The following is a 72,089-nucleotide window of genomic DNA, read 5'->3' as shown; positions in this document are numbered from 1 at the left end:
GGTAGCAGAGTAGGTAGAGAAGAAACCCTGGACAAAGCTGCCAGTGTTCTGAATCTCCGCTCTGCTACTTGCTAGCTGTGTGATTTTGAAGAAGTTCTATAACCCCTCTGTGCCCTGATTTCCTTATTTGCCAAATAGAATATCTCCTGCCATACAGAGTGGTTATAAGAACTAGAGTTGTTAGTATTTCTAAAATACTTAGAATATCCCCTGCCTCATTGAAAGGGCTGAGTGTTTACTAACTAAACAAAACCTAAACTCCCATAATGCATCAGCTTTGACTTCTAGCTTAGTTTCTTTAGATGATTAAGAATTATTAAAGTATTTTTCCTCAAGTGTTTTGTTCACTTAATTTGATAGTAAGAGTTTTGCTTTTACCTTTTTTTAAAATCAACTTTATTAAGTTTCCCCTCAGCATTAAATTTCTTTCTAGAGCAATAGAATATTCTTTGCTCAACATTCATATTTGGCCACTATGTGTAATATTTATTAAATACAATAATAACAATAAGAAGTAAAACTTGATAAATGTAGGCATCACTTCCACAGGTGGGGGAACACACAGATTCAGCCTAGGAACAGCCCACTTGCAGGCACCTGCAGAGAATGCACAGCATTGCTACTGTGCTTTGCACACAAAACAAGAACCTTGATTCATCCAAAGAGGCTATGACTATGCTATGACACTGCTATCTCAAAGACGCTGGGAGCCATGTGCCATGTCACACTTCAACTTGCAGGGTCTATATTTGATGGTTAATAACTAAATACTTACTCTCTGAATGCTTATTTTTCAGGAAATATCATAAGTTATAGTTTAGGGGGGAAAATTAAAGAACAATTTTCAATAAGTCTTTAATACACAGAGGTTACATCTGATAGCATCTGAAGAATCCAAGGGTTACATAAGTCAAACCTCAGACTTCAAGTTCAGAAGCAGGACTGTTTTGCTGATGTGCTGTATTACATCGTATTGCTTGCCAATTCAAAAGCAAATGTGTTCACAGGAAAGCCAATCTGCAGGATAGAAATCAGAAAAGTGGTTCAGCTAGTGTAGGAAGATTAACTGGAAAAGGGCACAAGGAACTTTTTCAGGTGATAGAAATGTCCTGTCCAGTGATTGACATGTGGATTACTCTCTAGTATGACCAACATAACCGCATTCCTTTTCCAGTGCCGTGGATGCCCACTGTTCATTGGTTCATTCCATTCTCACTACCTCTGCCCCCAGAATGATTCTGTAGTAACTTATGAGCAGAAGTGGTCTAGCTTCCCTTCATGCATGTCTGGCCAGTACAGGGCAGGAACGAAATCCCTGATAAAAACATGTTTTCCAAATTGACATGGACAGGAGCTGGGATGCTGTGTCTTAAAAGCATCTGTTGGACTACTTCCTGCCGACTAAGGTTTGACAGGTCACATTTTATTCCTTCCACTTTACCACAGAAAATAGTGGGCCACATAAGGACATGGTAATAACACCTCACATGACTGCATGGGCTAAGCTTGCATTCCAAAGATAAATACGAAATCTCCAACCAGTGCTGAAAAGCATGTATTTTCATCCTAGACAGGCTGATTACAGCCTCACCAGCAGGATGAATGTTGATCCCCATTCAGTAACACTTTGGTTGTCTTTGTTCCAGCATTTCCCAGCAGTGAAAACATAATGGAAAAGAAACTGCCAAATGACAGGTCTGCTGCTTCTTTCTCTCTCTCTCTCTCTCTCTCTCTCTCTCTCTCTCTCTCTCTCTAAGAAAAATAACTGTGGAGGAAGAAAAGAAAGTGAATTGGCATTTAGGGGGCAACAGAGATAAATGTCCAATACAAATTTAGATAATCTGACATAGAGAAAGCTTTCACAAATATTTTATTATGATTCTCTTTCCTTTAAAGGAAACAAATAATAAAACAAAAATAAACCAATTTTTAAAAAAAGATAATGGGTGCAACTGCTGCTAAGTCGGAAAGGAATTTTTCAACCTCAAGTCTGCCTGCCAGTGGTATATGAACAATTAATTCTTAAAGAATATCAGTGAGAGGTGTGACCGAGAGGAACAAGTCCCAAGTATCCTCAAAACTGCCTGATAATAAAGCTGCACTTTTAGGATAATAAAGATATGTTCTATTATCGTTCTATTATCTCATTTCAGATCAATACTCCTACAGGGAGAAAAGCATATATGAGTCCTTATAAATTAACAGGCAAAAAAAAAATTAAACAATAAAGTAGGCGCAAATTCAGTCAATGTGCTGTCTGCCACTTTTAATTTGGGGCTTTGCAGGCCCTTCTGCTTGCTCCTTCTATATAGTAGCACTTGTTATTATGGTTGTGAAAGTCACATGAACTTTGAGTGGATTCATTACAGCCTCCACCGAATTTCAAATAAGAATGGTTTAAAAATATATATTACTGCTCAAGACAAATCAACACATTCCAAACAACAGGGCCCTGTTTGAATTTAAAAAGTAGACTAAAACCCACAGCAGAGAGGAGCTCTGAATCCCCAGGGCTCTGTGCTGTGAGGATTGGGGGTGGAACTGTCACAAGGAGGCTCTTAGAGAAAAGAGGTGGAATTCAAAGCCAGCACCAGTCCCCCTGGGGTCTGTTGTAATCAGGAGACAAATGGTCTGTACTCAGTAGCATGCATTCATTCTGTCACAAGAGGCTGCCAACTCAAGCCTTCCTATGCTTTTGTGGAAATACAGTATGAGTCTTTTTCCCTTTCAGTTGCTTTAGAACAAGAAGAATAAAAAGTCCACTGCTGACAAACACTGCTTTGGGCATTTGACATTGTTCTTTGATCTAGTTACTCAGACAGTTCAAAATGAACAAATTAGGTGTTTACAACAAAAGACATTCCGTGTCAGCCTGTTCAAGTGCCAAGCGGGGTGGACAGCCTTCCCAAACAGAGCTGGGAAATTTCTCTCTGCCAGGCCACAGGACAGGCATTGGGAGTTCATTTCCCCACATCAATTAATAAATTATGATCCTGCTTTTTTGAATTACGAGAAGGAAAGACAGACAGAAAACATGGGGTTTGGGTCAACAATGTGAAATCCAAACCATCTGGAGTTTGAATCTACACCCTGGAGATCACTCAAGCTGGAGACCCGCGGGGGGAAATCTTAGTTCCTTGCGGAACAGAGACAGAAAAAGCTAGCATTTTTTATTGCTGCCGGAGGACCATGGCACCCATCCAGTCTACACACCACATAGAAAAGGGCAAAATCTTTATTCTATTATGTAAATTCAGCTTTTAAAAGTATTCTAACATTGTTCTCAAAAGAGAAGGAAAATTGGGTATCTCAGTGTGATCTCTATTCACAAAAGAGACTGGTTTTGTTCTCTTGACTTTTGTGTCTGTTTTATTCCTCCTGAAAACAGTGCCCTTTAGAAAAGGGCTCTCTGCCTCCATTTCCCTTTGTGGAACGAGGTGTTTGTAGTATGGAATGAGTTATGAACAGCTTTAGCTGTCTGTGACCAGTGAAGGACAGTAAATGGAATATGCAATTCAAACCATGTTTTTCTACTAGGGATTTAAATCTTTTTAGTAATATTTACAGTCTTTAGAAAAGCAGACACCACTTCAGCCATTGTGTCCACCAGGTTTTGAAGTCTGCTTTGTGACATGCAGGGGTCGTATGGAACATGCTGAGAAGAGGCACCTGAAAAGTCACATTTTATTTTCAGCGAGCATGTGGAGCAGAAAAGGAAAAGCAAATTTAGAAAAAAAGAAAGAATTCTGTTAGCATAGATCCAAATATCCCCTAGAATCGAAATGTCAGCCTTGGAAATACAGAATGAACCAGCTTGTCTAATCTGTTACCATCCTGCCTTATAATTACCGGAAAGTAGTTATTTATCTGTTGTGCTCAGCTACCCTGTCAGTACTCCTGAGTTTAATTATCAGACTTCACTGGATGTTCAATTTCCTCTGTTCCCTCTTCTTTTTGCAACAACATAAATCAAATTTCTTCATAATTTCTGTTAACGGTGTTGGCACACCTTCCGTGCATCCTCAGTTCTTCACCACCAGTACCTCCTCTCAAAGCCTCTCCCTGCAGTAAAAGAGGCAGCAGATTGGCACAGCTTCAACCCTCACAAGCAGGATTCTCTGGTATATCAAAGTTTACTGCCTTTCCTCCATCAATTCAGTGAAAAAGAGACCTAAGAGGAGGTTGTTTGCCACCTTTGACTAGACAGAGCACAGAGCTTCAAACATCTTCCACACTGCAACCAAGCCAATATTCAGAACGGCTCCAAATGTGGGAGCTGGAGGAAGGAAAATCAATCATTCTTATTGTGCCTTTCCCCGTGTTTCCCTGGTAAAGATGCTTCAAGGAAAAGGGATCTGGTTCTGGGTGTGAATCTTTCATGCAAGCCATCCATAGATGCAGAGACTCCATTGTCAGAACCGAGAGCTGCGAAAGGCAGAGAATACTGGCCGCTGGCATGCCTGAATGCAAGGAAAGAAGAAATGGAACCTGGGTGCAGCATTCCCACGTCCCCATTGGCTCCCACTAATGACTCTCGCTCTGGGGAGAAAAACAGATATTGAGGACAAGCTTTTATTATTAGAAGGTTCTAGAAGAATTGGAATGACACCCACTCCCCCCAAAAAACTGTCCTTAGATAGTAGTAAATTATCACATGGCAGTAATTTTCATTGATGTTTATTTGTGGCAAGGTTTGACAGCAATTGAAATTGTCTCTAGCTGGTGACTTATCCTCAGAGATATGGCTGTGTCCATGACACACAGTCAGAGGCAGTCAAATAAGTAGACTTTGAATCCCAGGTCTGCAACTTATCACCTGCAGCAACTCTGGCAGGTAATCTAACATCTTCTGCCTCAGTATTCTCAGAACACTGGGATAATAAAAGTTCAACCTCATGGGAGGTTGTGAAGATTTTGCATTTTATATGCAAAGCACTTAGAATGTACCCGACATGATAGTAAGTGCTCTGTGCTAGCTATTATCCCTATTTCATTTACTTTACTCTTTTCCTCTCCCATTGTTTCCCATTGTTTTTAGAATGTTGATTTGATTCACTCAGAGTAAGCTTTTGATAATACAAATAGAACAATAACATTGCACAGTACAATATTACAACCTTTTAAAGCATTTACTTTGACCAAATATTCTAAGCTCAACATCTGATAGTGTTAGTGCTAATTCACATGCAGCAGAGTACCTCTCTTTATGAGCAAATATCCATGTTGGGCAGAGTTTTGTATATTTTACACTATTTTAAAATCTAAGAATATGTTGTTTGTATTAGTTTCCTGCAGTTACCATAATAAATTGCCATAATCTTGCCCTAAAACAACAGAAATTAATTTTCTCATAGTTCTGGGATCTGGAAGTCTGAAATCAAGGTCACAGTTGCACTGCACCTCCACCCCCCAGAGGTGTTTGGGGAGGATGCATTCTTTGCCTCTTCCAGCTTTTCCTGGCTCCAGGCAGTCCTTGTCTTTTGGGACCATCACTCAATCTCTGTCTCCAAAGTCACACTGCTTCCTCTTCAATTTGTCTTCTCCTCTTTGAGTCTGTCAATTTTCTCCATCTGCCTCATTCTTATAAGGACATTTGTCATTGAATTTAAGGCCCCCTTGGATAAAAGATAAGCTCTTCCTTCCCAAATACTTAATAACATCTTTTGCCATGAAAAGTAATATTCACAGGTTCTGGTGATTAGTAGATGGACAAATCTTTTTGAGAGATACTATTCAGCCTATCACATTGCCTATCACTAAAATAAGATGGGCAAAAATTTAAGTTTTTCAATTTTATCAAATGCAGACTGCATATATACGTAAATTTATTTGGAATGTTTATGCTGGTCACAACATATGCATGAACCTACTTGCCAGCTTTTCATTAGAGTAGGTGAGAGTTTTTGTTTTATAACTAGGAGAAAAGATGTTCTACTGGGTGAGGAGCCAAGATATGAAGGAGGGAAGAGATCAGGAGGCAAGACAGTGGCATTGAAGCACCTGCACATGCCAGCTACTTCTCTGTTTGAAATCTAAGTAGCTAGTGAACAGCTACTCAGTGAGGTGGGTCACTGAGAGAATGCACTGAGGTTCAATATTGGACACTCAGAGACTTGGAGAGGCTCAGAGAGCCTAGTTTCCAGAACAGAGTGAGAAAGTTACTTAGCTCCAAACCTACACTAGCAGCATGGGAGCAGGTCACAGGGGAAGGGCCATCAAAAGGAGTGAAAGAGAGGCATATCTGAGAAAATCGTTACAGAAAACTGACAGAAGAGAAAGTTAGTCTGGATTTAGCTGAACCAGGGACTACATAGCAAGCTGCTATGTAAGAAGTACTCTGCTTTTCTCAATTTATAAGTGGAAAGGTCTGGGATGGAGTCACCTCACTGAGGGTCACACCTAAGCTTACACCTTAGGGAAACACAATTGCCTGCTTCTTCCTCTCACCTAGGGAATGAAGCATATATTACCATAGAGGAATGACCTGGTAGTAAGTCATCTGAATAATGCCTACAGTGAAATTGCTACAAATCCAAAATCAGCAAAACCCACCAGCAAGCAGAGGGAACAAAGCTGGACCCACTCTACCACCTGTATACATGGTGCTTCTCCTGTGTATCAAAGGCTCATAGGTCTCAATGAATACATGAAGATACAGGTAAATCACATTCAAAAGTTATTCAGTAAAATAATAATAGAAAATTTCCTGAATCTTGGAAATGAAATAGACATGCAAGCATTGGAGAAATTTAAAACTTCAATAACCAGAAAAGAACCTCACCACAACATATTACCCTAAAATGCCAAAAATGTAGAATAAAGAAAGGATTTTAAAAACTGCAATAGAAAGCACCAAATCATTTATAAAGTCAAGCTTGTCAGAATAACATAAGATTTCTCAGCAGAAACTTTAAAGGCCAGGAGGGCATGGGATGATGTATTTCAAGCTCTGACAGAAAATAACTGCCAAAGGATAGCAAAGCAATACTTCAGAATCAATGGAGAAATAAGAACCTTCCAAGATAAGCATAAACTAAAAGAATTCGTGACCACTAAGCCAACATTGCAGAAGACAATTAAAGGAATTTTACACACAGAAGAAGATAAAAATAACCAAGAGAGACAAAAACTAAGAACAGTAGACAAGCAAATGAAAAATTTTTAAAAATCCAACACTGGAATAAAATGAGAAACACAACACATCAGAATCTGTGGAACAAGTTGAAGGCAGTTTTAAGAGGAAAATTTATAGCTATAAATGTCTACATTTTTAAAAAATCAAAAAATATCTCAAACAACCCAATTATTCATTTCAATATCTTAGGAAAACAAAAACAAACCAATGCAAAAACTGGAAGAAAGAAAGAAATAACAAATATCAGAGCTAAATTTAGTGAAATAGACAACAAAAGAACAAAGGATCAATGCAGCAAAAAGTTGATTCTTTGACAAGATAAGCAACAATGATAAACCCTTAGCCAAACTAACTAAAAGGAAGGCAGACAAGACCAAAATTAATAAAATTAAAGAAGAAAAATGAGAAATTACAACAGACACCCCTGAAATACAGAGGATCACTAGGGACTAATTTGAAAACATATTTAAATAAATTAACTCTAGAAGAAATGGATAAATTTATAGGCACATACAACCTGTGAAATTTAAATCAAGAATTTCTAGAAAACCTATTAAACCAATAACAAGCAATGAGGTTGAAATAGTAATAAAAAGCCAGGATCAGATGGATTCACAGCTGAATTTTATCAAATTTTTAAAGAGGAATTATTACTGGTGTTTCTCAAATTATTCCATGAGATAGAAAGGGAGGGAATGCTTCCAAACTCATTCTATGACGCCAATATCACCCTAATACCAAAACCAAATAAGGACACATCAAGAAAAGAAAATCATAGATCAATATCCCATATGAACATAGATGCAGAAAATTCTTCTCCTTCTCCTCCTCCTCTTCCTCTTCCTCCTCCTCCTCTTCCTCCTCCTCCTCCTCCTCCTCCTCCTCCTTCTTCTTCTTCTTTTTTGTACCAGGGATTGAACCCAGGGGCACATAAACACTGAGCCACATCTCCAGCCCTTTTTTTAAAATATTTTATTTAGAGACAGGGTCTCACTAAGTTGCTGAGGCTGGCTTTGAACTCACAATCCACCTGCCTCTGCCTCCTGAGCCATTAAAATTAGGCGTGCACCACTGCACCAAACCTTAAATACTTCTAAAGTGTATTCAGCAGCATATTAAAAAGTTCATACATCATGATCAAGTTGATTTCATTCCAGGAATGCAAGTATGCATCAATGTATGCAAATCGATAAACAAAATACAATGCATAAATAGAATCAAGGACAAAAATCACACAATCACTTCAATAGATGCAGAAAAAAATTTTCCACTTTTAACACCACTTCATGATAAATACCCTGAACAAAATGGGAATGGAAAGGACTTACAAATCTGACCAAGGAGACAAAGTTCTCGACAAAGAAAACTACAGAACACTGAAAAAAGAAATTGAAGAAGATGCTAGAAAGTGGGAAGACTTCCCATGTTCATGGAGTAACAGAATTAATATGGTTAAGAAATTAATATGGCTAAAATGGCCTTATTATGAAAAATGTTCTTCAGAGTCAATGCAATGCCCACTGATGTAACAAAGGTATTTTACAGAACTGGAAAAAAGACCATAGAATTCATAGAGAAAAAAAAAAAACAAAAAACTCAGAATAGCTAAAGCAATCCTGGGGAAAAAAGAGCAATGCTAGAGGTATCACAATGTCTGATTTCAAATCATAACATGGAGTCATAGAAACAATAGCATCATGGTACTGGGAAAAAAAAGCAGACATGTAGACCAGTGGAATAAAATAAGAGACACAGAAGACACAGAGAAAAACCCACAGCTGTAGTCATCTGATTTTTGACAAGGGTGCCATAAAAAAAGAAAAGTACACTGGAGAAAAGAGACCCTCTAATAAATGGTGCTGGGAAAACTGGATGACCATATGCAGTATAAGGAAATCAGATCCCTTTCTCTTACCCTATATAAAAGTCAACTTAAAATAGATCAAAGACTTATATATATAAGACCACAAACTTTGCAACTGCTAGAAGAAAACATAGTGGAAATGCTTCAATATATCAACGCAGGCAATGATTTCCTGAATGGAACCCCTAGAGCTCAGGAAATAAAAGCCACAATCAATAATTGGGATGGAATCAAATTTAAAAGCTTCTACACAGCAGAAGAAACCATTAACAGAGTGAAAAGACAACCTAAAGAATGGGAGAAAATCTAAGGAACTCTTATACACTGTTGGTAGGAATGTAAATTAGTCTGACCACTATGGAAATCAGTATGGAGGCTCCTTGAAAAGCAAAATAGAACTACCATATAACTCAGCTATACCCCTTCTTGCAATTTATTCAAAGAAAAGGAAGTAAGCATACAAAAGAGATACCTGCGTACCCAAGTTTATTTGGTACTATTCACAAATAAGCTATGGAATCAGAGTAGGTGTCTGTCAGCAGATGAATGGATAAAGATAATAGGGCCTGAATACACAGTGGAGGTTTATTTGGCCATAAAGAAGAACAAAACCATGTCATTTGCTGGAAAATAGATGGATCTAGAGATTATCCTGTTAAATGAAATAAGCTGGACTCAGAAAGACAGGTATAAAAGTTTTATCTTACATATAGAAGCTAGAGGGAAAAGGCAGTAGGGGGGTTGTTATGAGAGCCAAAGGTAAGGGACTTTGGAGGTAGGGGACTGTGGGGAGGAAGGAGAAGAGAGTAAAGGGAAGGATTGAGGAATAAAATTAATCACAGTATTTTATACACATATCCACAATGAAACCTGCTATTCTATACAATTATAATTAAACAGTAAAGAAAAAGGAGGGACAGAGGAAGGAAGATAGGAGCATTCCTACTTCATGCCCCACAAATGGCTTTTCATTGTCCTAGGAAGAGACAGAGAGTACAAAAATTGTTTTCTTGAGATTTCACAAAGAACATAGAAAGGACCTCGAGAGAGCTTCTGAGGAATGGAGAGTTGTTTTGGAGTACAGCACTCAGCTGTCAGATAGAGACAAAGGAGGATGTTCTCTGTGCTGAACTAGCCCAGCTTCTGCTCCCTGAGATTCAGTGATTTGGGAGTTTCCTGTGGCACTTCCCTTATCTTGGATGTGAGTCATCTCATGATGTGCTAAGGCATCAGAAGGCAGTAGAAATGCACAACAGAGGCCCAAGAAAAAGAGTCAGAAGTATGAGGGTGTAAGAGATCCTTCCTACTGGAGACTTGAAAGATCTGAAGAACACCTATCTCAGGAGGGGGATGCCCTATTAGTGTGTGGGTGGAGGTTACTATACAAGTTGACACTTGCACAAACATTTTCCTGTTTAATGAGGTAAATGTTATATAAGCACACTTGTCAAAAGATTCAGAAAGGATGGGAGAAGTATTTTGACAAACGAGATTATTGGTTTTCAAAAAAATATCAAAAGTAGGCATTTAAACAACACCTATTCAATTTCAGTTTCCATGACACAGCTGGACTCTGAAATCAAAGGACTTGTCAAGACTGCATTCCTTTCTGGGGAAAATCAACTTCCAGGCTTATCCAAGTTTTGGCAGAATTTAGTTCCATGTGGCTATTGAACGGAGGTCCCCATTTCCTTGCTGACTATTGACTGAAGTTTCTTGTGGCCACCCACATTCTCTGGCTCATTACATCTCCATCTCAGGCCATTGTTGGCATGGATGATTCTTTTTGTGTTTCTCTTTTCTCTAATTTCTCTTCTCCTTATAAAGCTTATGTGATTACACTACACATAACTAGATAATCTAGGACAATTTTCCTATGATAATGCAAGCTGATTAGTACCATTAATTACATGTGGAAAAATCCCTTTGACATATTAAAAATATATATATTACAGATATAACACCAGGACCTGAGGTAAGAAAGACCAATTTTTTTCCCTCCTACACTGATGAATTTTGCAATAAAACAGCTCCCTCGATTTCCCACTCAAAACAAACAAAAATATCTGCACTAGTGCTCAGAAGACCACATTCCAGTTTCATTTGTTGAAGCACTTTGCATATCAAGAGCAATGGGAAGGCTGAGATTGTGGCTCAGAAGTAGAGCACTCCCCTAGCATGGGCAGGCGAGACCTGGGTTCGATCCTCAGCACCACATAAAAATAGGCATTGTGTTGTGTCCATCTACAAAAAAGATTCTCACTCTCTCTCTCTCTCTCTTTAAAAAAAAAATCCATGGGAGTGGCTCATTTGTTGATGAACATAGTTGGCCATTACCCTGCTTGGGAACTAATTTCTCACAACTATAAAATGAGAGTCTCGAGTAGATGTCATGTACAATCTCTCATTGCTCCAAAATTTTGTAACTCTATTCCTCCAAGAGTAAAAGACTACAACCCATTATCAAATCCACAGTGCAAAATGTATCTAGTGGTTTTTCATTGAATTGCCCAGCTATTTTCAGCAACATCACTGGGGTCAGAGCAGTGGGATATTTCAACTTCTATTTCAGCTGTGCTTTGGAAATAGATGACATTGTGAGTATATGATATGATAAGCATACCAAATAGTTTCCTTTAGGAAATCACAAGCAAGCTCACAGTGGAATCATTCAAAATAAACATTTGAGCTATGTGAGTCTAGGCTTTATCAACTGACACTGCTTTTATACAAATCACTACATGTGGAGTTTAAATGCAGCCAAGTAGCCAAAGTGAAAGATACTGAGGTCTTTCGGTTCCAGCAACTTCAAGTGCAATGCACAAAAAAGGCAATGAATTCCTTCCTGCACCATCCAACTCCTTCTGTACATCTCGCCCAGATGCCCAAGCTCAGAGAACATTTTCCAAAAGAATTGCAAATCTGGCAAACGTGTCAGAACCCAAAGTCTAAAACATTTCCTCAAATCTATAGACTTCCAAATGAGGTATAAAAATATCTAAATATCTAATCATATCATTTATGTGGGTCATATTAACAAGACTCCCATGGCTCTTGATATGCAAAGTGCTTCAGTCCAGTATTCAGATTTGTAATTATTGAAAACAATAAAGACCCTATCTATAAAAGTCTTTCTCTTTCTCAATGACTTTCTCACCATTGCTGTGTCCCTATAGATATAGCCAAGCCACCTTTGCTTCTAATTCTATATCAGTAACATTCTTCAAACACTAAAGAAATGAGGATTTTCATTACTTTTCCTAAAAAGTGACTAATGGGTTCTTGAAAGTAGCCATTCACAGCACAAAGCAGAAATGCTACCTCGAACTTGAATTTTAAATATAGAAGTAAATTGGATTTTATTTTCATTCAACAGATACTTATTGATTGCCTGCTATATGCCTTATCTATCTGCTAGGGATTAAATGATGAACAAGACAGTCCTTGATCTTAGTTTATATTCTAGGAGAAGACAGACAACAAACACTTAAATAGAAGAGTACTGTAAAGAACCATTAGCCAGGTAAGGGAATAGAGTATGACTAGAAGGAGTATTTTTAGACAAGGTGGCATCTGAAATAGGTGACAAATTATACAGGAATGAACATCAAGAAGATGTGGGGGGGGGAAGCATTTCAGGCAGAACCTGAGGGCAAGCTCTAAAGCCCTGGAATATGAAAGTGTTTGTCAAGTTCAAGCAACAACAAAGAAGTCAGTGTGAACTAGCCATGGTGGTGTGTGCCCATAACCCCAGCTACCCAGGAGGCTACAGCAGGAGGATCATGAGTTTGAGACCAACCTGCGTAACACAGTGAGACCCCTGTCTCAAAACAAAAAAGACCATGCACTCCCTAAAGAAACCAGTGTATCTCCCGTGGAGTGGGTGAGTGATAGAGCTGTAGGAAGGGAGTTTGAAGGGATAGTCAGGGTCCACTCATGCATGGCTATTTTAATGATTTGGGTTTATTCTAAATGTAATGGAAGCCAGTGGAGGGTTGGAAACAGCAGTGACATGATTTGATTTACAATTTCAAGTAATTACTCTGTCTGCAGTTGAAGAACAGAGATCAAGAATGAAAACCAGAAGGCAAGTTAGAAAAGTTGTTTTATAACAAATATAAGCTCAGGTAAGAAATGGACTAGATAGTATTTAAAAATAATCAGATTTAGGATATATATTGAAGGTTTAGCTGACATATATTTTTAATTTTTTTTTTTAGTTGTCAATGGACCTTTATTTTATTTATTTACATGTGGTGCTGAGAATCAAACCCAGTGTCTCACACATGCTAGGCAAGCGCTCTACCACTGAGCCACAATTCCATATTCACAATTCTGTAATTCCACAAAGCTATATCCCTGGCTAATATAGCTTTCTAATGGAATGGAGGTAAAAATTAGAAAAAGAGAGAAAATTAAATGCCCACCATTGACCAACATAGGGTAACTGTAAATTACATCCTCAAACATAAAGTCAATCTCTTCTGTGAGGAGAAGGAACTGCTAGATTTCTTCATGGTATATCTCCTTGGGAGGACTTCCTCACATTTAGATGTGAGGGGATAAAGATGCATAGCTAGAGAGACAGTACTTCTCCTAATGTTATCTGTGCCCATAGTATGCCAGCAATGTACAGAAGAAAAACCCTATGTGTAGGAGGTATGCACCAAGGGAACCAGTCGAAAACATACAATCTGCTTTTTCTACAGCTATATAGTATGGTAGCCACATCAGAAAAGACAGATGATTTGTCTGCTTTTAACTTTTGATAATATGGCATAATTGTGTCATCTTATAACTAGACTGCATTTGGAAAACTAGAATAGAATAGATTTAATAAAATTTTCAAGTATATTACAAATACACCTTTCCTAGAATGTAAAAGTTATTTTCCCCAAACACCTTTTAAATAATTAAATCTTTTGTACCCTCTGCCTTAATTTCCACACCAGCTCGATACTAAATAAGCCCAATGAATATTTTATATACTATAATCCAGAATTACTAAGCATTTAATTACTTAAGTGCTTTCATGTTCATATTCAAACTAAAGTCCAGTATCAACTATTTTCTTGAGGTCCAACTTCAAAAATCAGATAGATATTACTATTACATGGCCCCAGCCTATCAGTAAAGAGACATTAGTACATACCTGTATTAGTATATGTTGTCAAAATAAAAGAACATGTACAGTAACATGGTAATACTGACACATAAGCAGTAGTGACCCATTGTGGGAGGGATCACAAACAAAGTGATTGACAGAGCTAACATTTGAGTTGGACCATGAAAACTTAGAACTGTGACAAGACCAAGAAAAAGAGAGAGCAAGTATTGATTTGGTTGCTTATTGTTGCCCATGATGGCAGCTCAAGGTCAACAGAGAGGAACATAGGGATCAAAAACATAGTTTTTGCAGTTGCAACCTAATCTTAAATACTTGTTCTAAAATTTACTGTGTGTCACTAGCAATCTTCTAAAAAAGAATAAAAAATATGTGTTCCTCAGGTTACCCACTTATAATATTAGAATAATCACTATTTCATAGAACTTGGTAAGTACTAACTAGTTAACACTTAATGCCTTTCAGTGAAACTTTTATACCTATCAACAGCTACCCAATGTTTGCTATAATTATAGCACTAAAAAGCATGCTAATATTTTCTTATTTGAAGTATATTAATGAAAATGGCAGGGCAACTTTTATGGAGTGATTTCAGCTTTTAAATTAGAACTATTTTTCATCCCCCTTGATCTGAAAACTTTAGACTAATTTTACCAGGATGGAAGCTTCCCTACCTAGCGACTGTGTTTGTGGTTAGTTATTTCTAATGAGGTCAAAGTGATAGGATTAATGCCTAAGTGGGTCATGTGGCTTCACCCTGCTTTTGGCCACAGATTAAACCCTCAACCCTGGCGAACCATGAGGCAAATGGATCATGAAGACAGACTGCACAGTAGAAATGCATCTGATTATTCCTCTGTTAGTCACTGAAAAAAAAAATATTTCAAAATTATGCCCTAATGGCATTAAGGTAGTGATGTCATTTTAATAAGTTAATTTAATGCTTTACAAATTATAAATTGAGCCGGGCACTGGGGTGCACGCTGGAAATCCCAGCAGCAACATAGCGAGGCCCTAAGCAACTTAGTTAGACCCCATCTCAGAATAAAAAAATAAAAAGGTTAGGGGTGTGTGGCACAGTGGTAGAATACCCCTGGGTAGTTCAATCTCCAGTATCAAAAAAAAAAATCTATCTAATCTCTCTCTCCCTCTCTCTTCTCTCTCTCTATTACTCTTGCTCTATTACTGGCTCTATGAGAGAGAGAGAGAGAGAGAGAGAGAGAGAGAGAGAGAGAGAGAGAGAGAGAGCGCTACATTGTTCTTATGTCTGCAGAAGAGGCTATATTTGAATTGTAAGAGTTCATTTCTGGGCAAGATTCTGTTATGCTTACTACATGATAACACCTCGTATTTGTATGGTATTTAATATTTCACAAAAAAACACTGTTTACTAACCTATTCATATTGTCATTTCCATAATGATTAAATGCCAAACTTGAAAATCTTCAGCAAAACTTACTGTGGCCAAGACGCAAGGATGAAGTGGAGAGAAATGGAGATGGTATTGTGGGCAGACAAGAGGCAAATTACTGGCTTTTTGCCATGGTAAAGCACAGCTTGACAATTGGGACAGTGAGAATGAAGAACAAAGGAAAGGCAATTTACAGACACCCATCATTCCACACCTTCTTCATCTCATCACTTTCCCTCTTTGCCTGGCAACCACTACACACGCTCTTGCCACAGCAGAGATTCAGCCAGTGTCTCCTGTGCCAGGAACGCATTTAAATGACAATGCAACACTTGTTGTGAAGGAAGAACAGCCCTGTGGACTGGAGATGCCTTGCCTCCAGCTGCTTTGCCTGTGTTTGAAATGTCCTTTGTGCATCATTTATTCTGAACACATTCGGGGGCAGCTAGAAACAAACTGGCGAGTGAGTGAGTCTGAATGTTGAGCGAGGTGAAGGAATGACATCTGAAAGGCAAACACTGAGACTTTTCAGCCAGAGGAAGCCACAGCTGCTACAGCTGCTACAGATGCTGATATAATGATGACACCCAGCCAGGAGCAGGTTAGAATGTCAGTTCGAGAGGAGAGCTTGCCGGCAGAGAAACAAACCCACTGTCCAGGAAAGCTGCAGTGCCCAGGCAGGGTAGAGAGGCTAAGTTCTCCCTGCAAGTTGGCTGGCTGAAAGATAGTCGGAGCACCAAGTGGAAATTATTACAGGAGAGAACGAGAGGGATTGAGGATGCATCTGCGTCTGTGGCAGAGCAACATTTTAAGCCATAGTGGAAGCCTGAGGAGTGTATCCCTGCGCGCTTCTTTCTTCAGTGCAAGCTGTGCCCACCTCCTTTGGAAGCTAAAGGATTTTGCTTTATGTTCTGTGACCTTAAAGAAACTCTACTTGGGTACCTTTGATTCAAGAATTCTTTGCCAACACTGCTGGTTTTTAATCACTAGGAGGGAGCAGTACCAAAACATTTTTACTAGGTGTCCAAAGTATTTGAGAATCTAAAAATGTGGTCGAAATGCCATTTAGGTGTCAGTTAACCTTGAGGTCTTTGACTCATGTCTTCCAGAAGAGTTCATGGAAATAGAAACACAGAGAATCAAATGCACCTAACTCAGTATCTGCAAACCCCATGAAATAGCAAATCAAAGGATTGGCTCCAAGTCAGTCTGACATTTGAAGAACAGCAGGACTTACACCAGGTGAGATATCAAAGGAAACAAAAAGGAAGTCAGGCAATCACAGCTTTACCTGTCCTTTGCTGAGAAAGAAAGGGTAGAAAATTGAAGGCCTTCATTTCCCCCTATGTTCACAGCAAGTTAAATGTTTCCTATTACACAGAGAAGTTACAGAAGCCCAATTTCCATCTGGTTGGTCAGAACCATTTATTGAGACACTACTATGTACCAGGCACCATGCTGGGGACCAGGAAGCAGTTGCAAAAGATGTGGTGCCTGAAAATATACATCTGACTATCCATGATTTCAAAGGAGTGCAATAAGTATTGTAAAAAGGAATATAGTGCTTTTAGAATGATATAGTGTAGTTTGTTTTTTAAATCACTCAAAGAGAATTCTAGTAAATAGTAATAGAAATATGATAGTATAGAAAGATGCCCAGGTTTTGGGTGAAGATGAAAAGAAGATTGTGCCATTACTTCAGAGAGCATATATGAGGAATACATTTAAAAGGGAATATAGTGAGCTCTGATATGAATATTCCTCTCAGCTCTGCAGAGCAGTCTGCATAATAATAAAATAACCTGAATTGAGTTTATGTCATTTTTCTTAATGCCACAGCTATCACCATTGACATTATAACACACAAATAGCAAAATGAACAGAAAGGAAACAGAAAGGGAAAAAAAGATGATATGACTATATTAAGAAAAAGCATTTAGGACACATGAGAGTTTGGTTGTACTGGGCCAGCACCCAGGTTTCTTGTCTGTGTTTTTGATTCTTCCTATCTCACTCCACCATCTCCATAATTTAAACCTTAAGAATTTGAGCCATAGACTGTAAATTCGTTCAAACCCTGAGCCTGCCATTTGCTGCCTGGGTGATCTTGATAACTAAGTCTAAGATGACTGCTCTGTAAAGCAGGGATAGCAGTGCCTAATTCACCCAGCTGATGAGAGGATTGATGGGATCCTGCCCATAAAAACCTTCAGTCAGTGTCAGAGACCAACTCAATTCATGGAAATTCCCACTTCCCCCATTCTTGTTTCTCTCCTCTTCTACATGCATTTAATTTCTAACCACCCCATCCCCAAAGCTTTCTCACTTTCCTATGCCAACATCACAGGTTTATGAAACAAAAGCAAAAAAGCTCTGGTGCTGCTGCCTTTTTCCTGTGTGTTCTTGTAAATGTTCCTTGACCTTCTGAACTTGAGTTTTGCTAACCACAAATTGCAGATGTTAATAATGCCTCTCTCATTAGGATGTGGTAAGGAGTGAGTGACATGTGGTTATATGCAGTTGGATGTTCTCCATCCGTATTGCCAACTCCACTCTCCAATCTTCCACACCCTCTGTGCTCTAGGTAGCTGGACATTTACCAACTAAATCAATGGGCAGCCTTGTACTCTGATGTCTAGTGTGGCTCAACAGAATCAAGACAACAAAAAGGATTTTGAGAGGATGGTCAGGGTATTTCTTTCCCCAGTTCTCTCCCTGTTGAGTCTCATGTGGATGAACTGCGTCCGTCTACCGAAAGCCACAGTTCCTGTTAAGAAACCCTTTGTTTTCTGGGTTTTTCTAGGGCTCCCTCCACTGATGCTATATGCTTAGGGATGATCAAGACCATTGCAGTTATTAGTCCTGTACTGCAACACCCCTTGCTAGTTTCTCTAAAACAACTGTGTACACACCTTTGTAAATAGTCTCTTTATTGAATTCTCTTCAATTACCCCCATTTGAGTGTGCCATCTGTTTCTTTCTAGGAGCCTGATATTACAATGTGTAGAGGCCCTGGCATGTCAGGATCCTAATAAATAAGAATTTCTCCCTAAAAAACAGTGCCTGCTAATGAGTTCCTTAAGCTTCGTCTGTCATGGTGTTCACAAGAGTCCCAAACTCAGTAACTTGAATCTGAACAATCCTGTAGAATCTCTGAAAAGATGGAAAACTAATAATCACAAAAGTAAGAGAATCCGGGACTGGGGTTGTGGCTCAGTGGTAGAACGTTTGCCTCACACATATGAGGCACTGGGTTCCATCCTTAGCACCACCTAAAAATGAATAAACAAGGTATTACGTCCATCTACAACTAAATATATATATATATATATATATATATATATATATATATATATATTTTTTTTTTTTTTTAAGTAGGAGAATCTATATGCGGATCATTCTTGGAAATCTAAAACCAAATCTTCAGTAAGTACAATGTACATTTACCAGTTCTACTTGCTGCTGTCTCTGCCTGCTGCCCACTGCAACACTGTCATCTTCACTGTTTTGTCTTTTGGATGACTGCAGACTTCTCTAAGATGTGAAAAAGAAGAGCAGGTCAGGAGAATAAAGGACGAAGTCTGTTCTCTTCCCAGATCTGTAGAATCTGCCTCTCTAATGAAGTTTCTCTCAAAGCCTCTGGTGAGATGAGTAGATAAAATCAGCAAAAGAACATTTAGAAATTGATTAAAACCTTCAAAACTAAAACTAAAGAGTTTTTTTTTTCTCAGCAAGAGAAACAATAAGAGAGGTAAATAGGGAGCCTACATCCTGGGAACAAATTTTTACTCCTCACACTTCAGATGGCCCTAATATCCAGAGTATACAAAGAACTCAAAAAATTAAACAATAAGAAAACAAATAACCCTATCAATAAATGGGCGAAGGACCTGAACAGACACTTCTCAGAGGAGGACATACAATCAACAAGTACATGAAAAAATGCTCACCATCTCTATCAGTCAGAGAAATGCAAATCAAAACCACCCTAAGATACCATCTCACTCCAGTAAGATTGGCAGCCATTATGAAGTCAAACAACAAGTGCTGGCGAGGATGTGGGGAAAAGGGTACACTTGTACATTGCTGGTGGGACTGCAAATTGGTGCGGCCAATTTGGAAAGCAGTATGGAAATTCCTTGGAAAGCTGGGAATGGAACCACCATTTGACCCAGCTATTCCCCTTCTCAGACTATTCCCTAAAGACCTTAAAAGAGTATACTATAGGGATACTGCTACATCCATGTTCATAGCAGCAGAATGAACAATAGCAAGACTGTGGAACCAACCTAGATGCCCTTCAATGGATGAATGGATAAAAAAAAATGTGGCATTTATACACAATGGAGTATTACTCTGCATTAAAAAATGACAAAATCATAGAATTTACAGGGAAATGGATGGCATTAGAGCAGATTATGCTAAGTGAAGCTAGCCAATCCCTAAAAAACAAATGCCAAATGTCTTCTTTGATATAAGGAGAGCAACTAAGAACAGAGTAGGGAGGAAGAGCATGAGAAGAGATTAACATCAAACAGGGATGAGAGGTGGGAGGGAAAGGGAGAGAGAAGGGAAATTGCATGGAAATGGAAGGAGACCCTCATTGTTATACAAAATTACATATAAGAGGATGTGAGGAGAAAGGGAAAAAAACAAGGGAGAGAAATGAATTACAGTAGATGGGGTAGAGAGAGAAGATGGGAGGGGAGGGGAGGGGAGGGAAGGGGGGATAGTAGAGGATAGGAAAGGTAGCAGAATACAACAGACACTAGTATGGCAGTATGTAAAAACGTGGATGTGTAACCGATGTGATTCTGCAATCTGTATAAGGGGTAAAAATGGGAGTTCATAACTCACTTGAATCAAATGTATGAAATATGATATGTCAAGAGCTATGTAATGTTTTGAACAACTAATAAAAAATGGCATTTAAAAGTTCTGTAAGATTTTACATAGTATATGAAGTTATCTAAATTTATATCCTTGCCAATGAGCACTCTATGAGCATTGCCTTTAAAACCAGTCCTATTTTGGCCTACAAAGACATATATTGGAATTATGTAGCTGCCCAAGCAAAACAGGGGTATTAATATTTTATGTGACAAACTTATCCTATTTTGTTTTGTTTTCCTTTTCCTTTGCGATGGATTTTTTCCACCTCAATTGCCTTCATGTGTGTGTTCCTTCTTTGTATTCAAACATGCTTTTTTCTAAGCTTCATGTTATGCTAGCATCATGCCAAATGCCAAGTCTTTTTAATTTGGATCATTAAATATATGCAGAATATTAACATCATGGCACTGCTTCTATAACCCTTAACTCTGTGTATTTTAAAAGAGCTTTAAAAACTCGTATAATTGTTCTTGCTTTTAAGAAAATACGTACTCATAGAACACCACTAACATTCTAAGTAGTATTTTAAATCATTAGCACTAACATGCTTCAGTGTGATATTTCTTTTATATGTTAATATCAGCCATCTCTCTGGATATTTTACAGCCTTCTTATGTGCTTCAGAATGTTTTTGCTTGCATATTTTAAGGACTGTAAATCTCACTGATGCACAGATAATAAACACTGATGTCTCTATTTGGTTTAAAGTTGGTAAACTCTGAGTCTCCCTTCCCTTCTACCCAAATTCCTTTTGACTGGGGGCCTTAATCTGCAAGTGCCACATGAGAAGCACTAGAGTGCACATTCCTTCATAACAAAACTGACTCACAATAATTGCAGGGCAGAATTCTTTCTCCTTAAAGAGTTAAAGGCATACAACGAGCCCCTAGGAGCCCTCTACATTCTGATGTCTTGGTTCTGATATGTTGGCTGATGCTGACAGATCAGGTGGAGCTATAAGGAAAGGCATAGTATCTTTTCAGTTTGAGGCTCAGTGTTTTCTTTTCTTTTTTTAAAGTCCTTTAATGCTTATAGAGCTGCATCAAAGTGAAAGAACAGCTGGCAGTATGAAGACCCCTCAGCCTCCTCCTGAAGCTCTCCCTCTTACATTTCCAGCATTGATCGGTGCCTCAAATGTTTGGCTGAGGAACAGCCATAATAGGTTTTCAACTATGTGCAGTCAGGAAATTTCTCTAGGGGCAGGGCCAGTTCTTTGCAGACAACTCTGACCCAAAAAGCTTTGCAACTTGAAAGAATCATTAAATGGACATTGTATAAAACAGTGTCCTATAACCAAAAGGAAAAGATATTTTGTATTTATTACACCTTTCTGCAAAACTATAAAAAAGGCTATTAATCCAGCAAGCTACTTATTTGGGTAAGATTTCTTACGTATAGTTTTAAAATACGCATTCCATCGTTGGCAAGGAAAATATTACTATTTATGGCTCTGGCTAGCGGCCAGTACTTAAAGGAGGCAGAATCTGAGTGCCATGGTGTTTAGTGAACTGTTTAGTTGCCAGTTGCCCTTCTCTGCAGAGAGAAAGAAGGAAGTTGCCATTTTAAGGTAATCTTGTTTAATGTACTATCATTTTCCACTACAAAAACTGTTTTGCAGCCTGTTAAATAGAAAATTTTATGTTCTTGTGAAGCCTGATAATTGTGTGTCTTATATTCTGTCAAAACAAACAAACAAATATGTTTTTTACCATATTAGAGAACCATCCTCATCACTTAGAAAGTTTAGGGTTATAACACAAATGCATGGATTCAGTAATTACAGGCATTCGTGGGGTAGGACTAGAGAATTGCTTTTGATCACATCATGTGCCCAATACATGTATGTAAGTAAAGGTTGAGAAAATCATATTCATTCAGTGGAAAGAGTACAAATGTTGCAACAAGAAGGCTTGCAAATTCTGACCCAAGCCCCTACTAGCTGTATGATGTTCAGCATGTGTCCTTTAAGCTGGGTCTCACCTTCCCCACATAACATGGACACCAATTGTGTGTCAGGATGAGCCATATGCCTGCAAAGCCAGTGCAGAGACTGGCAAATGGAGTTGCTCAATAAATAGTTATCCTAATAAACTTTATTGGGTTTATTGCTCTGAAAAAAAAAGGTATTTGAAAGAGGAAAATATTCAACCCAACCCTTATGAAATCTGCTTAACTAAAATTGACTTTCTCTCTCTCTCTATCCCAAGCTTATCCTCAACCCCAGTCTACTTACTAGCTGATTCTTCTTTGTTTGTAAGAGGGAAGAGCTTAATTTTCTCTGCCAATTTCACACTTCTACAGTGACCAAGTTTCCCTGAGCTATTCCCTCCACGCAGGAAAGACTGAATTATTTCCCACAGCAGGAATGCTTCTTGTCCTCGCTCTCCGCTGCTGCAGGGTACCTCTGCCTCCTGGCTGAAAAGAATCTGAACCCAAGGGAGAGAGGGAACTTATTTTTCCTCTGACCAAACAACCTCAGTTTTTATTCTTTCCCCTTGATTAGCAATTCATTTTATTTTATAACTTAAACAAAGCTACAGTGAAAAAGAGATGTACTTTGACAGACATATCATCTAGCTAAGATCTGGGACTTTGGAGCCAGCATGCCTAGGTCCTATGAATTTCTATTCATTGGCTGAGAATGGGCAAGTGATTACTTTCTCTCCTCATTGGTTTTCTCAGCTGAAGAAGAATATAAGAAAATACTACCTACCTTTAGGGTTAGGGTGAAATTTAAATGAGTTAACAAATGCAAAAGAGCTTAGAACATATACTAAATGCCACATTGGCTCCAATTTCCCAAGTTTCTCCCTTAACTTATTTCATAGTTAACTTTAGTGCAAAGAAAAAAAATAGAGAGCTAGATATAGATGTTTGTAGAAATGGATATAGATATAGATAGGTCTAGACATATCTCCAACTAAGAATGCATAGTGAAGATGACTGATGAAGTCCAGGCAATGTAACCTTATCCTTCCCCTCCTCTCCATGGTCCCACTGAGTGAAGATAGAGTAGGGTGAATCTTTACTGTTTCTCTCCTCATTAAGTTGGTTGGTTTGGAGGATCTTCATCCAAAAACCCCAAATGACATCTTTGTAACTAGATTAATTCCAAACTCTAACACTGCATCTGAAGTCACAGGAACAGTTCTTTGCTGTTCCAGAAAGGGTTCAAATCCCAGGACTTCCACTACTTCATGTCTAGGAGGAAACAAAAAGTTACCATATGAGGGCCATAGTGCTAGGGATCAGAAGTTTGGAAAGAGAAGTACTTGATTTCCAACACCTTTGGGCTCTCTCTCTCTCTCGATATAATTTTGCTTTTTTTTTTCCTTTCCTAAAATTTTGGTAAAGTTTTCTTCATTCTTAGAAGACTTAGATTCCATTGGCTTGACAACCTACATATTTCTCCAGGTCTTGCATAAATTTCCACAGGATTTTTAGCATTTTAATTTGTCACCAACATGTAAAATTAGTGACACTTTATCTGATGATTTTATTTTGAACAAAACATAGATTATGTGGCAAAATTGAGCCCAGTTTCATCCAAGGTAATTATGTCTGAATGTGGCTACGTCATTCAACCGTTATAAGCCAGAATTTATAAGCCAGAAACATCATTCCATGTTGTCTGACAGCCTACTTCTTGCCTCATTTGTGTAGCCTACAGAGGCCTTTGCTTTTCTTTTGCTTCTTCCTTCTCCTCCTCCTCCTCTTTTTCTTCATCTTCTTTATCTCTTCTGAAGGTTGGAGAGCTCCAAGAAGTATGATCAAGAATTGGGCCAGAGGAAAAGATGTGAATGAAACTGATTTTAATTTAAAGATTTTAGGGCCATAGGATTCAAGGTAAAAGAATCCTCAGCCATAACATCTGTCCAAGATGAGGTAGGCCGTGTAGGCTTCAACCTATGGCAGGCCAGAGAATTCTATTTTGTGGCCTTTATTTCAAATGTATCATCCCTGCCTAATGCTATATCTCCAACCAGAAGAAGAGAAGCCACAGCACTGTTACCATCCACAATGCTATATCCTTCAGAGCCTTTTTCCTACTGAACTACAGAGACCTCTGAGTCTGTAATCACCTAATTCTCTTTATGACTGCTAACCCATCATGCCATGGCACTGCACACCCCTCCTGCTGCCTGTGATTGCTGGCCTCCCATAACATTTTCAAAGGTTGTCACTGAACTTTGTTGACAATGACCACAATGTTAGCATATCTAGAATAGGCAGGAAGATGGGAACAACATTTCCTTTTTGTTTTCTGATTACGCTAAACTTTCCATATAACATTGACGGTGTGCAAACATAAATAGCACATCTCCCAAAAACATCTCTGGAGACTACAATCACGGCTCTCCTCTAATGTCCTCCCCTTCTGTGTTGACTGCTCCCTGACTTGCTTACACTAGAAGCAGCAAGAAAAGTAGGCCAAAGGCCTGCAAGTAGGCAGAAAAGGTCAGTCTTATTCTGACATTTCTTGTGAAACAAATGTCTGTCCCTTGTGTGATCTTTCAAGCTAGACCAGGGTAAATAAAACATCACTTATCAATCAGATACAAAAAAGAATATGGAAGGAAGGGCTCATTGATTTCCCATAGCATAGCACCTGTCTGCCCTCCACAGAGATATGCATGTTTCTCCCCACCCTCGGGTGAGGATTGAATTGACCAATGTGGGTGCCCCTACTAAGGGTACATGTAGGGAAAATACCACTCATGTCACCCCCATTACCCTTGTGTCCTGTGGACTTGAGGTGGACAGTTGGGAACTCAGCCAACACGTGGGTCCTCACATGTAGTTCAAACCCAGAAATCAGTGGTAACTGGTCAGCAGGCCAGAATCCTGAAATTATCTTCTGTCTCATGTGAATGAAGACACATCAGCACTGTTCTCTAGGCCTAAACAGGCATGAACTGAGAAATTCCCCCCCAAATCCAGAAAAATCCAAAGAAATTCCAGGCTGGCCAGTGGGAGCAATTTGCTTTTCTCCGCTGTCCCAAAACTGGTACTTGCAGAGGGTTCTGGAATGTCCCACATGTGGGGGTCCTGAAATTCCTGAGGACTGTCCTTTCAACTTTTGTTAATGGAAGGGTGGGTGCAGATGTTGGGAGAACACCCTGAAGGATAAAAACATGGATGAAGGAGCATGCTTCTTTGGTCCAGGTGCAGGGCACCACACCCTCAAGCACTGTTGGCGTCCAGACCCAGGCACCATCAAGGACCCCTTGCCTGGATTTAAGGGCAGTCCTGGCCATGAGGTGCCCCTGGGGAAGCATTTCTGAGACTTTTCTTGGGAAAGGCTAACATGCACCACAACCTTGCCCTGTGGTTGTTCATCACCTAACAAACCTGCCTTGCCCCATTCTTCTGGGACATCTTACAATGGCATAAAATGATTCTCTCTTAGTTCTTCATATGGATAATTGTATATGGTCAAATCACTTCATTTTTAAGCTGGAATACATCTCTTCCTTAAAACGCTAACCATCATCTAAGATGGGACTGTGGGGTTTAATAAAATTTTAATAACAGATTGTGAATAGAAAAGAAACTTACAGCATGGACAGAAGAGACAGAGAGGAGACAAGGGAGGAGGGATAAAGGAAGGAAGGAAAGAGGGAGGGAAAGAAGGAAGGAAGGGAGGGAGGGAGGGAGGGAGGGAGGGAGGAAGGAAGGAAGGAAAGAATGAAAGAAGATTAAGAATTCCTGGTCTCCTATTCACTGGGATTAATATATCTAATATATCTAATCATGGGGATTATTTATGACCAGCTACCCTGTCAGCATGGGTTAGTCAGCCCAATGAATGAGTATACTTAAGAGATTGAATAGGAAGTTAAAGAATCCAAGCCACCTCCCTTATAGTGGTTAATTCTTTGTCTCTGTTCATCTTACCCTGGATTTAATGCCCATTAAAGTCTGTTTTGTACTTGGACCTACCACACAAGGCATGTAACTAATTATTCTCACTGGCTCAATTTTGCCACAGTGGAGATAACTTCTTTTAATACTATTCACAAATACTTAGACTCAGTTTCCATTCCAGAATTTTATCCTAGCTCTGCCCAAACAAAATCCAATTGGAGTTGGTTTTTTGATTCCTAAATAAGAACCTTCTTGAGCAAAATTCAAGTGTTTAACTCTAGCAACACAAATTTTTAAATAGTGTTCTCTTTTCTGTTCTTCCCTTCCCAGTCCTCTGATGTTTGCATCACCAGGCAACACTGAAGATTTAAGTTTCTGAACTTCTCTAACCTCTTTGGTAGCCTCTTTAAATTATTATACTCCCTAAGCAAGGCCAATCTGACCTTCTGCCATTTTATTCATCCTTGATTAACAGAAGAGACTTTGCCTGGTTTTGCCCACTGCATAACAATCTTGCTTGTTATTCTAACAATGGTGGCTTGTGATGGGCTCTGGTTAATTGTACACATTTTGGCACCTTGACAAGACTAACACGCACATGTGTGGTAAATTAACTACTAAAAGCTTTTTATTGTTTTTATCTCTAGTAGAAAAAGACTTTTCATTTTCTAAAATACATAATTGTTTAGAATTCAGGGCCCTATATTCATGCTTTGGTAATACCTTGTGTGATAAATGCTTAGTAAGCAAGATTTTTAATTTACTATCAGTTTACATATAGTCTTATTTACAAAACTTACTTAAAATTTTAAGACTTTACTAAAATTGAATGTTGGAGTCCATACTGATTATGCTTCATTCTAAAAAAAATCTTTAATGTTTTTCCTTAATGATCTTTACATGTTGACTGTTGTTGAAATAATTAATAAAATAGCCATCTAAACTAATATTCCTTAAAAGAAATTCAATTGTAAATGAATGAATTATTTTATCTAAATCAATAGCTAATACCAGAAGTTTTTAAATAGAGGATAAGCCCCTCAAGATTACCTTTGGTTAATATTAAGGAAGATCAAAAAGCCTAAAAATGTAATAGTTCAAGTTAGTGTGGCATCCTTTGTCATTAAAGAAATCTTGCAACTTGCTTTGTATTTATTTTAAGAAAAATAAAATGTCGACCTTCCTATCTATCTGTAGACCACTGTTAACCTTGCCTGGAAGAGGGTGATGATCTTAGAGTTATGATTGTTAATGGCCTTTGAATGCTGCCTGCACAGGCCTTCAGCTCCCTGGTGTACAGTAAGGGTCAGCCCTTTCCAGATGGGAAAATGATAAGGACACTAGGAAGATAGCAGGTCATTGCTGGGCAGCTGCCAGAAACTTAGAGCAAAATGAATCGCATAGGGCTGTGGTGCTTTAGCCAGCATTTTTCTGTTTTAATTTATCAAACCAAAGCTTGTTGACATGAAAGTGAATGAAATTGTTATACAGTGAGCTTTAAAAAGCCAGCTCAAGGGTTTAGTGTAGAAGAGCTCTGACTATAAATAACAAAGAAAATACAGGGAATGTTCTTTCTCCTAGCACCTGCTCTGTTGTTTGAGATGCATCGGCAATTAACTCAAATCCCAGTATCAGCATCAACTGGAACAAGGCCAATTCTTTGAAATATTACAGAGGCTCCATAATCTGCTGTAGATGATTATCAAAGGGCTAATCCTCAAACTAGTCATTTCAGTGTTTTGATATGTGGAGCTGTATTTATTTGTTTATCAAATGTAATAAAGTAACTGACAGAAAAGACTATGCATTATTGATACCGCTAGAAGAGTTACTTTGCAGTCAGAAAAGGTTAATGTCATCTTGCTTGGGGGAAAAAAAAATTGCAGTGACTTGTCCAATAAGGAAAACAATGAAATAAATCACTGACTAGCATTCAAAATGAAATCTCTGCATTTAACTGAATCATATAAATCCTGTTTTACAGTAAAAATATGATATCTACGATTTCCCCTAAGAGTAAAAGAGAAAACTAGCTAATAGAATAAGATTTAATACAGGTGCATTAAGAGGAATAAAGTCTTCCTTGATAACAGAGCATCTGATAGTTCAAACCTCTACTCAGGGTTTGGCACATAGCGGCTCCTGATGAAATACCTATCTCTTAGTAAAGAATGTTACATGCATTAGAAAGAGATGAAGTTTAGCACTGTCTCCTATCTTCTGAGAATGAAATAATATGTTTCCGTTGCATATGCTTGAAGTATATGGAACCCGAAAAAAATATATACTCTCTGAATTCATTCATTTCTTGACAGTTTTTTTTTGCACCTTCATTCAAATGATGTTTACTGAATGTCTACTTTGCACATTGTAATGCAGCAGGTTCTGTCAATTTTACATATAAATGGTACAAATTGATCTATTAATTATGGTGCCTACCTTTTTTATCAGAAAGAAAGAACATGCAAGTAAATATATATGATATAAATAAAAGATGAAAAGTATTTCCATCAAAGTTAAGAAACATAAAACAAGACTTCCATGGTATCACTTTTTCAAACTCATGGATTCACTTACATCTCACAAAAACATAAACTTAAGTGCCATTTAACTTCCCAATAATTTATTGCCTTTATTTAAAATAATAAAATTGCACGATCTGGTAGTCCTGTAAAATCTATGCTATATGTTTACTATACTATAATCTGTACCCTGCACACATTAGGCCATCCCATGCATCAATGCTGAAAATCATTTAAAGTTGCTATTAATATTATTTAGTGGTGGTAACAAAAGACTGTGCAATTAACTTTGAGGAAAACCAAAATAATGATTAACAGTTTTGAATGCTTATTATGTTCTAGGCCTTTTGCTAATTGCTTTTCCCACTTTATTAACTAGATCTTTACATTATCTTTATGGGTAAGTACTACCACTCTTAGCATTTTATAAATGAGGAAACAAAGGATCACAACATTTCATTAACTTATTGATGCTTGATGAGCACCACTGACAATTACAGTAATCTGAAAAACACAAAATAAATATTTAAAAAGAAAAGATAAAAATTCATTTGTAGATAATATGACCACATATGTGAAAAAGAGAATGAACTGGACATGTGTTAGAAATAAAGATATTACAATATTCACTTAGTTAATAAATATACATTCTCATCCATAAATAATAACTACTTAAAAGTATAATGGTAGCAAGGTGTCAATTATAGTTTGAAACAAGAAGATTATAGAAACAAACTTTATAAGGAATATGTGGGACATTATAAGATGAAAATTTTTCAGAATCATTGGAAAGACATTAAAAAAGCCTTCAACAAATTGTAATTCTAATCAAAGAAATATGGACTTAGTATCATCATAAATTCTTGTATAAAAATAAAGAATCTTTTAAAACCAACAAAATGAAACAATGTTATTATATTAACCTGGACAAAAAGGCATAAACCTAGCCAGAAATATTCTTGGAAGAAGAGTTTGTATTATACCCCATGATAAAACATATGCTAATTCATACCACTTTGATGATGACCCAGGAATACACAGAAAATATCAGTGGAAGAGAAAGTTCAAAAATAAGCCCAAATACATATGGGCATTGCCATAAAGAGAGCATTTCAAAGCAGTGGGGATAAAGACAAAATTTTCAATAAATCTGTGATAACTACATAGTCATTTGAAAAAAGTATGACCACATCTCCTCCAAACCACTTCTTACATAAAAATAAACTCCAGATGGATCAAAGATTTAAAGTAAACAATGAAGCCATAAAAGTACTGGATGAAAACGTGACTGAATTTATTTATAACCTGGAGATGGGGATGGTTTTCCTAAGCATACACAAATTTTAGAAACCATAAATTTAATGATTTAGACAAAGCTTACAAAAACCCTTTTAGCAAAGCCTAAAACATTATGAATAGGAGAGACATTTAACAAATCAGAGACCCACAATTTTAAAAAAGAAGAAAATATCTGTATATAAGTACAAATAATATATAGTGAAATACCATTATGTAAAAATATGATAATTTAAAAACTGAGAACAATTTAAATACCATTTTGGTAAGAAATTATTGAAATGAATTGTGGTATATCTAAGTAGTGTAATAATATGTAGCCAACTAATTTAAAAATTGGGGGATCTGAAAAATATGAATATTTTATCGGTTAATCAAATACATAATCATACCATTTTAGAGAATAAGAGCCATAAGTAAAGTTTAGAGGTGTATATTATAGGACAGAATACTTTTTCCTAAAAGCATTCAAAAAAGGTCAGCCTTGTGGAATAAAGAGATGTTAAGAGAGAAATCAAGGGGAATACATTTTAAACTAAGAAATAAGAAACCCAAAGGAGAGTCGGAAGAGACTGAAAATTTCAATAGTTTTGGTTGGAGTTTTAGGACAACAAAGAGGAATTTTTGAATAAAGATAGATGAAGGGAAAAAGCAGAATGTAGTTTCTTTTCCAAAGGCTTTAATTGTCTTATTGAGGAGGATGCAAGCAGCAGGATTTGCTGTGAACCAGCCAGCCAGGCAGGAGTAGATTCTTCCCCAAAATGTTTAATTTTAAACTTCTCAACATGTCAAGAATTAGGAATCATTATTCCCATTTTAAAAGTAAAGAACTGAGGTTGGAAAAATTAAATAATTCACCCAAGTTCTCACAGTAAGTAACAGAGTTGACATTTAAATTGGATAACCACGTAATTTATGATATAAATTGGGTCACTTTGAGAGAGAATGGGACAACAAGCTTAAATCAATTCTGTCATGGCAAACAAGGAAGAAAGGTCACCCTACATTTAAACCCAAGGCTGTCTCCAAAACCTACATTCTGACATCAATTACCTTTCATAGATTGACACACACCAAGATTTTCTTTAAGAACTGTGTTGTGACCCAACAAAAACGTTAATACGGCTCTCAAACATTATTTCAACATCAAAATTAGGTGAGCAAGCTCTGTTAGCTCACCTGGCTGACATCTCTATCCACAGAATTGATCTGTACAGCTTATTTTATAGTCTTTACCCGGGTACACTTAAAATGACCCAAATCTCAAATGCTTTCAGTGTTCTCATGGAATATTGTTCTATAAAACAAAAGTTATTGTTCTATAACTTCAGAATTTGAATTCCACAGCATTTATCCTCCAGAAACTATATTTTACCACTGTTAAGCCTAAAGCAGTGCACCTGATCTTTTCTAGGTAAAGATTATAGGTTGATTTATAATTAGCACTATAAATATTATAAATAACATGATTTTGAAGTTATTTTCCTTTTGCAGGCAGAGAAAACTGCTAGCATAAAGTAATGGCTTAGAATTGTACATGTTTGCAAAATATTCTCCATCAAAAAATGTCTGTGGAAATTGATTATATTTCAGACATCTATTATTTTGCTTGTCTCTTATGTTAAGCCAATCACCTTATTCTTGCCTCCTTTCACTTTTTTTCCTCCCAGGCCATGTGCACATTTTCTTGTCATTAAATACAAAAACGCAGTAGGGGCATTCTAAAAAAGTGCTGAAAATTTCTATGTCTTATTTTAAAGAGGATGGTGTATATATTCATAGTATTTAAGTATTCATGATAAAGATTGTTATTTCCTTTACTATTATAGGGTTTCAATAAATATGTCACATGGAATAGGAAATGTGAATGACCTCTCTCTCTCTCTCTCTCTCTCTCTCACACACACACACACACTCACACACACATACACACACATACAAAAAAACCCACCATTCTAACTTGTATTTTTATGAGTTCAACTTTTTTCAAATTTCAGATATAGGGAGACCATGCAATATTCTTCTTTCTGCACGTTGCTTATATCACCTGGTATAATGTCATCCAAGTCCACCCATGCTGTCTTAAAGGCTGATTAACATCCATTGTTTATGTGCACCACATTTTCCTTATCCATGCATCTGCTGATGAACACTTACGTTGACTTAATATCTTGGTTATTATAAATAATACTACAATGAGGCATGAACCATGGGAATACAGATATGTCCATGACATACTGATTTTATTTTCTTTGGATACCTACCCAGGAAGAGTACTACTGGATCATATGATCATTCTAATTTTCAGTTTTTGAGGAACCTCCGTACTGTTTTCTTTAGTGGCTCTGCTAGTTTGTACTCCCACCAAAAGGCTACAATGGTGCATTTTTCTATGCATCATTTAATACATTAAATGTATATGTTTATAAAAGCCACTTTTGTAGGAGTGAGGTAATATTTCATTGTGTTTTAATTTTCATTTCTTTGATGACTAGTGAAGTTGAGCATTTTTTAATGACCCATTTGTATATCTTCTTTTAAGAAATGTCTATTCAGATCTTTTACACATTTTTAAATTATTTTGTTATTTTTGTTTTGGTTTTGAAGTCTTTGTTTTGTTTGTTATTGAGTTGTTTTAATTCATTATATATTTCTAATATTAGCCCCTTTTCTGAGATACGGTTTGTGAATAATTCTCTTATTGCATATATTGTCCTTTTATTCTGGGTCAAAGATGAGTTGACATAAATTGTTATTTTGTACTATAAATGTTATAGAAATTTTTGGATACTTGCATATAATTGGCATTTTTCTTTATCTCCTTATTTCCAGAAATTCTTAATTGTTATTTTAATCAAACTAACACCAGAAGAATACAACTGATATTTCAAAAAACACAAACATTTTCAGAGGCCATGAATATCAATGCCAACTAATTTTCTTTTTCTCCTCCTTTCCTTTCTTTCTTCCTTTTTCCCTTCTTCTCTTACAAAAGATGGAGAACTTTTTTCTTCACTTTTTCCTTTTGTTCTCACTCCATCTTTTGTAAGAAAGTAATTTTTTGTTTCTTTCTATTTGTACATTTTCTCTCTCTCTCTCTCTCTCTCTCTCTCTCTCTCTCTCTCTCTCTCTCTCTCTCCCAACAAATTGGCCCATTCTATGACAGTCACCGCTTCAGGGAAATTGATCACAGAGTTAAATAAATAAAGGCTTCTAACTTTATAAAGCTCACAATCTAATCAGAAAATATAAATAAATTATATAAAGTATTCTGAACATGACTTGGAAAAAGAGTGGCATGAGATAGACATTTTCTGATGAACAAAATTTTGGAAGAATCTGTTGCCAATAACTAATATTTGCTCTTCAGAATAAAGGGAAATGTAACCAGATAAAATAAAATGTTGAAGCCCTTTTGAAAATGGTAAATATGTGGATAAACATAAGATAATATCATTTTGTTCTCATATTTTTTTGAAAAGGCAACAATGTGATTACCAATTTATGATTTAAAAAAATCTCAGCAAAGTGTAGATAGATGGTAATTTCCTTGTCTATGAAAAACTACAGCTAACAACCTAATTAATTGTGACATACTGAACATTTCCATACAGCCAGCAGTGTGGCAGAGATAGCTTCAATAATCACTTTCAATTCAGGTTGTACTTCAAGTTCTATCCATTGTGGGAAGAAAAAAACAATACATAGAAAGCATAAAGATTTGGAAGGAGAAAGTAAATCTGTCTGATTTTGTAGATGACATGACTGATTACATTAAAAAATCCTAACAAATTTGTAAAACAAACTATTACTACTAATAAGTTAATTCAGCAAGGTCATGGGATATATGATTGATATATGAAAGTCAAATTTATTTCCATATAATAGCAAAAAACAATTGAAAAAATAAGTGGCATTATATTATCTCTTACTGCATAGAAAATCATCACAAGTTTAATGGCTAAATCTATAATAAACATTCATTATATCAAGCTGTTTCTGTAGATGAGGAACTGGAGAACAATTAGCTGGGTGATTCAGGCATGGGGTCTCTCAAGGGGTTGCAGTCTAGATGTCACTCTGAATGTCAGTATTCTAAATGGGCTGGAAGAGCTGCCTTTCAAGGTTCTGGTAGCTGGCAAGATGATGCTGGATGTTGGCAAGAGGCTTCATTCCCCCACAGCATCTACCTCTCTGCAGGGTCTCTCAGCTGTCCCATGGCATGGCAGCTACTTCATCCAAAGAGAGGGATCCAAAAGAGAAGTCAAGCCCTGCAGGGCCATCAGTCATCCCCATGTACCCTGGATACACAGGCAGGCATCTGTATTCAGTGGGGAATACCCATTCAAGGACAAACATAGTAAGAAGTGAAAATCTTTGGAGACTTTCCTTGCAGCTGATTACAACACATGCTATATACTATTGTGCCAAAAACTTAAGCAGCTTGTAAGGCTTTACACTAAAACTCAAATTTACAAGGAATTTGAGTAATACTTAAATAAATGAAAAGATACATTAGTATGGACTGTCTGTATGTGTCCTCCCTGAGTTCATATGCTAAAACCCCAACCCCCAGTATTTAAAGATAGGGCTTTGGATGTTATTATGCCATAAAGGTAGAGTTCCCTAGATGGGATTAGAATCCTTACAAAAAGGATTTTCCTTTACAAAAAGAGCTAGCTTGCACTCTTTTCTGACATGAGGATACCATGAGAAGTTGGTAGTCTGCAGCCAAGAAGAGGCCTCTCATTAGAACCCAATTATAGTGTTACCCTGAGATCCTGATCCTGGCAGACCTAAAAAACAAACAAAAAAGAAAGAGAAAAGGTCAGTTGTTTATAAGACACTTGGTGGTACTGTGTTATAGTAACATAAAGTGGCTCTGACATATGCTATATTAATTGATTGGAAGGGTCAATGAGGTAAAAGAGTCAGTTCTTCCCAAGTTAATGTATGATACAAATCAAATTGAAACCTAACCAGGTTTATCCTAGAATTTATAAAAAAAATTTTTAAAAATCCTAAAGTATCCTTGAAAAAACAAGAGTGGGACATGTACCACCTGATTTCAAGACTTAATAAAAAGCTATAGTACATTGGCAAGTAAGTTACGGAAAATAAAGATGGAGAGGTAGTTCAATGAAATAGAATAGAGCATAAAAAAATAGACATGTATGTATACAGATCTGTGTGTTATTCAATAAAGGACCAAGGCAACTTAATGCGGAAATAAAGTCTTTTGAGAAAATGGTATTGGAAAGACTGAATAAAAGTGTGAAAGAAAAATGAATAATATTATTCCCACCTCAACTCAAATGACACACAAAAGTTAAATTAAGATGAGTCATAGGCCTGAATGTAAAAGTTAAAACTCTGGTGGAAAACAAAAGAGGAGGTCTTTATGACCTTGGAGTAGGCAGCAATCTCTTAAAAAGGACAGAGTAAATACCAACTGTGGAAGAACAAAAAAAAAAGCATAGAAAATTTGACCTCACCAAAACTAACACTTCTGTTCTAAGAAATAAACATACAAACCTTGGAATGAAAGAAATATTTTTACACATCTAAATGATAAAGTACTCACATTCAGAATATATATAGAACTACTAAAACTTACCTTAAAAATAAGACATAAGAAATGGACAAACACTTGAATAACAATTTTGCAGAAGAAAATGTATAATTGGCCATAAGTACTTGAATAGCCCTTTTGCAGAAGAAAACATTTAATTGGGAATAAGGCATATAGAAATCTCAAAATCATTTAGAGTTAAGGAATTGCAAATTAAGACCACAATAATATACACTGCATACCCTTTAGAATGTCTGAATTTAAAATCCTGGCAATGCCAATGTTGTCAAGATTGTAGAGCAACTTAAACTCTGAAATATTGGTGGAGGAAATATAAAATATTTTAACCATTTCAGAATACAATTCAACATTTTCTTATAGTTAACCTGCAGTTACCATACAATCAATTGCACTTCTATGTATTTACCCAGTAGAAATGAAAGCATGCCCCCAAAAGACTTATTCTTGAAAGTTTATAACAGTTTTACTCATAATAATAAAAATGAAAACAGCAAAGGTGTCTATCAATAGGAGAATGAATAAACATAATGTGATATATTTATACAATGAAATACTATCAGAAGTTAATGTTAATTAATATTAACAATAAATAAATAATGTCATATAATTAATATCACTATACACATAACAACATGGATGAAACTCAAAATCATTATGATGAATGAAAAAGTCAGGCATGGAAGAATAGACACTGTATGATTCTCTTTTCATGAAGCTTAATAGGAAAAGAAATCCATGGTTTTAGAAATTGGAGTGGGGGTTGCCTACAAGAAGTGGAATCTGACTGGATGGAATGGACATGAAGGAGGTTTTCTGAGGTCATGGATAAGTTCTACTTATTAATTGGGGTGTTAGTTACATGAGCCAGAAGCATTTGTCAGAATTCTCAAGATCTTTGCATTTCATTGGGTATGTGAACTTTACCTCATTTTTTAAAGGAGAGGAAAATATTAAAAGAGTAAAACCACTGGGGAAGTGATTGCAGGAACCCAAATAAGAGAACCAGGGTCCCAATGAAGGTGGTGAAAGCAACATGTTTTGGAGTACAAAGATAAGACTTGCTAATGAATAGGGTGTGAGGAATAAGAAAAAGACTCAAGAACTATGAAGCAAGAGGTATTGGCTTTCTAGGGACCAGGTAAGCTTTCTAAAAGCATGCTCTTCATTTGACAGATCACCATCCCTGACACAACCTTTCAACATTTTCCTTAGTCCACCTTTATTAGAAGAAGAGAAAGTACTTCTTGATTTGAAATGTTAGTGCCAGTCCTTGCCCTCAATCCCCTTCCTCACCCTTGCCCAGCTCTGCTCTTTTACAACAGGAGGGAAGATGCTCCACTCCTTGGGCTCTTTCCTAAGCTACCTCTCTGATGGCTTCCGGTGGAGTCTGGTCAACAGAATGAATTGGAAGTTAACATGTATTCATGAGGCTCCTCCTGCTTCTGGCTCCAGTGACCTGCATTATCATCCAGGTCCTTCATCCTAGTAGAGTTCCTAAGACTGGGTTGCGTAAAGAGCCAGTTTCCTGTTGACTTTTCAGCATTTCCATCATATCTAGGCCCACATTTCTGCATTAACTTCCTTCTATTTTATGATTTTTGTTTTCTTAGTAATAGGAAAGAAACAGAGTAGCACTGGGACCAGCAAACATTAAGACTGGGACAAGTTTGCTCATGATCTTACTTCCTGTGGTTTGATGCAGATTCCCATGAAAAACTCAACTGTTGCACACTTGTATGAAAGTAACCAAAAAATAATGACACAAATTTTGCACTTTGCCTTGAGAAATTTTGGGGGGAGTACTGAGGATGGATGAATGCTTTAAGCAGCCTTCTATTTTTCCTATTAACATGAATAGTGATTAGCTTAGTGCTACACTTACAATAAACGCTTCATACAAATTAGCTATTATTAACACCTGTGAAGTTTCTTGTATTAGTATTTCTCAATAAACTGTCCTTTGAAATCCTGTGGTCCCCAGAAAAGCATTGATAATTAGCTTCAGGCTTAGGGGGGCTCATATGTGATTATGTTAAGAAAATGACTTAATAAACCTCACCTAGGGAAATGAGAAAATTTTCCTACAGGACTAAAAATGTAGTTACTTGAAAATATATCTAAAGACTTGCAATGATGGAAAAGTTCTGGAACTGAATTACGGCAATGGCAGTACAATATTGTGAATGCACTTAATGCTACTTAATTATACATTTTAAAATTGTTGGAATGGTAAATGATATGTTGTATATATTTTTAAGCACAATAACAACTTTTTTTAAAAAAAATCTAAAACAGAAAATATAGTTTGGAGACACTTGATAAAATGCATTTTTAAAGATTATGATTTCAAAATATGTGTGTATAAATGTATGTTAGTCTGATGTTCCTAATTTCTGAGCATAATAACAAAGAAAATGTAAAGGAAAATGAGGCATAGTTTATTTCTTTTCCACTTGTACCATCTGTTCACATTAGCCACAAAGAAACACCCTTATAAAACTCATTAAATTACCACGTTATAATTCAATGTGGTAATAAGTCTTCAACACAATGTACACAGTCGCCAAATGACTATGGCAATGACATCATTGTAATGGTCATAATTACATGACAATTCAGATATTTGATCATTCAAAACATCAGTAAAATAACTATTCTTCTATTTGTCAGCCTCTAAATACCTCTATTCATTCTTTATTCAAGAATCTGTGGCTCACAGGGAGGAGAGAGAAACCCAATCCAGCAATAGCAGAGACAAAGCTAGGACACAGGGAGGAGAACAGGGTTTTGAGGGACAGGCAGGAAAAACCTGCACTGCACTCAGTGGAGAGAGGGAGATGAATGTGCATGAAGCCAGCCTAATTATCGGAGAGTGAAAGGTCATCAAAATCAATTTGCAGCATGATGTACAAAGGTCATTATCAGACTCAGATTTTCTCTGCCCGTTTAAAACACAATAAAAATAAAGTGAGTGCTTTAATAACTATGATTAGTAAAGAAAAAAGCATATCATCGAGCCATCTGTTTAAATATTTGTGCTACCTTAGTTTTACTCAAAACAGCATGAAAGATGAGCAGTGAGGAGATTTTTTTTTTTTCCTATTTGTTTGCTTTTAAAATCCTGACATTTTCTCCGCTGGTTGCCGAGATTTATAACACAGATGAAAGAGCTCCTCTGAAATTACTGCCCTTTGAAATCAATAGCACGGTATTTGTAACGACTTTCTTTTTATTATAGAGCACTTCATTATTATTTTTATTATAATTTTATGGGACAGTCTGGAACAGAATTCATCTTTCACTTATTTGAAGCATCTCACTTACTCAATGGCACAGATGGCCTGCTCTGAGGAGATTTAATCACCCTATGTTAGGGGTGCTTTGAAGCTAAGTAAATGCAAACCACAAGAGAGATAGGCAGCCTAGGCAACAATAACATTATCTTAGCCGCCATTCAAAACTGTGGAAACAGTTCATTTGGGAACTTGGGAAGTTAGGGTTCTAAAACTGGATCTTTTTATTTTTATTTTTTTCTCTCAAAAAATAATATAGTACTATTTTATGGGGTAGGGTTTTGAAATTTTTAATTGTGTCTATCAATAAAAATACATCACATTATGACTCAGTATACCTACATATATGCCTGTTTACATGCCTACTCATATACACATGTGTGTGTGCACACATATTCACACATATTCTAACACAAATATTTTAAGATATTGTACTTGTTACTGAATGTAGAAGGTGATTTTCTATTCTGATTTAATCAATTTTTAATGCTGGTCATAATCCACTAAGCTGTTTTTAATACAAGGATCTGAGCCATCAGTTTGAAAATAAATTCAGGAAGTTTTTTTTTTTGTATTTTAAATAAAATAAATATGTGAGTACTTATCATCATATCTAACATATGGTAAACATTTGGAATTTATTATGTCTTGAATGGATTTTTGTAACTTACCACAGCTTAAAACAACCAAGATATGCTCTGTGTAGAGAAATGACTTCTCTGAATTTTTTTTCCTATTGTTCTAGTTTTGATCCAACTGTGTGGTTCTGAAACACTGAGCAGTTGAATTTATATTATGGAACACTTACAGTGGCAGACAGAAAGAACACAATGTGAAGGAGAAATGTCAAGGAAACACTGAGGCTGGTTTTCATCTTCATCATTAGCTTCTCGGTCCCTTACTAGTTAACACCTATCTATATCGTACAATGTAGGCAAAAGGATAGAAGTGTAAAGTCAATAAAATGCCATGTTACAAAGTCAATAAAATGTGACTATATGAAAAGACAAAGAAGAAAGCAATGAAAAGAATAAAAAACAGAAAAATTGAGGACTTCTCAATTTTTCACATGTTACATTATTCACTTACTTTCTCTGAGTCTGGAAGGAGACTTTTGAAATCTTTAGTTAAATGCAGTATATTCACCTTTAACTTGTCCAATCAAAAAGTAAATATTTATTGTGCACCTATGTTCCTACCTTTAAATATCTATAAGTTTTATGCATGCTTGTTTTCAGTTTAGCAGAATTTATCTTTTTTAAATATTACATTTGTGATAAACTAAATCAGAAATTCAAAATAAACAGGCTGCTTGTGAAATTTCCTGAAACTTGTTCTTTTAGTTAAGAGTGACAATCTGAAAATGACAACAGCATGCCATTTGAAGCTAGGCCAATACAACATTAATCTGTATTAGCTCTACTGGGACCCATGTAAAGCGCACTTTTAAGGAGATCAATGGGCAAACATCAAGAAGAGGTGATAAAAGTCAAATGAGAAAGGCAAGAAAAGATTGTTTCTTTTTCTATGTACACTGATGTCATTTCCATCCAGAGGATGAAAAGATGAGAATTTTTCATCGTGCCCCTTAATATCCAGTATTCGATAGAGGTCGAACATTACCTGTTTATCTTTGCTATAGCTGTAGACCTATGGGATGTTTATTTTGCACTAACCTCTGCAATGACAAGAAAGTAATAATAAAAATTATGAATGGGCCTAAAAAATGATGGGGCCTGGCAGAAACATGCTGTGGGTGAGGAAGGAGTATGAATTCATTATGCAGAAATGCAGCATCAGTAGGAGCAAATAAATTCAGGTAGGAAGGGGAAAATACTGAGCATTTTTTGTCATTATTTCCTTTCATTTCATAGTACTATTTTTGCCAAAAAGTGGTCATTCTGGAACCTCGAGTCCACATTTTTTAAAAAATTCACATTAACAGGAATTTTAGCTTAAGTTCTGGATTAATGATACACTCCTTGATGAGCAGCGGGGCTGGTTAGATTAAGTACTATTGACCTAGAGGCTTTACACACTAAAGTCCAATTACAGAGATGAAATGGTCCTAAGAGGAGACACCTGGAAATGCCCACTTCCCCTCCCTGTGGACCTGAGATAGGATTTGTCATGGTAACTCTCCTGTTAATAAGGGCTTGGAGTTTCAAATAGTATCTGAATGAATGTCAGCTCTTTTCAGAGTGATCCTACTGCCTGGCTGTGCTAGCCAAGTGGTCATATAATGCACAGGTCACATATAGCAGGAAAGTTTCAGCTAAGCTGAAACATTCATTGTGGTAGGGTCTGGGGTTAGACACCTGGGCTGCTGAGCCAGATGGTCTAAGTTGGAACCCTGGCTCCATTATTATAGTTGTATAGGACTGAGTCTTGACATCCTCATCAAAAACTTGGAAATATGATATTTCACGAGGTTGTTGGGAGAATTAAATCCAAGAATCACACCCAGGACATAATAAGCCCAGGATATGCACTACATTTATTTCTTTTTCATAAAACAACCAAGTTCCTAAAATATAAGTGTTTTTGTACTGACTTCTTAAAATAAGGGAGATGAAAATAGTCCCAGATTGCTTAATTCCTTTCTATGTCTTCTGCAGAGGAAGAGAGAGACCTAGACAAATCAGATCATAAATCCTCCATATTTCCAGCTTTTAAAACATTTATAATCTTAATGTCTTTAAAAATTTTCTCAGTTACACATTAAGTTGAAAGAGGACCCTGAAATATGTTATGGTTGTTCAGAGTCGGATCTTGGATAACATGGCTCACACTGAGAAATATGAGGACAAAAATCTTTAGCAGTTGTTCAGTGATTCACTAATACTACTCTTTTCTGGTAACCTACAACTCCAAATCATTGATAAGCATGAACAACTGGACACAAACCTCTATAATGAGGTGTTTTCAGTACCAACTTCACTATATATACTCTTTTCTTCCTACACTGAGCATACTTATTAGTATCTCCCAGTGATTAAATTTCTGATACTTATTCCTAGAGAAAAACATAACTTACAGAGGCATACCTCCCTATTGGTATTTATTATATACCTGCATGTATTAATTATTTTCAATATTCTCAGACACACCTAAAATATTTGTAGGACTCTTCGTTAGGTAATGGTGGGAAAGTATGAGGACATGCACTCCATGAATCTCCACATTGTTATCTAGTTTAGGGCTTCACATACCTGATGATAAGAATTATTAAGAAGTTGTAAACACACAACATGATACAGCCATGCACTGAAAGAGTTAAAACTCCTTCCAGGATGCTTAATATACTATCAAAAGTTTACTTGTATACCAGAGAAAGTTATAGGTTTTTCCAAAGAATTGAAGAAAGAAAAATGACAAAAGTTGTATTTATATTTTGGTTATGTGGTCAAATTCTCCTGTTTTAATTGCAACAGAAAGATTAGCTATTAATTTTTAAAGGTAACTTTAATAAAATATGAATCAATTCATTAATTGGGTATTTAGGTTTGAATTACCAAAACAACACCCACTTAGGACACATCACTTCTGAGGCATTTGCCTTATTGTCAATTTTTCATATTCATCTTCTACTTACCTGTATATATTTTCCTAGGGTCCAGGTACTAATTTACTCTCTATACATGTCTGTTATCTGGGTAAAAAACTTAAAATGTTCTTTTCTTTTTTTTAAGATTTTTGCACTCTTGAAATCTAGCTCCCAAGTGAAGAAGTTGAGCAAGCTTCCAAGCAGATAATCAGGCACCTTTTTAACAGCCCAACCACTGGCTAGATAAAGGAGTAAGACCATCCAGGACCTCAGCCCTACAGGACCTACCAACTGACTAAAAATGCATTTGTGAGTCCAGTCCAACCATAGGGAGCCGAGAGAAGTTATCTTAGGTAGGCCTGCACAATGGTTAATAAATTGTGACCACAGAAATGAACATTATATCCCCAGAAATTTGGGGGGGTATTTTGTTAATTATAAGTAGCAATAAGTTACTTATACAGAAATTATAACTAGAAGTAGACTGTTGCTGAAATAGACACCTGAAGTATAAGACTTTGGAGGTTATAGCTGGGTGGGTGAAGTCCAGACAAGAGGGAAGGACATTGTGAAGCTCATCCCATTGAGAGATGGAGCTTCTTTTCCCAACATCTGGACCTGGGCTGGCTTAGCCACTTTTTTGACTAATAGAATGTGACTGAAGTGATATTATGATGTTTTGAGCTCAGGCCCAGGGGGCCTTGCAGTTTTTACTCTTGTTTCCTTGTAATCTAGATATCATGAAGAGGAAACCCAAGCTAGCCTGTTTGGAAGCCACAGAAAAGTATAGACTCAGCCTGGACAGTAATTCGTGCAACTGCCAGACATATGGGTGATACCCTCTGGGAACAGTTAGTCACCAGTCACCCTGCCCAGGAAACTTTTCTCCAATCAGAAACAAATTATCCCATCAGGGCCTGCACAAATTATTGTTTGAATACAGTTTCTTTTTTAGGTAGTACTAGATAAATGATAAAAGAATAGAGACTCAGATTGTGTTCATTATTGTTATTTCATAGATACTCTACCAATCAACAATGAGCAGTATAAAGGGTTTATACCAAATATGAATGCAACTGAGTGGATGCTACCCCCCCATTACTTCCTTCTTTCCTCCCAGCAGCATGCTTACTGGTCAGTGGAGCCCAGAAGGCACACCTAAGGCACCAACTCTTAGGAACCTTGGGTTGTGAGCTCACTGGGCAGGAGGAGACAATACCATATACAGAATTTATCTATGCATCTAGTTCTGTTTCCTTCAGAATCTCTGCATCTAAGCCAATCTGATCACATCTTGCCTAATTTCCACAAGCAGTACTTGTTGTTCCATAGAAATTGAGAATGTACCTTTGGGGAAAATAAATAAATACATGTGTAAGTGAAAGCCCATTTTCACACTTAGTGAAAATCTGCCAATTGGACTATAGGTTCCCATATGAGGAAAAGTTATTATTATTAATAAATACCAATAACAAAATATTAATGGCTTTCAAAAATAGCATCAAATATATGTAAGGTTTCTTAATGAACCTTTTCTATTTCTTAAACTTATAATTTCTTCCTTCAACAACATTATTGTGAGGAGGCTTCCTGGAGCCATAAAATTAACAGGAAACTGAAAAATCATTCAGTCCAAGCTAAAGAAACCTAAAGAAAACAAGGTCCAGAAGGATTAAAATCAGCCTAAAACACACACACACACACACAGTTGTCAATAAAAATCAAGAGTTAAAACTCAACCCTTCTGATGTTCAGACTAGTCTCCTGACCACTGCTGTGCATGGCCTTCTGCACATGCTAATGAGAGATTAGTCACACACCATAGGTAATTGTCTGTGTAGAGCATCCTCACTCCTTGCTTTTACCGCCTCTGCCTGCATCATGACTCTTGGCACATTTTTTTTTTTAATGGTCAGAAGTTTAATATTTTTTCAGCTCACTGTTATCTTGGACTCTACTTGAAAAATATCAAATCTGAAGTCAGCAGTTCTCTAAACACAATTAGATATTTGTATAATATTTGTTGTAAAATACTCTCCCCACTCCCCACCCTCTTGAATAGAGATTGAGTAGGAAAGAGTCCTTGCAGTGGAAGGGTATAACACAGAAGGGGCTTCCTCTCCACCTGCCCTTTCAGAGGAGGCCACTAAGTTACTCCTCAGTTTTGGTTGACCCACCCTTTGACACTGTCACTGACTTTATGGCAGAAAATAGGAAGACTTAGGAACTGCCACACCTCTTGATTTCTCTCTGTTGGCCCATAGATTTTTATTCATCACAAGTTGCTTTAGAAAATTTAAAATAATTAACAATACCTGTGTACTTCTTGTTTCCTCTGGGCCCTTTTCTTCTTTCTTTGGTGAAATAGCTTAAAAGGAATAAAGAACATGTTTCACTAGAAAACAGTTTTTTCAGTACAATAATTTGTGCTTTATGTCATATTATAGTGGTGAGTGTAAATTTATCTTTGTACCATGTTTTATTAACTTTTTCCCCCATAGAGTTACATCAAAAGACTCTATAAATAAATGATGTGCTCAGCCTACTAGTTTCAACATGCATACCAATTATGTCTATTGGTTTCAAAACACGTAGTCAGTACTTTAAACAACCATGATAATATCACAAACTAAAATATTCAACATCTCCATCTCAGTATGCTGTCACCATGCAGACAACGATTAGAATTGGTAATGAGTTTCACTGCCGGTAAGTTGAGTGGCACGATGCATTTTATATCCATGCTCATGTCAAACTCAATTAACATTCTAGCACAGTATATTTCAAAGATGCTGACCTAATCTCAGAGAACAATGCATTTATTTATTTCATGTTAAAATTCTTTTACATTTTATGCAGGATTCTTGAAGCAAAGATGTTTATTGTCACGATAATATTTTAAGTTGGAGATTCTGAAGAAATGAGAAGAATACTTAGTTTAAAAATCTTACTGTAAATGATGCATGTCATTGCTGTAGGAAAAAAAAAGAATCTCTCAAGCTATAAAACTAGAGAATTTTAAAATAATATGGAGATCCTGTCTCCTTGCAAATGACACATTTCAAATAAGCCAGAAGTATGTGATTCTTTTGTATACCCACCAAGACAGCACATGAAATTAAATTTTATCAGAGAGAAATTTGTACTTACCTACTTGTTTATCTATCTACTTATTTATTTATTTATCTTTCTATGTACTATCTCTATTATTAAAATAAAAACCAATCAATATAAGATTCATATGCAAAACTTAAAAATCCAGTGTCTTATTATATGCATGCAGATGTATGTGCCAGATCTTGTTTTCTCCACTAACAACATACTACAGTAGATAATAAGCCTTTTAACATTGTCAGAGTAGTTACTTATTCACAATCATAGTGGGTAAATATTCAGGAAGTTTAAAAATCATTGTTTAGGAAAACCCACCAAATATAACTATACTGATGTGAAGTTTATATCAAGTATCAACTGCTAAAGGCTGTGGAAAGACTTTGTCAACAGGATGGCAGAACATCTGGATAAAAAATAAATGAATGATGCTGTCAAATTATCCATCTGTTTTGTCTACACAGAATGAACAGCCATATTCTCAGAAATACTAAGCTGGTTGGCACAGTATAGACAAAACATCCCACTATTGAAAGTTCTTTCACAGTTAACATCTGGATGGTTGAACATTTTTTTTTCATTACATCTGTATATCGGCAAGTTGCATAGATATGGCTTTGCTATACAAGATTACTATTGCACTTTTTTAAAAAATTTGTCACATATAGTTCACTTTAAAAATCTTTTAAAATTATATCTGCTAAAATCCCACAGTGTGGAAAAATAGATTTGTGAACAGCCCAGAGGGGTGAAAATCAAAATCTTTGGTGTTGCAGAATAAATTTGATTGAACATGTATACAAAGAAAATGGTAAAACAATACTGAATATAAGGATAACATTTTGCTTCAAATGTGTTTCCCTGGTTGAGTCGGTATTTTGAAGCTGGCAAGTACCACCAGAATACTATTTCAAGGAAATAAATGTTTCAGTGCCTTTGGGTGTGTATAGAAAGAATGACTTACAGAAGGTTGAAGTCAGAGTTCCTTGGATTTTCTCTATTCTTTTTAAGTTCTTGATGACCTATGTACATTTATTTTATCATCTTTGGCAGCCAACCTAACGGAGCTGACCTCACAATGTAGGAGAATATAATGTAACTAGTGCCAGTAGGTTGACAATATAACAACCCAGAGGGGAAAATAAACTCTTTGGCATCATTTCTCTGCAATTCTTTTGTTTTTTCCAATGAAGTATGCCTGTGCTAAAATAAGTTGTTTTTATAAAGATTCATTGCTAGGAGAGAGAAATCTCAATCTGCTTTCTTTATGTACCTTAAACAAATGCTAATTCTCTGTAGAAAGATTATATTTAAAATTTAAAACCAGGATGAAAAAAAAAACTTCATAATTCACTACTTTTGGCCAGGAAGGAGGGAAAAAAAATCTTTCATTTCTTGTTCAGTAGTGACATTTCTGATGAAAGCATTTGTTTCAGTCAATTTATTTTTGTAGCAAGCTTGATTTTATGTAGCATCACATGGCTCAGTTCATTGACTTCTTTTTGTGTGTGTGAGCAGGCACATCTCCAGAATGAAACTAAGGTCCAACTTGGAACTGAATGCAGGTGTCTTCAACTGTGCATTTAAAACAGAGGAGATCCAGGATGCACTGCTCAAAATATTAGCATGAATCTAACATAAATACAAAGCTGTTCTCCTGGCAGAAAAGTAGCAAGGCCTTGTACCGAACTCACTGCAGCAGAAGATTTTATTGATGCAATTGCCTGGGGTGCATTGGGCCACTATGTCCATAAAAATAATAATTAAGCTGTGGGATGTATTACATTCCACAGCTTAGCACCTGAACTAACCTCGGAGCATTGATTAATTTTTCTATTTGTATGTTTTGGTTTTTGTCATTGAGTAAGGTACCTATGGGCCATTTATCATCTTTCATTTCTATTTTACTTTTATCACCACTTCCATTAAAATGGAATCAAGAAAGCAATGGAGTTTCCTTTCAATAAAACAATAGGAAGGCCTATCTCCTGAATGTGTTTTTCTGATTGAAATCATCTAGGTTTAGTTGCATTTTTATTTGAAACTGATGAGTTGTAGTCATGCTGCCTGATTGCCTATATAGCATGGGGAAAGTGATATGTGAATAACACACCAACTGCAGCTGTTTTGTTTGACTTGTTTTAAGCAATGCTCACAACTCAATCTCACATGACCCAAGGGATTCCACCCCCAACCCCAGAAAGACTGATGGCAACTTCTCACAGGCACAAAGATCATCGGTCTGGAAGTTCTGTCTCCCAGACCCTCTTATAAATAGCTGTGATATAAACCCAGACTGTTTGGCACCCTCATACACATTTTGTATCCATACGCATGCCTACCCTGTTAGAATGGAGAACAACTGGAACAAAAATCCAGTGGTATCTAGCAGATTGCCCTGGCTGTCAAGAACTCTCAATAAAATGCTGAGAGGGAGGGACCTGCTGGCCTTTTCTTTATGATCCTTGCTTACATATTTCCCTAAAAATTTGCACTGTACAACAAGGTAGAATTTTTTTCCAAGTTCTGGTATGTAACATGTAGCCATGAAAAAGAAAGCTGGCTTACCTGAAAAGTACTGGGCTGCATTCTTTTGAAAGGGTAAGATGTGTCTCTCAGTCCAAGTCTGGACCAAGTAACGGTATAAGGCAGAAGAGGGCAGCAGGAAGGCCTCTGTGTCATTCTAAGAAGTGAGAGTGACAGCAGAAATCTAGGCTGGCTTCATCTGCACAGATGATGTCTGGTGCTTGTTAAGAACAGGTTAGGAGTTGCCAGTAGGAGCTGTAAAGAGAAGTTAGAGAATGGCAGGAGCCAAATAATTAACTCAGACAAAAGCCTGGGACACGAAGTCTACAATAAGCAAAATTGCTAGGGTTGAGAAATTCTGAATCATTCAGAAAGCTAGTTCTAATAACAGATCTTTTAAAGCAACAAAAACCAATAAACCTAGCAAAAATAAGGAATAAATAGTGGCCAGATAGAGAGCTCGTTTGAAAGGTTTTAGGAGAGAGGAAAGCATCATCGGCAACTCATTAGCAGTTTCATATAAAGGCAAGAATGAAATTTGCTGAATCTTTAACAACTATTTTCTAAAAAGGTTCAAGAGAAAAAATGAAAAACAGAATGAGCAAGACCAAGAGATAAAACCCACTTGCCATCCTGACTTTAGCAGTTCTCTAACAGAAACAGTATGATAGATGCTAAATGCTCTATTGACAGCTGCACTATCTCACACAATAGTCTTTCAAGGCTATTTTGAAAATTTTTTGAAGCAGTGGTGTTTTTCACTGATCAGTCTACTTTGTGTCCCAAGAGTGCATTTGCAAGACAATTGTCCCAGGTTATCGATGTGACCAAGTGCCTAGATGTGAACAGACACAAATCACATTGATTTACAACAGGGTGCCTTTTATTTTTATTTAACCTGTGGGTTTTTCTGTTTGCATAATAAAGCTAGAAAACCTTTTGTTTCTTGAAAAGTACTGTTCTTAATTATATCAACAATATATGTATACTGAAAATATATCCATGACATTGGTATTACACAGATTGGGTAAATCAGGGTAGAGATTTCATTTTCTTCCTCAGGTTAGCAATGCTAATCTGCCATGCGTATCAGGCCCATTAATGCCACTTTCTTATTCAAAGGACAGATTATTTGAAGGATGATTCCCATTGTACCATTACACTATCAATTTGTCAAATTTATGATGATGTTGATTGATGAAAGTGCTGCATAAAAAACATTAAGATCCTTTTTTTGTACTTCAATACTTTATCAAACTTGTTTTATAGCTAAACATTTTTAAAAAGACCAATTCTCTCTCTTAAAGAATGTAAACATTTGCTTTAAGTGGGAATTCTCAAGCTGCAAAGTGAGCAGTAAAAGGCAAAACTGAACTAGAAATGAACATGACAAGGTGCAATATTCAGTGTGTAGATCAGATTTGATTTTGCATAAGAAATGAATTTCTTCAGCTTATTTTTTTTAATTAGCTTAAGGAAGTGCATTCAGGAGCCAATAACACAGACTTACGGGAACTGAATTACTGAAAGGGTTCCGAGCCCAGGCTCTAAATCACAGACCTTGAGCTGATCTCATAATTAACACCAAGCTGAAACACTGCATCAAATGCTGCAGAAACATCTTCACCAAAGAGTGGATGGGGAGCCACACGATCATTATACCCTGGCAGCAGCATCTCTGGCAACTACAAAGCTTCGCTGAAGGTGGGGAAGTCAGTTGCCTCAACCTGCTAAGCAGTTAATGTCCTGTCAGGCACATCTGTGTTTACTACCATCAGATACTCCCAGCTGTTCACATTGCCTCTGTTTGATGGTCATTCTGGGACCTGCCTGATGTTGGGAAGCATGTTATTAGAGAAGTAAATTCCTTTCTGAAGATTGATCAAGGAGAGATGTAAACTCTGGGATGCTGGAGTTGGTTCATAAAACTGAAGACATAGCCATGTACTGGCAATTACAGAAGGTGAATTTATTTAGGACTCTTGACTGGGGCTTCAGGAGTCTGTTATTGGTTTGAGTTAAATTATGCTTTAAAATCATTCCTGTGGTCAGGTTCTTTTAGAGCAACTCAAACAGATATAAACTATTCCTTTTCTGGAAGCAGCTGGGTACTATGCAGGGAAGGAAAAATAGCCACTGAGATGCCAAGAGTACTCTCTTAATCAAACAGCTGCTTACTGAGGCCTATTGAACCAGGTGCTTTCGATATAAAAGATAAAGTAATGTCTTTATGCTGGAGATCCTAACTGTGCTTCTCCCAGGTGCACTCTTAGCCCTTTCTGACCCTGCTCTTGCAGTGAGGCTGTCCAGGATCCTGATTCCTCTGGCTCATCCCACTAGTTTCAGCCCACAGAGGCCTCTGGCAGGAGAGGAAGGGAGGGAAACCAGCTCTCTCCCCCGCCACCCATAGCCACCTCCCTCTGGCCTCCTCAGAAGTCAGCTTCTCTTCAGGACTCTTTTCCTCTAGCTTTCTTTGAGCCTATCGTGGTAACAGCCTCTCTGTTCCTGTTTTGGAGTACTGCACATCCCTGTGGTCTCCTTCCCTTCTGCTCACATCTTTCTTAATACTGCCTTTATTAAACCCTCCTTGAGCCCTAGTCTGTCTGACTGCACCACCTTGTTGGCATCCTGACATAATATCCCTGCCCCAGGTGAGCTTCCAAGCTCTCTGGTAGGTAAAATAAATACTGCAAAATCAATTCTATAACACCTAGCGTTGGGTGGTTGCAGGTGGCTAGCATGCGGCTGAACCACACAGATCTCGACGAATCTCCAGATGATGGTGTTGTGAAGTATATGCTGAGATCACCTAATTCCCTCTCTCTTACTTGGAGACTTGGAAGATAAAGGAAAAGGGAAAACCTAGAAATCAGGGTAACTTTCAGGATTGGCCATGATCTCATACCAAGTTTCATTTCTATCTCTGGGATTTAACACTCCACAACCATCTCTCAGACTTTCCTCCGCCAGCTTGACAAGAGGACTTTGCCAGGTACTCTGGACATACTTGCAATAAAATATGAAATATTTTGGTCTGTGCAGACACACTACACTCACTTGACAGGTAAGTCCTGAAACATTTAAGCTTAGCTTCTCCTACTACAGCTTTAATACTATAGTTGGCCATTTTGGGACACTCAAGCCTTGGTGACAAGAGTTGGTGAAAGAAGCAACCTAGCACTAATTCAAAAAATACTACAGAAAGGGAGAGTGACCAACTGCTCCCCTACTTATCTTTTACTTCTTTTTTTCCTCAGGCCATTAAATCTGGTAATCCACTAATTAGGAGATAAAATTCAGTTGCAATCATTAACCAAAATGAAATTTAAAGATGGGTCTGAGGAGAGAAGTTTTCAGTGGCTACAATCACTGCTTCCCCAGGAAAACTCATTGTTCTAGTATGTAACCACTGTGTCTTTCCTGGAGTGATCCTGCAAAGCCAAATGGCTCAGAACCCTCAGGAAGCTCCCACTGGGGTAAAATAAGAAGTCTAGCTGCTCTCTCTGCCTTCATTATTGGTTATGGACCACCTTCCTGGAACTACTCAAGGTCTCCACAGGTACCGCAATTTCTTTTTTTGGCAACTTTATTGTCAGACAACCTGCCTTCTGGGGATGTTGTTATCACTGTAGTCAATTGATGTTTCTGACATTGTTCTTGGCAGGCTTGGTTTTCCAGGGCACTGCTTGGGAAGAAAACATGAAAAACCTGGCACTGTTTTCTATCTTGTGTGTTAGATTTCAAAAGAATAGAGGTAGGAAAATTATACTTTTGAAAAAACAGGGCATCACTGAAGAAGGATAGAGAATAGTATTAGCCTGAAAAACTCTTGTCACTGCCAGTCTTTCTAAGTGAACAGCTTGAAGTTGTGTAGTTTATTTTTCTTTTAACCACATATAACATATTCACCAGATTTAATTAATTAAAAGTCAGATATGCAAGGCTGGGGTTGTGCTTCAGTGGTAGAGCCCTCGCCTCACACGTATGAGGCACTGGGTTCGATCTTCAGCACCACATAAAAATAAATTTTAAAAAGGTGTTGTGTCCAACTACAACTAAAATAAAATAAAATAAAATAAAAATCAGATACACAGAAAAAACATGAGTAGTTCATTTTATCTTAAACTATCTGAACTTTCAATACTTATTCATACCCTTTTTATTTTCCAACTCCCCGTCTCCTACCTAATGTTCAGAGAAAACCTACTAAGTGCCCAATCGAGTCTGAAGTGTAATCTATTTCCATCATTTAAACCACCCCTATACACAAAGTTCAGTCTTTTGAGTAAGCGTGTTTTATATGAGATGATTTCCATCCACTATATGTTTCCTTTAGGTGTTGGTCTTGTTGAAGGTATGACTCAGAAGTAGGGAGGAATTAGGGTTCTTATATCCAAACTTCATCTTGTGTTAATTCTTGTGCTTATTGTGCTGAAGGTGCTTGCAGCTAAATTCTGTAGCTGTAATAATTTATGACACCCATTGCCATCCAGGCCCAGGAGCAACATTCTCTGGTGCTTATGACTTCATCTGGGTTTTTGCTTTTTCTATAGACTTCCTTGAGGTATGGCTATGACTTCCATGTGGCCCCATCTTGGTTCTTCCCTCACTGCCCATGCCAGAGAACCATCCTACTCCACATCAGCGATCCTTCTAGCCTCCTCTCTAATCAGACTCTGATATTACACTTTCTGTATACACAACTTGGAAGTCAGAGGAAGTTTGGGAAAACTGAATGTCACAGGTTACCTCTGTCTGAAGGTGGGACACCATGGCATTGATGTGTCCTATCTTTGGCAGAGATAAGAAAGTCTTCTCTAGAATCTAAAATACAATAAGGCAAAAACTGCTATGTGCAAAAGTCCTTTCAAGGCATTTAAAGTGCCTCACCTTCTCTAAAATAATCCCTAGGTATGAAAATTTGGAAGACATAAATATGATCATATAACTTTCCTTTTAGTTCTCCTCTTCTCTCTTCACACCAATCTCCATGCTTCAAAAGAAGGAAGGCCTTCATTTAAAACACACATTTATGCCTCCCTTCTTAATTGCCACCTAGCCCCAATAAAGGTAGAAATATTTTCTTTGTATATTGTGAATATGTACCAATCAGATAAAATAATGATAATTGTTGGACAGCTGCCCTAAATGTTGGTTGCACAATCCAGTACAAATTTATTCTCACTCACACCTCAGCCCAATGTGGGCTAATGGCTATGTGAGGCTCTGGTACATAGAGTTGGGGTCTCAGGGTCTTTATATCTCCTATCTCTACCATATTCTAGGATATCTGAGTTCCCTATTAGATTCTCCGTACCTAAGGAAAGAAAGAGTGCTTGGGAAAGCACACGTTTGTTGGGCCAGGCCCAGAAGTAACAGCCCTCTCTGTCTCCTCATTGCATCAACCACTTAATTGCAAAAAAAAAAAAAAAAAAAAAATGCTTTGGAAATGTCATCTTCTTGGGTGCCCAGAGCAATGTGGTCCAACAATATGCCTTAGGAATATAAGGCACTTTCTCTGCCACAATCTAATGATCAAACCTATTCATGGAGCACACCAAGATTGATATTGTAATGGTGGAAATTCTAAGGATACACTCTAAAGCAATGAGCTTCCATGGCAGAAGCTAAATATCTTTTGCTTCAGCTTCCTTTTACTTGTTGCTTTTGTTTTTGCAGTGCTAGGGATTAAACCCAGAGCCCTGTACTTTCTCGGAAAGTACTCTACCATTGACTTCACCCCAAACCCGAGGTTTAGTATTTCAAATACTAATTGCCCTAAGAAATCTTGGTATACTGTGAGATAATAAAGTGAAGGTCCTGTCACAGCCAGAGGGACTTTTTATTAAATAATTTTAAATTTGCATGAAATTCTTACTAATTATGAACACAGAGCCATGCATTTTCATTTTTCACTGTGTTCCACAAACTGTGCAGCCAGTTCTGCCTACATGTGATCATGCCCAAAGGCGATTACATAGATTTAGATGCAAAATGCCTTTAAACTCCACCCTGCAGAACCCTATGGATTTAGTGGAAGGTCTTTATAGAGTCTCTACAAGCTGGAGATGAGGAGTAAGTAGATGCTTAACCCACTACCTTTATTCATATGCATAATAGTTCACTTACAGAATGAATTCTACTTCTAAAGTAAGTTGAAACTACTAGGATACAAAATTCTTCACCACCTTGATGCTCTAACAAAAAATAAGCTGCAATATGAGGAAAAGAGATATAAAACTTGACCTCAGAGCACCTGAGCCTATTTCTTAATTCTGTCACCTCTTAACTTGGGAAGCTTACACAAAATATAACCTCTCTGAGCATGAGCTTATTTATCTGTTAAACTAAGATAGCAATGAACTCAGTATGACAATTGTTTTGATTGTATGAAATAATATATGTATTAAAACTTTAAAAATAAGAAATTCCTGAATAAGTAAAAGACACTACAACAGTTCATAAATACATTCTTAAAAATATTTATGTAATTTAAGGCAGGAGATGAATGACATTCTTTGTCTTTAAATATATTTCTTTTAAAAGTAAAATGAATATGAAATTGAGATTATAAGGATGTATAAAAAGAAACAATAGTGAATATTTTATTTCCTACTTCTTGGTTATTTGCTGATTATAAGCCCTACATGACAAGCGTTATTAATAACATTGTGTTGTCAACTCAGTAGAAATATTAAAATTAAATGAACAAGATATCAGTCAAATGTGGTTTTCTAAAGAGTGTAATTAAGTGACATTTAGTACTTAAAATGTTCACTTCAATTTCCCAATACTCCAGAGTATGCTAAAATAATTAGCATCCCAGAGCCCTGCATCACAGGAGACCACGCCCAAATATTTCTGAAGAACACCTACTGCAGAAAAGAGCCTCTCAACAAGTGAATCCTAAGGTGTCTGGGTGCTTTGTGGCCTCTTACCTGCTCTGGTGAAAGGAGGACAGATCCCACTGATCTTTTTTCCTGGTGGCGGTCCTAGAGTAGGAACAACACAATCATGTCAGGGACTTATATAGGGGAAAAGACCTGCTTCCTAGAACAGAACACCCCTTTTCCTTCCAATGGGTCCCATCTGAGGCTTTCAAGTCCTTCCCATTTCAGAGGGCTCTTCTCAAATATGAGGCAGTTTTAAATCACTTACCTATATCCTGGAAGAGAAGAAAGATGGACAAAGTACTAGGAAGGAATTTGAAGAGAAAAGGGAAGATCTTCCAAAGAGAAAAGAACACCTATAGGAAATTCATCTAAAGAAAACTCTGCTGTCAGGAAAAACCTGTTCATTTCCCACCACACTGTAGTGTGGTGTCCCTATTAGCCTTGCTCTTGATACACATATCAGAATTACCACAACTGGGAACAGAGTGAGTTACAGCTAGGAGAAACAAAGTCTCCAGTTCTTCGTGGCAGTTATACTGTACAGTTGACTTATAGAAGTTTTTGATTTAATTTTTTAATGACATTCTTTCCTGCCCTCCTCTTGTAGGAAGACTCCCTGCATGGGATTGGTAAACCTAGGTATCATTTGACTTTGAAGAAATTGCCATGTTGACTTAGTGTTAAAGGATGGTCTGGCAGATCGCTGGTAGAAAAATGAAAACAATGACATTAATAATAAAAGTTCGACATTTTTAGCTTGCATTATATTTATTAGACTAAGCGATTACATTATCTTATTTAAGCTTCATATCAATCTATCATTTTAGGTTTTAATAATAATTAGTATTAGTATTTAATAATAATTAGTATTTTTTTTCCAAATTTACTAATGAGAAAATAGAAGCTCAGAAAGTTTAAGTGGCTTGTCCAAAATGCACCTAATGAGGGTTAGGACCTTGTTGAGAGCCACAGCCGAAGGGGCCCCAGCAAACTTCCAGCTGCCAGCTGATGATTGGCTCACAGCACCCCAGCAACATCTAGCTGATTGGCTCCTCTGCGGTGATGCTCATTGGGCTGTTTCCCTGCCCTTTCAGACCACGGAGCTGCTCATTGGGGGACTTTTTTGGCTCTGCCCACGTGACCCAGCCAATCGGCCTCAAGAGCAGGAGAATTGTGGGAGGTGGAGAGAGGCTTGTGTTGGAGAGAGAGGCTTGTGGGAAGCCGGTGGTGGCAGTTGGGGCTCTGAGGGTTTTTCCTGAGAGGCTGTTTTGTTTGGCGTGTGTGGTTCTAAAAATAAAGTTAGTTTCTTTTGACAAGTGGCTCCTGATTGTGCCCAGCCAGACTGTGGCAGCGATGGACCTAGGCCTAGAAGTCTGAACATCAGAAACCATATTCTTAACACTTTCTATATGGGTACTCCCACTCTATTAAAGTAGCAAGAATATAGGAAACATAAACAGATTAAAATATCCTAGATTCAAAATAATCCAAACTTTAAAATTATATGTAGGACTACAGAAGAGCAAATGCACTTTGGTAATTTCCAACTAAATTTCATCTGTAAGGAGAGCCAGAGTAACATACCCACTAGGTTGGTGGTGGTTTTTACTTCCTTTGAACATAGCCTCACAGCTTTGTTAGCCAGAGAAAGCATTACTCCTGACTGGGGAGCGGGTTGATTTCTCTAATTCTTTTCCCTACTTCAAAATGGAAAGTGCTGCATCTACAATTTAAATTTCTATCCTGACCCTGCAAATCCACCAAGGCCTCTTTACCTTCAAGCTACTATTTTTACAACAAAAATCCATTCTTACCATCACAAGAGAGTGTGTAGATGGAGCAGTAGCATAAATTATACTTATTCACACTTTGTTCACATTCTCATTAGCATTTAAGAGTTTGCCTTTCACAGAGTTAATAGGAAAATCTACTACATTTATCTTTTGGTATCTTGGATTAAAACATGAAATGACAGCTTTAAACTATTATTACCCTCAGAGTGTAATAAACATGTTAAGATAAAAATACAAGTTCTTCACCAGATTCTCTAGCTTATCAAATTTTCAAATGAAAATTCCCCCATGAAACTGTAATGCTGCCACTTCCAGGCCCAGCACAGGGCACCACAGATGGCAGTAATCAGCACACAGTTTTGGAAGGATACAGAGCTACAGCTCCTACTTGCTCTCTCAAAGCTCCTTTCTTGTATTCGGAGACTGGCATTGTGGGCTCACATGGAAGAGATTACCAATAATACCTGGTTTTACAAAATCTTCTCACAAGGTCATTTTTGTAAATTAAAATCTCAGTTCAGTCAAATCACTTTATCAGCCAATGGTGATTTTGACCTAGTAACATTTCACCATCTTTATGAGGTTTGTTCCTTCTAGCCTCCTTTGAATTCTCATGTGCTTAACCTGGTTTAATAGCAGATAGTTTTAGCAAATTTGGGATGGATAGAATAATGCCAGAGAAAATAATTGGATTTTAATGTTAAGCTACTTTGTATCCATGATTTTTCTTAAGTCTTTTATTTATTTATTTATTTATTCGTTTGTTTGTTTGTTATTTTTATAAATTCCAAAGTGCACTTACTTCCTTCTCCTTCAGTGTTGTGGTGCAGAAATATAAATCCTCCCAATGTTTCCTTTCTAAGCAAATACTGATAGCACCCATAACAGAGGGGAGATGGAGATCACAGATCATACTCTTTACCTCTCTTCAGCCCTTCTTATAAGCCTGTCCTGTTTCTTTTCGGCTTTGCACCTATTTTCAAGGCTTCTTTCAGTTTTCTGTAATTCTGTTAGCTCCTTCTTTACTTGAACTCCACATTATTCATTGTTAATATCAAATAAATATGCTCTCCATTCTTGTTACCACGGCTTTCTGACTGGGATTGTATGCAGTAGTAAGTTCAATAGTAGAATCTCATTTCTTTCAATAGCTTCACAGTTTCATGCACCTACCATAAAAACAAGCAAATTGACACCCTGCCAAGAGTAGCCAGAGGAGATCTTAGAAGAGAGTTCATAATGACACTGTTGCCATATTGCATGCCTGTAAATAATTCATTAAGTCAACCACCCTTTTGTTTTAAGCAAACACAAGCAGATGCTTTTTTAAATTGGATGCAGACAACAGTCTTCAGGAAAACATTATTGTAATATGACACTTAAAAAGAACAACATATTTGCTGTATAGATTTTTGCAGTAGTAATACATGGTGATTACTTCTGTTATCCGTTTTATCTTACTGATGGACTTTGTTCTCTGCTCTTATTATTTTAAACTTATGTGAATATGGGTGTGGAAAGATAATAAAATCAATTCATGATCAATGAGCTACACGCAGGTGATTTTCTTAGTCAACCCTGATGGCAGGTCTGTGATGTTAGCACCACAGTCAAAACCCTGAAGATCTCTGCATTCATAAGAATCTATGCCACCAGATTATTGAGGGAAATAGAACAATTTGCAAAGGGCAAACCATAGCTATCATATTTAAAAGATTGATGAGTTGTTGTCTTTCAGGTCAAAAATATATTTTTAAGAGTAGAATAAACTTAGGCCCCAAATTCATTATGTTTATATTTTCTAAAGGGTAAGGTTTGTTTGCACTGACAGAGCATTTTATTTCATGAATTTATGTATTTATTTGTTAATATCTTTTATTGTTTCTAGGAAAGATTTTTATCTAATTCACTCCTTGAAATGGTCACTAAAAAAATCTGTGTCGTATACACTGACTCTTACTAATTACTAGTTCTCAGTCTTAACTATACATAAGAATCACATGTGGGTGGTGTTATAAAGCACATATGCCCTGCTTCCAGGGTTTGAATGTAATTGATCCAAAGGGGACCCAGGCAATATATTCTATAAAATCACCCCATATATTTCTTATGTGTAGCCAGGTTGGGAACTACTGCAATTGTTATTGACTAGATAGTCTAACTTATTTAAGGATAATCATTATAACTGGAAAAATTTCAATGTATTTGAACATACTTACAAGTACTCAATGGGTCATGATTACTTAAGAATTATGAATTATGGCTCAGTTTGTATTTTTTTTATTTATTCTATTCTGTTTGGAATTCAGATTGGCCAAAGTAGTGGTGAATGTGTGTGTGTGTGTGTGTGTGTGTTACCTCCTTTTGTTTGAAATACTTATCTTGTGAATTTTTCTTTCTGAGAAACTAAAGTCTTAAAATAAAATACTCTAGGTGAGTTAATAGAAATAAAATATAAGAATGCCTTAATTTATTTTTAAAGTAGATGGAAGATATATATCATTTTATTTCTTAGGATTAAAAATTTTGAAATGGTCCATTTTGTTTCAATGTCTTTAGTTATTTGGAAAAAACATTTAAAAATCTATAATTCATTCCATCCCTGAGCATTAGTAACAGTCTAATCTTGACAAAGTTTGAAATGTGTCACTTATATGAGATCTATGATATATCAATTTTTTTTCTTTCTTTCAAGAGCAAGAGGAACAAGCACTAAAATGTCTTTCTGAAAGATTTACAGCATTAATAAGTCCTGGCTATTTTGAGTCACAGTCAATCTTTATGGAAGAATCAGAGAGATTATACAGTAATTCTTTTATTTTTTCTCCTAGAATTGCAAACTGATATTTTACATATAAGTTACTTGAGGAAAGCAGTGCATTCACACTTCAAGAATATGCCTAAGGTCATTACTTCCTTTTTTTAAATTCTTTCCATCTGTGCTCAACTGCTCAATGGAAAGGGAAGAAAAAATATTTTGCAGAACTTATCAAGTCCAAGCAGGGCTTGAAATTGAAACTATATTTGGTGGTCTGAAATCCATAGTCTCCAGATAAACCCCAAGGACTCTAAGTTTTCTGGGGAGAGACTGAAATTACTTGTAGATAAAATGCAGACTTTTATGACTTGTACAGGAATGTTCACAGTAACGTTATCCATAAGAGTAAAAAATTGGAAACAGCCCTGGTGTCCATAAATAGGCAAATGTATAAAAGATACTGTGGTATAAACATAACAGAATATTCCTCTGCAATAAAAAGAGCAAATGAGTGACATATCAGACAATATGTTGATTGAAAGACTTACAGAAGAATACATACTATATAATTCCATCATGTAATATTCCAGAGGAAATTACAGTGGGAACAAAAATAATAACAATACTTCTGGATTACTGAGGGAAAGTACTGAGTAGGAAGGGACACAGAGAAAATTCTGGAGTGATGGCAATATTTGATATCTTATTACATGTATTAGCTTTCTATTACTAGAGCAAATATCTGAGACAATCAACTTGTGAGCAGAAAGATTTATTTTGGCTCATACCTTTGGAAGTTCCAGTCCATGATTGGTTTGGGGCCTGTAGAAGGCAACACATCATGTCAGGGAATGTGTGGTAGAAAAAAGCCACTCACCATCAGGATGAGAAAGAGAAGAAGAGGAAATGCTGGGTCCATTATACCCTTCAAAAGCATGTTCCCAGTGACCTGAAGACCTCCCACATGACCCCATGTCTTAAGGTTTCCACCATCCTCCAATAGTGCTAAGCTAGGAACCAAGCCTTGACTATGTAGGCCTTTGTGGGACACTCAAGATCCAAACCATAGCACTAGGAGTACAGATAACATAGAAGCATATGGTTTTCAAAATATAGAATATATATTTAAGACACATTTCTTTCATTGTATAGCAATTTTATATAAAAAATAAAAGTGCCAATCACTATTGGATTCTAGCTAATGATATGCATGATAAAGTATTTAGGGAGAAATGCACTGATGTCTGCAATGTACTTCCAAATGCACTAAAAAAAAAAAAAAAAAAAAAAAGAGGGCTTGATTGATGTCTAAAGGGATGGATAGACATATGGAGAGAGGATAAAGCAAGTACAGTAAAATGTTAATGGTAGAATTTAAGTGATGGGTATACAGATGTTCACTATCATATTCTGTCAACTTTGCTGAATGTTTGAAATTTTTCATGATAAAATATTATTAAAAAAATAAGAGAGAAGAGTCACTCCTGAGGAAAATCTATAATGTTGTATAAATTATTTTCTCCAGAAATCTTAGCCTGTTAATGTACTGTTTCATATATTTTAAATATATGAAGACATCACAAAACAGCATTCAAGTATTAAGGTCTGACTGAGGATAATTGAGTTTAGTTCCTTGTCATGCTTCACTGAATTATGAACCTTACTGAGCTAAATACCAGAAAGTCTTTTGCAACACAATACAAAATATTGTTAGTTTTTTTTTTTTTAAAGAGAGAGAGAATTTATTTATTTATTTATTTAGTTTTCGGCGAACACAACATCTTTGTTTTTATGTTTTGCTGAGGATCGAACCCGGGCCGCACGCATGCCAGGCGAGTGCGTTACCGCTTGAGCCACATCCCCAGCCCTATTGTTAGGTTTATTATTTTTAAAATTTAAAACACAGCCCACTAACTTACGGTGTTTTGTTGTTGTTGTTTTAATCAGAAACCAAAAAAAAAAAAAAAGTGGTAACATTCTTGTTTAAGAAATCCTCTAATTATTCTAACAGATTTGGTGTTTGATTTTTAACCAAAATTTTTGTTTCACCTTTGAAGTAGGGTGGTGGGGTAGAAGGATTTTTTATTCTTTCAGAAAATCATTCAGAAATCTTACAGATTCTCTCTGTCAAAAAAAAAAATATGGTTAAAGGACTTTTAAACAATAAGTAAAAATACACAGCTGATTTATCTGGAGCCTTGTTATCTCAACATGATTCTTTCAAATACCTTATAACTAAGTTGCATTTGGTTTCCTGAAAGCTATCACCATCTGCAATATTCATTTCTTATAGAAAGTAAAGGATAATACCAGTTGAGTTTTGAGAGAATTACTGGTAGAGTTACATTTTTCCAAGTTTGTAACAAGAGTAGTAACTGTTTCAAGACACTGTTCAGTGAGTCAAAATCAACATACCCTGCTTCTTCTCAACATTTCTTTCAACTTAGATTTATCTGTTGCTTAATAAATCATTTTTCCAAGTCTTCCCATACAGTATAAAATCTCTGGACAATGTTGTTCTGACCTTAAAACCTCCTTGGTTATACCATGGCTGCAACTGAGCCCTGAAAGGTCCCAGACAGAGCTATTTAGGCAGCAACTGGAATTTGTGCCCTCAGTTCGTGCTGGTTTATTGTTGATGGAGAGAAATAATGTGCAATTGTTTAGCTATGATGTGTCAAAGAGTGATCTTAACAACATTAAGTTACATATCTGTTAGGGTATGGATCTGGAATGAAACCCAAATGTTCATGTGTTAGGCAATGTAGCAATGTTCAGAGGTGAGAAGACTGGATCATAAGGACGCTGACCTCTTCTGTGAATTAATACATTTGAAGGATTAATTTGAATGGACTACTGAGTGGTGGTAACAACTATGGACAGGTGGGACATGGCTGAAAGAAGTAGATCACTGGGGATATGGCCTTAGGGACTATACCTGCCCTTGGCCCCTCCTATGTATCTCCTCACCACCATCTCACTTCTCAGCAGTCATAAGCTGTATAAGCTTTCCTCTACCACACCCTTTTATAATGATGTTCTGCCTCATCTCAGACCCAAAGATATAGAACTGGCTGACCACAAACCAAAATTTTGGAAACCGTGAGCTACAATAAACTTTTCCTCCTCTAAGTTGTGCTTGTCAGGTAGAATGGTCACAGCAACAAAAAGCTAATACAACATCCATTAACAGCTAAGTTTGAGGCAAATTTACTGGTGATAATGATAATTCACATTGTTTCATTTTTTTCTGTCTGTTTAGGATTCAGGCACTATGTGGTTAAATAATCTGTTACTTTTTTTTCCTTCCCTTTTTAATGTACATCTTAAAGAAAGCAATAATTAACTTCACATTTACTAAACTTTCACTCTTTTCCCCAAATTTTTATGTCAGAGAGATGGGGCTGATTGGACCAAGAAAAGTCTCATCAAGCTGGAGAATTAGCAACTAATTTGTTATTTATGTGATATGGTGGTTTTTAGTTTATTGCTTTTGTGGAGTTTTCTAAAAGAAGTTGGGCTTCTAAAAATGGATAGTCTCAACACGTGCTCCATTTAATCCCTTTTATTATTAAAAGTCAGACAATTTTTTAAAGCCTTTTTTAGTATGAAGAGTGAGAGCTCCTATACAAATTAGCTGGGATAGTATTCATTCTCTACAACAGCCTATAATGCATCTACAAGTTCTTTTTATATGTCACTTTCATTAAAGCCATGAACCTGGAGTATCTAAACGAGTCATATGTGCCTTTTTAAAAATCTTATTCTATCCTTTGCTCTTCTTTTTTTCATATTTATAAATAAGAGTTTCTACATTAAAAAAAAAACTACATGTTTTTTCTAATTTATTTCACACCAACTTTATTTATGCCATTTTCATGTGCAGTTGCACAAATCTTCTATTCAATTAGATATCTGGAATAAAGAGCCCTTTGTTCTGCCATATTTGATATATTAGGAACTTCTGTTTTATCTAATTATTTAATTTTGGTCTGTTATTATTTCTTTTTCCAACAGAATATGTTACCTTTTTTTCATCTTGTGCTCCTATAAAATTCTTTGTTTTCGTAATATAAAAGGCTAAAACTAGAAGGGGTCTTTGAGTCACCTAGAACAAAGCTCTCTTTTTCTAAAATTATGTAGGATGAGACCTACAGCCTTGAGGTCACTCCTGGAACCAACCCACATATCCTGACTTTAAGTCTTTTCTCTCCTTGCAGGGCTCTATATAAACTTTATTCTTACTCCTTAACTATTGGCTTTAATTCATAGGTAAAGAAATTATTGATTTTTATAAATGAAAGTTATAAATAATTTTTTTAAAGAATTTCCTTGATATTTGTTGTCCCGTGAAGTTCAAGAATGTAACTCGGAAGCTGAATTTTTGAAGTAATTTGTAAGGCGTTACATATTCTGACTCCTCCCTTTCTCTAGCTCTTCTTTCCCTCCCTGGTCTCTCTTCTTTCTTCTTTTGTGTTTCTTCATCTCCCCACCTTTCTTCACAAGAGTATCCAGCATTTGATCTCAAAATCAATGTGGTAACAGGCTTTGTCCATTTCATTTACAGCTGATGCTAAAGAACCACTGTACTTGCCACTCTTGAGTCAGAATCCATTCTGTGCCAAGTACTGGACTAGACACTACAGACACAAAGATGAAGGAGGTATAGATTCTGCTTTTGAGGAGTTCATACTAATTTAGGGAGACAAAGAAAAAAAATCCAGATGATGTAGAGCACTTCACTCATCAAAGGAGAAGGGGGATTAAAATAAAATGATCCAGAAATGCTTCCTATATGAGGTCATACTTGAATTTAATCTCCAAGGTGTGACAGAGATTAGCAGGTGAAGCAAGAAAGAGAGATCTAGGGAGATAAAGGTAATTTGCAACATCTCCATGTCAAACTGATAAGTTTTTTTTTTTCTTCTTGGATCTGCACTGAAAAAAAAAAATCATCAGTTGTAGGTAAGCACAAATATTTAACTCCCCAAATGAGGTAAAGAAATTGCAATGATGTCCTACCAAGACAAGGAATATAGCTGGAGTTCTAAACCTGCTTTCTTTGTATGTCCATGGATAGTTCCAAAGGTATTTGCCTCAATTAGCATCAGAAATATATTCACTTGGCTCAACTTTCCACCCCTAACCTACATTAACATCAGCAGTAGTTGATAATGGAGGGGTTGTGGGGACAAGGGGCTCACACTATAGAGTACAGTGCAGAGAGAGCCCCTGTCATCTCTGCACTTCCCTAGGTCCCTGGTTTTGAAACCTAACATTAATACCTTTGAACTTTAGTCTGCTTTTTAACCAGTAGGGAATAATTTCTTCATAATGGTTAGTAACGAGCAATAAGGAAGTATACAGACAGCATGGAGCATTGTACAGATATGAGCTATTTGTTGTCTATAGGTACTGTACATATAATGACCCTCTGTATTAAAACTGTGCTAATGCATGTGCTGCCTCCCAAACTCTCCAACTCCAAGCCTATTAAGTGAGGAGAATCTGTATTTTTTTCCTTAGAAGTCTTCACACTTATTTAATGTTTACTTTCTTGATTAGGACTGGGATTGTCTGATTCATTACTGTATTCCCTGCACCATGTGAATTGCCTAGGAATACACTGAAAGGAGAAACCTGTGTCATTCTCAGTAAATATTTTGTGACTGAGTAGAGAATGGAGTTTGCAAACTGGAAGCACATAACTAACTGATCAACTTCTTACTAGCTCTATAGACAGAATTTTTTATTATACACAAAGAAAAATTTGGGCAATTTCAATCATCCCATCCTGTGGGAATTATCTGCCCTTACACACCAATATCCGTCTGAATGTGCAATGAGGAATTCAGGGCCAGACAGTACAGTAGTTTTAAAGGGAAGAGAGCCAAGGAGTGGTCAGAGAATGGTTAACATTTATTGATTTTTGCCAAGTGTAGGAACCAGCCAAGATTTTTACATATAGCAACTCATTTAATGCTCACAATAACACCTGAGTTAAGTACTATTACATTCTCATTTGAAATATCAGGAAATCATACCTGAGAGTGGTTAAGTAACTTGCAAAATTTCTCATAATAAGAGAGCTAAACCTGTACAGGAAAAGATACACAGTCCTACTCCAGCACCTGCACTTAAATTCTTACATTATATTTTCCCCAATAGAACCTTCAGGAATAAGTCAGACATAATTTCTCAGGGGGAAAAAATAAAAAAAAAAAAACACAACTTCTGATGAAGAATGAGGGAAGAGCATGTGAGAGCAAACCCAGGGAAATAGGATGAGTGGGAACATAGTGGATGTCTCACCTGGAAAATTCAGATGGCCTCATATCATAAACCCCTGAATGATAAGCTAAATACCTAGGCTATGTTGTTTGGGCAATGAATATTAGTTATTGAATTTTCAGCTAGATCGAACACTTACTGCAGTGGTCTGCAAATATTTGCAATATAATCTAAGCCTCTGGCCTTTGAAGCAGCCTGAATTTTTCCAGAAAGAAGAACATACACATCTCTGAAAAGACTAGGGTTGACTGTCCCCTTACCCCTTGTTCTGTTCCTAACAGCCCCAATTTCCTTTGGGGAATCCATAAGCACCATGACTGGAGCATGTGTCCAAGGTTAAGCCAATTGGTGACATTGAACCTTCTGATAAGAGTGGCAGTCAAATCTGCATTAAATGTTAAAAAAAGAAATTTTTATTCAGAACTTCAGACAAAGTATGGGGCTGGGTAATGGAATTGAGGTCCAAGGAGCCAGCCTGGCAATGAACCTAACACAGAGAATAGAGCACAATAATGCAAATCTTAAATGGAGCTGGGACCCTCATGACAGCATGGATCTCTGAATCTCATGTCTGAAGCACACTCAACTTCTGGACTTTCCAGAGGAGTAAACCACTATGTTGTGTATTTTTTTTCTCCCCAGTTAAGCAAGTTTGTGTGGGGTTTCTATTACTTGCAAATAAAGTCATCCTAAATAATATATCTCTCCATATCAAGGATTTTGCTTTGGTTTTGGGACAACTTAGAAGCTCTGCCTGAGCTAGGTGACACAGCCCATAATATTGTCTCCTTTTCTTCATGATCCCTTCTTCAGGACCTCTTCACCAGGACAAATCCCAGTGATTTTTCACTGTTCAGCTCTGAAGCCTCAAATCCTGAGTCAGTATCTTATTTCTCAGGACTACAGACATCTCTGCAATCTGGAGCTTATAAAGGCTTGGGGGTGACCAAGGAATAGCTGTATATCATCCCCAGGGCTTTCACATCAAAGGACCCAGTGGAGGCCTCATCCTGTTCAAAATGACAAATTAAAATGAATCCCAGAGGTTTATTCTCTAAGAACATAAGACGTGTTTGCTTTTTGAACATTTCATTGCACTGTCTTCAGAATCAAGCTCTCTAAAGAATGTTATTATGCCTTGAGCTTCTTGACACATTTCCTAATAATTTGAAGCTTCTGACATTTATACAATAAAAGATTGCACTCCAGCAAAAAAAAAAAAAAAAAAAAAGAAAGAAAAAAAAAATCAATGAATCTTTTTGGCAATCGTCCTAAATCTGTAGAGATTAAATTCACTTCCCAGACATTGCTGTTCCATATCAAACAGAGTCACGCAGTATAATTAAGATAGTTGTAGAACCATATATTTCATGCCCTAGCTGTCTGCTTTAAACTATCTTGGGAAGTTCAGAAATAATAGGGAAGCTACATCTTAACCAGAGTAATTACATTTGCTAAGCAGATTGGGATAGGCAAGAGCTGTGTAAAAGAATAAAATAAATCCACTAAAAAAACCAAGAACTTCTATATTCATTCTGATGTATAAACTTTGCTGATAAAGAAAAAAGAAGAAGAAGAAAGAAAGAAAAAGGCTCACCTCCAGTGACAACTCCCAGGGGAATAGCAGCTATTATCCCCTATTGAGTTGGTACTTACCATACAGAGCCTGAACAATTCATACAGAAAAATAAACCATAACATTCCTGTTTATTATTACTTTAGCTGAGAGGTGGTGACATTAAACAGTTCTGCACTGCTGCTATAAATCAGCAGGCTGGAGATGTTCTCAGCATGGGACTAGGACTCCTTGGAAACCACTCTCATCAAAGCAACCAGCTGTCAGAATTCTTCAAATTAAACTGTTATTACAGTAGTATTCATTAGTCAGTTACTGGCTATTAAGATATTTTTATATCGGCACCATTGACATTGGCTGTTGCTTTTTAATATGCAAGTTATATATAAACATGATTCAGTAGCTCATGGGAGAATGACAGGCTCTATTAGAGCTTGGTGTCCCCTGTCTACAGGCAGCTGCGAAGAGCTCCTGTCTCATCTAGGCACACGTGAATTTCTCTGGGAAGTTGGACATTTGTTCTGGTGGTTGGAGTGGGGAGAGGAGTAGTAATAATATATTTCAACACTAGTATTTGCCCAGAAAAGTGATAGCTCAACATCAGAAATTATAACTCTTAAAGCTCTTACAGAGCCCCTGATGACAGTGGTTTATACTCCTCCAATTTGATGGTTTGGATTTCCATTTTTGTCTGAGTTGCTGGGCATGTGTTTAGCTTTTGCTTAAAATCCGGAATCAAAAAGAAAGAATGTAAAATGAAGTGTGTGGTGAAGCAAAGAAGGAAATTGGTATACTAGCTCTGATAGAACAAAAATAATAGGATAAGAATTGGGTTCCTATTAACTTAAAGTGTCCTTGGCATTTGGAAAAGTTCTTAAGCCTCTATTTAGTTCCAGAGCAAAGTTATCTTAAATCATTTTTTTTTATTTCAACTAGAGAAAAACATGCACTAAGTATCCACTAGCCTAGGGAGATTAATATATTACTTAAATTTATTCAAACCACAGACTCATTCACACATAGAAAATATAGACTTTTCCATTTCACCTTCTTCATATGTTAATCCCTGTATGGTACATATAGAATGCTAGTCTGTTTGGTGGAAATTAAAAATATTTAATACAAATTATTTATTTCATATATGACAAAAGTGAGACTCAATGAATTGGTTAACTGGTGTCAGCCTCAATTTTGTTTTCTCTTCTCCATTTTTCTAAAACATTCCAAGAAGTTCCCCATGATTCTTGGACAATATGCCATTTCCTGGTCCTCACACCCAGGAAGGTGCCAACAGAGCATATATAAGCAACTTCTGCCTCTGTAGCCAGGAAGTATAGCATTGGTCTGACCAGATTCTGAGCTCCTCAGGCTTCAACACTGAAGTAGGGTTTGATGTGTCAGAACTGCTTGGTACCAGCTCTCTAGAGCCAATCACTCAAGTTTCTGGAATTTTGCAACCATGATTTTGATATCATACTAATAGTTTAACATAGAATAATGATACCACAAATACTACAATTTGTTAAGCACTACAGTCCAGGGTTGTTGCTGTTGCTGTTTCTTTTGGACATCTGGTTATTATCTATGCACCAGCCCATCCCTGGTTTGCTGCTGAGTCTCCCAAGCTGCATCTAGACCCTAGAGAGTATGCTCCACTGAAGAACTTTGCACAGCTGACACCCTTACACTTATTTATTAAATAAATATTTACTCAGTACCTACACTATTTCAAGCACTTTAGCACCTCCTACCATTGTGCAGATCAAGTAAGGACTAAAATTCAACCCATGATCTATGCCTGTACACCTCCTTGGAGGCCTGCATCTGCCTGGAAGAGGAACATAAGTAGTGTGAAATCTGTAGCTGTGTCTGCTGAGAGAGGAACACTTAATCTTATTTACTCAAGGGATACTGGGGTCCCACAGCGGGCCCTGAGTGCTCTGCATATGCTAAAGACATAGTAGTTTATGATTCAAAGTCTCATAGCTACAGAGGTCTCCTTTCAGGGAGGGAACAAAATGAACACTAATTTGAGAAAGTGACAGCACCATGATGCAGACACCAGGAGATATGAGAGAGGGATGGAGGGTGGTGGGACAGCTGCTGCTTCGGAGCTCAGCACAGGCTCCTCTGGTCTTGGTAAAGAGTACACCAAACAGGGTGAATGCCAAGAGTTAAAAGTGAACTTGATACTGAAGGTCAGAGAGTTATCCTGTTCCAGTACTGAGAACAGTGAGAACTGCAAAGAAGGGTACTAGGTGGGGTGAAGAGGTAAGTAGGAGCCCTTGTCTATGTAATGGGAATTTGGATTGTATTCCATGTGCGATGAGAAACTTCTGGAATGTTTTAAGCAGGGTAGCGATCATCATATTTAAAAGATCACTCAGGCTTTTGGATGGAAATCAGATTGTAAGGAAACAGAATCACACGCCAGGGACCAGTTAACAGGGCTGGCTGCTGCTCTGCCCACACCTGAGAGCACACTTCCCAAGGTGGGGCTTCTTTGTGTTTTAATCTTTATTTATTTTAGATCTTGCTTCTGAAGCTCGGCGCAGCTCTCCTGCCTCCATCACCACATACCAGCCCAAGACCCACCTCCCACCTCTCAAAGCCTCAGTGTTTTGGTTTTTCTTGAATTAGTTCTGGATCACTACTCGGTAACAACACATCAGGGTATATGTCATTCAAAGATCATTTAAGAAGCACAAAGAAACTAAAAGAGTACGAAGACAAAGGAAAATCTGCCTCATAGTTGCCAGAATCAATTTTGAGTTTGAGATTAGACCTTACACTGGACTTATTATGAAGATGACCACTGAATGCCCTTGCAGAGCTGAGGATCCCTTCTCTAAATCAGTGGTTCTCAGTCCTGGAGGCATATGCTGGTGTCACCCGAAGAGCTTTTTCAAATTTATCATTTATTATTTTTTTAATTTATTCATTTAATATTGGGGATTGAACCCAGGGGTACTTTACCACTGAGATACAACCACAGTCCTTCTCTCTCTCTCTCTCTCTCTCTCTCTCTCTCTCTCTTTTATTTTGAGACAGGATCTTGTTAAATTGCTGAGGTTGGCCTTAAACTTGCAATCCTCCTGCCTCAGCCTCCCAAGTCTGTAGAATTATAGGCATATGCCTGCCCTTGGCTTTACCTGAACAACTTTGAAGGATACCTATGCCCAGGATCAATCCCAAGAACTTCTGATTTCAATAATCTATGGAGGGACCATGATATTGAAATGTTTTACAATCTACCCAGTTAAATGTGAGAGCCATCGTTGAAATTTATGCTTCTAAATGCATAGGCATTTATCCAGGGCATGCAGACACACGTGTGTGCATGCACATATGTATATAATATGTTTTGAAAGGTGGAAGGTATGGAGTACAGGTTGTTGGAAAAAGGAGAGTTTATACATATCCATATATACAAATGTATTTGTATACAGATAGGAATACAAAAAAAATAGGAAGAATATTTCCTCACCTTTGAACCTGGATTGATGAACCACTAGTTTTTTTCGAATGATGAATGCAGGTGGACAGTCAACTTGCCAATATACAGCCCAAGTAGCAAAAGAATATTTCTAGAACTTAGACATTGTGCTAAGACTATATGTAAGCTATCTCAATAAAAGATATGTCAGCTATCTCCAATACCAGATTTCTAGAGGTGACTGTTTAATAGAGGCTGACAACCCTCATGCACTTTAAAATAAAAATCTGAAGTGGAATAACATAAGAGCTCTTTCCTTTAATACCAACTGCCACTCAGATATTCAGGTCTTAAAAGAAAACACACACCCAAATAAATGTCAAAAGAGAAGCTCTCTTTTATCTTTTTACCAAACTGGCCCCAATATTTTCCACCTTCCAAAAAAATGAACATTATCAGGAAATGATAAAAAGAAACAAAGAAAAATCCCAGTTGAAGAACAGGAAACAGGAAAGGGGATGGCATGTACTGATTTCCTACTGTGTATCCATCACCATGAGGGATTTTTCCTACGTGATCTCACTTGTCATAAAAATAAACCATTACTAAAATCATCTCTATGGCAGTTATTGAAAGTGAGACTTTGAGTGTGAAGTGCTTTTTTTTCAATGATCCATATTAGGAAAGCAGCAGAGACGGGTTCAATGCAGTCTTTGCTGAATGTGGTGACAGGTACCTATAATCCCAAGCAACTGGGGAAGCTGAGGCAGGAGGATGCAAGTTCAAAGCCAGCCTCAGCAACTTAGTGAGGCTCTAAGCAACTTAGCAAGACCCTGTTTCAAAATAAATCATAAAAGAGCTGGGGATGTGGCTCAGTGGTTAAACACCCATGAGTTCAATCCCTGGTATGGGGAAAAAAATGCAGTCTTCATTGTCCTATGCTTCTTCCTCAAATCAGATAAGATGAAGCAAAGGAGCTATAGAAACTGAGTGCACTAGAAATCAAAAAATTAAACAGACAAATGCCAGAAGAAATATTTTTCTTTCCCCTTCTTTCTAGAGTAGAGATACTGTATCAGGGTTTCTGGGTGGGAATTTGACAAAGAATGTGGAGGAACCACAGGCTAAGAATGCCTCCATGGAAAACCCACAATCATG

The 72,089-nt window shown here is 37.0% G+C and overlaps 1 long non-coding RNA gene across 1 annotated transcript; it reads right to left on the bottom strand.

Annotated features, from left to right (window-relative positions):
- Window positions 1-34,034: 34,034 nt before the first annotated feature.
- On the bottom strand, window positions 34,035-48,317 carry LOC124103398 (uncharacterized). Its single transcript, XR_006855186.1, has 3 exons — window positions 48,227-48,317; window positions 44,863-44,915; window positions 34,035-34,910 (listed from the first exon to the last, which is right to left on the bottom strand). It is a non-coding gene; the product is annotated as an uncharacterized LOC124103398 (long non-coding RNA).
- Window positions 48,318-72,089: the final 23,772 nt, after the last annotated feature.

This window comes from Marmota monax, unplaced genomic scaffold (assembly GCF_021218885.2).
Source record: "Marmota monax isolate L192 unplaced genomic scaffold, Marmota_monax_Labrador192_F-V1.1 WCK01_AAM20220418_F8-fsc00006, whole genome shotgun sequence".
Lineage (NCBI taxonomy): Eukaryota > Metazoa > Chordata > Mammalia > Rodentia > Sciuridae > Marmota > Marmota monax.
The sequence above is the reverse complement of the archived record's forward strand: the minus strand, read 5'-3'. Positions and strand labels throughout refer to the sequence as shown.